Source organism: Nicotiana tabacum, chromosome 3 (genome assembly GCF_000715075.1).
Source record: "Nicotiana tabacum cultivar K326 chromosome 3, ASM71507v2, whole genome shotgun sequence".
NCBI classification, from domain to species: Eukaryota; Viridiplantae; Streptophyta; class Magnoliopsida; order Solanales; family Solanaceae; genus Nicotiana; species Nicotiana tabacum.
The window spans coordinates 56,913,946-56,986,034 of record NC_134082.1 but is presented as its reverse complement, the minus strand read 5'-3'; the positions used below and the strand labels follow the sequence as shown (position 1 = coordinate 56,986,034).

The following is a 72,089-nucleotide window of genomic DNA, read 5'->3' as shown; positions in this document are numbered from 1 at the left end:
ACAGATGCCCAAACCGGTCCAAATCTCACAGACGTTCGAACGACGTCGTTTCAACGGCAATCAATCACAGCCGTTGATCCTGCATGATCCAACGGCTCCAAATCCATCTCCCTTACCCATTCCCTGGCCCGACCCGTTACCTGGTTCAAACTGACCCCCTACTTAAACCAAACGACGCCGTATTGGTTAATGTCCTTGATCCTAGCTGTTGATCTTAATTGATCTAACGGCCGGGATTAAATTCCCCACATGGTATATATTCCTAAATCCTACCCCGCCCCCTAAGCCAAACCCCCCTCGCCCCAACGTCTCTCTCAGACCTCTCAGAGATGACCCCTCAAAACCCTAGAGCCGCCACCTCGCCCCTTCGCCGTAAACCCGGCGGCGCCGGCTCCGATAGCCATGAAAATAACACCTCTTGACCACCTGACCCTCCCCTCCACAAATCCACACTCGGCTTGCTTCGAATCATCCCCGAGCTTCTCGAATCTTCAATCGAAGAATCAGCCTAAAACCTCACCTCCTCTGATGACTACCAAATTCACACCCCTGAACCTTTTAACCACCCTCAACACAAATCCCTACCCCTTTAACCTCGAATCATCCCGGTTCGTTTCTAATCTTCAGTCGAAGATTCGAGCAAAACCCTAAAACTACCCAACCAGCCCCAAGTTCACACCCCAGCTCCACCTGACCTCTTTCGTTCCCAAACAACCCCTACCGTGGCTCGAATCTTACTAGAACTGGTCGAATTTTAAATCGATTAAAGACCCCTAGGAGGATCAAACCTGGAGCCGGTCCGAGTGAAGGGGAAATTTGAGGTTCCTAATCGACTTCAGTCGAGTGTTTTCAATCGAGAACACTCGATTGAGGTTCGTTTGGACCTCAAAAATTCGAGTCGAAGTGAAAGGGGAATTGTTTGGAGTTTCATCCTGTAATTTTGAGGTATTTGTCTTCTTTTTCTTTTCCATTTTTGTTGTTTATCCGTTTGGGCCTCGTTGTATTTCATCATCCTTTTAATTTATTTCTCTCCTCTTTCGGACCTTTTTTTTTCAGTCCAGTTTTCTTCTGATTGATTAACATACGTATAAATAGTTTCGTCTATTAATCCGTTCATGTTTGTAGTTTAGTAGTTCTCGTCAATTTGTTTTGGTTTCGTAATTGGTGTTGACTCGTTAATTTCAGTCACTTATTGAAGTTAGTCAGTTTGTCGATTTGTTTTTAAACATTTCCGATTTTCGCAATCGTTAAAATTAAGTTTGTCCGGTCGCTAAAATTAAGGATTAGTTCATCACAATGTCTGAATCGCTTAGTCGTTCATCACATTGTTTTGAATTGCTTGGTCATTTGAAATGTTTTGAATTGCTTGGTCAGTTGAACTGCTTCGTCAAAACTGTTGTTTTGGTTGTCACCTGAACCTACTATGTCATGCCCTGTAAGGGTGTTCTGAGTCATTAAAAGCCTTGGCCTTTATTTTGTTGCTATTTGATTCAAGCCTAAGCAATTGATGAATCGAATCCTACTGTTTAGGGTCTAAAATGAATCTGACATTGGTTTGAATTCAGTGTTGTTATGATAACGTCAACTAGATAGTAGTGAGTCATAAGATTGCATTCAAAACTTAGGAGAATTGGTTATAGCTGCAATTTCAGGGACTCTAGGAGGGTATTTTGGGATTTAAAAGGTTTGAGAATGGCCTAAATTTAGTGGTCTGACAGTAGGGTACTAAAGTACCAATAAACTAATGAATTGTTTAGTAATAGTGGGGAACAAGGCTTAATGGCATGGGAAGTTGATTAAATAAGTTAAGTCACCCATAACCTTGGATTAAAAAAGAGAAAAACATGTAGTAGTGGCTGTCAGGGAATATCATGGGCAGAAACACTCTCTTAATTAGCTGAATGCTCCTAAAAGCTAAAGGGTTAAAAAAGTTTGGCTACAAAGGAGAGGAGCTGGACACAGTTAAAAGAAAAAAGGACATTCTGGAAATCTTAAGGGTGTTGAACATTCTGAAAAACTGCAAGAGAGTTTTAAGAGTTAGTCTAGTTCAACTAGTGCTATCCCATTGAAACTGAAAATAGTTTCAGCTTTAACTTTGGAGTTGTATTTTTGAGTTTTTCTTGATTACTGAATTCTAGGGGTGTTTCTTCTTGTGTTTTGATTGATATTTGGTTGCTATCAAACTGTTTTGGGGTCAGTTACTGGGTGTTTGTGTTGCTGTTGGTATTGCTGGGAATTTTAACTGGTTTCCTGAGTCATTGCTGGTTATCTTTTGTTGCATTGCTGTTGCAACTGATGTTTGCTACTGCTGCTGCTGACCTTCCTCTCTTCTTCTTCCCCATTGTATTCCTTCCAGGTACACATTTGTACACTCTTGGCTTGAAGCGAAATGAAGTGTTGACCAGGCTTTGTTCCTGTTGAATTCCTCCTATTTAGATTTGTGCTAGAATAGAGTTTTCCTTTCTTTGTCTAAATATGTAGTTGACTGATTAATGAGTCATAAGGTTGCATATGTATAATGTTTAGTTTTCTGTAATAAGACTGGTTCGTGTAAATGTACCTAACTGGACTGTATCTAGACCATGTGAGCTACCGTTTTTCCAAGTTTTTTTTGGATTCAAATGAATTGAAGGTATCATCATATAGGTTCAAAGCTAACGAAATGGTTACTTGAATAATGTTAGCCTAACGTCAATTTTCAAATACTGAGGTATTTTCGACAGTTGTAAAAAGAGTTCAAAAATGGCTTGGTATTACATTTGGTTCTTCTAATAACCCATTCATCTAATAATGTTAGTTTAAATTAATCAAAGAATAGTTAGTTTGTTTTGATATTAATGTGTGTCAATCTCGTGTTCAATTCATAATCTCAACTTTAGTATTATTAACTAATAGAACAAGGAACGATACAATCTCCCTTTGAGCAAGCTCGGTTGCAATTTTCCGTTTGCATTTGTCTTAATCTAATAACTAATAAGAGGCACGAGATTATAAATATGTAACTAATTAGGACTTCTTCTCAGTTATTTTTAGAGACGAACTTAATAGAAAAATGTAGTCACTTTAGGATTGTCCTTTTAAAATAAACGAGATGAGCCTCGCCTAGTAAAATGCATAGATTGCGGGGCCCTTACAAATGTATGTATTAATTACTTAGAACTCGGGATCGGCCGCTTAGTGAACTTCACGGCCTTTTTCCCAAAATAACCACGCGTTAATCTCTTTAGGTGCGTACTTTAAATAACATTACCTTCTCAAATTCGGGTGCACATTTATGTGACCCAAATCCAAATCCCAACGGAGTTGAAATGTGTCGACAACCACGGGTACATTGATGTGATGTGGTTCGAGATACATCTTCACAACATTGTAATTCTCTGTTAAAAAATGATAATAATAAAAGCGGTAAAGAGTTAAAACTTGCGTATAAGCTCATAATTGTTAAAGTCAGATAAATAAGCCGAATGTGACAGTTGAGCGACCGTGCTAGAACCACGGAACTCGGGAATGCCTAACACCTTCTCCCGGGTTAATCCTTTTCTCGATTCGGGATTCAACCGGTGACTTGGGACACCATAAATCTTCCAAGTGGCGACTCTGAATTAAATAATAAATCATGTTTCGATTGTCCTTTAATTGGAAAAACTCCCTTTACGCCCCTTTGCGGGGTGTAGGTAAAAAGGAGGTGTGACAATCATTATATCATCAATATGGTACAGTGAGACTCAAATCCAATGTCTTACCAAAATAAAAGCATGTTAGACCATGACAAATTGGGACTCAAACCCAATTCTTATCATTATGGAGCATCAGGACTTGATCCCAATGTCTTAATCAATAGTATAATAGGCTAAACAATATTGAGATTCATTCTCAAGCCTTAATTTCAATCACATGCCAAGAAAGTTGTACACAACTAATTTGTAACTTAGCAAATCAAATTTGTTTTCTTAAATAAGTGTACAAATCTCAAATCAACGTAAATCTTTATCAATTATTTGTAGTATCTATATGAAATACAACCGTTTGTAATCAGAACATTTCTTCTAAATTGTATTAGAGTTTAAATGGATTATAAAATAATTGTCATAATATTTATTGAGCTTCTCTAAAATGCCTCTTCTAGTAGTCATACTAATCGTTGTTTGCTTTCAAATGATACGATCATAAATTATGAAGTATACTTTCTCAATAGCTGGTTTGTTTTCCAAATTTCAAAGAAGTAATTAATCAACCTAGATAAAGATGTGAAGTATTTTTTGTTTTCTTCAAGATGATTTATGCTTCTAATCGGTATGACCCATTTTTTTTTTTATTTTTTTTTAACTATATGCAAGTGTAAAAACCCAAAATTGAAAAATATCCATCAAAGTAAAAGAAAATGTTAAAAGCGACAAGATATATTGAAGATAATTAACACACAAATATACATAAGACAACTTATATAACATATCTTTGGTTACCATGACATGCATCATATTAACAATTAACTGGTACTATGATTTTCACTTATAGAACTTCAAAAATTTCATTCCATTCATGTGATATAAAAAATGTAATATTAATATGTGTTTATACAATACAGATGTAGTACGAAGTTGTGTGCATATGAGATATTAAAGAAATAACAAGTATAAGATAATTATACCTTCGTACGTTTCATTACTTACCATATGTAGTTTCTTTTTACATCTAACCATGAGATGATATGTATGACTTCTAATTGCAATCTTTTCGGAAGTAGGAGATTTTTTGTAGATATATATATAATTGATTAGAGACTCGTGCTGATAACGTGTTATGAAATAAAAGCAATTTAGTAAAACATGAATAAGAAAAAAAGACAATTTAGTAAAATATGAACAAGAAATAGAGATAGAGAGAAAGGAAGAGATTTTCTTCTTCAATTGTGTGTATTTTCCTATCTATTACAAGGCCTTTATATAGGCATGAAAAATGAAGAAAATATGTCATGGAATATGTCATTGAACATAAAAAATATGTCATTGAATATATCATTAACCATTTGAGAGAAAGATCATGAAGGAAGAGGGGACATCCACCATATTTTAATTTTTATCATAACAAAGAGAACTTTCATTTAAATTTAAAAAGTTATCTCATCCAAGTTCTTTAATAGTTTATTCAAAAAGAGAAGTTCTTAGTTTTTAAGTTGGAGCCCCCACTGCTTGTAAGAATGTATTTGAACACATTATCTAACTCTCATCTTAATTTGTTCGTCATAATTGATAAATGGATATTGCAGGTTCATTATATTATACAAAGAGGGTTTGTTAATTATGCATATGTATGATTTGTCAAACATTCTGTTGCAATTTACGCTTTAATCTTTATCATCTGCAAGACTTTCTTTCCCTTATTTCCCTTTTTGTAATTTTTTTCCAAAGTCCCCCTTTTTGTTGCCTTTACCGAGTATTTAACCTCACTACTATCTATTATTTATGTTATTGCTATTATAAATATGAAAAGCCTGACCAATGTAAAAAGTTAAATCATCAAAATGTCCATAAAAAATTAAATAATATTTATTCTTTGAAAATAATAAATTTCCATGTAAAACGTGTGTTGAAAGCTTTTAACTAGCTTATTATAATCATGAGTATATACAATTTTTTGCTAAATACATATACAATCTTTTGGTATCAAATTTTTTTTGAGGTATCAGATCAAAATAATATCCTCATCCTCCTTAATAAGAGCTAATTACTTTCTCTCTTAAATTTTGTAAAATTTTCTCTTCAAATATTCTTCTTTAATATAATGTTTAGTTTTCTGTAATACGACTGGTTCGTGTAAATGTACCTAACTGGACTGTATCTAGACCATGTGAGCTACCGTTTTTCCAAGTTTTTTTGGATTCAAATGAATTGAAGTTATCATCATATAGGTTCAAAACTAACGAAATGGTTACTTGAATAATGTTAGCCTAACGTCAATTTTCAAATACTGAGGTATTTTCGACAGTTGTAAAAAGAGTTCAAAAATGGCTTGGTATTACATTTGGTTCTTCTAATAACCCGTTCATCTAATAATGTTACTTTAAATTAATCAAAGAATAGTTAGTTTGTTTTGATATTACTGTGTGTCAATCTCGTGTTATATTCATAATCTCAACTTTAGTATTATTAACTAATAGAACAAGGAACGATACAATCTCCCTTTGAGCAAGCTCGGTTGCAATTTTCCGTTTGCATTTGTCTTAATCTAATAACTAATAAGAGGCACGAGCTTATAAACATGTAACTAATTAGGACTTCTTCTCTTTTATTTTTAGAGACGAACTTAATAGAAAAATGTAGTCACTTTAGGATTGTCCTTTTAAAATAAACAAGATGAGCTTCGCCTAGTAAAACGCATAGATTGCGGGGCCCTAAAAAATGTATGTATTAATTACTTAGAACTCGGGATCGGCCGCTTAGCGAACTTCACGGCCTTTATTCCAAAATAACCACGCGTTAATCTCTTTAGGCGCGTACTTTAAATAACATTACCTTCTCAAATTTGGGTGCACATTTATGTGACCCAAATCCAAATCCCAACGGAGTCGAAATGTGTCGACAACCACGGGTACATTGATGTGACGTGGTTCGAGATACGTCTTCACAACGTTGCAATTCTCTGTTAAAATAATAATGATAATAATAAAAGCGGTAAAGAGTTAAAACTTGCATATAAGCTCATAATTGTTAAAGTCGGATAAATAAGCCGAATGTGACAGTTGAGCGACCGTGCTAGAACCACGGAACTTGGGAATGCCTAACACCTTCTCCCGGGTTAACAGAATTCCTTGTCCGGATTTCTAGTTCGCGGACTATAATACAGAGTTAATCTTTTCCTCGATTCAGGATTCAACCGGTGACTTGGGACACCATAAATCTCCCAAGTGATGACTCTGAATTAAATAATAAATCCCGTTTCGATTGTCCTTTAATTGGAAAAACTTCTTTTACGCCCCTTTGCGGGGTGTAGGTAAAAAGGAGATGTGACAGCTCTGGCGACTCTGCTGGGGATGGAACCCAGAATCTCTGGTTCAGTGTTCAAGAATTCGAGCCTGGAATAAATGTTATTATTTGGCTTCATTTATTATTTGATCTTATTACATGTTTTGGCCTAAATGTGCAAAATGTTGCTTCTATCGCTTTGATATTATCTAAACTGTATTTAAACGGCTACGAAACCCTTCTCTTCTCACCTCCGGGGATGTTCTTACTGGTTGAGACTCCCTATTCTGTTAGTGTCATACCCTGAAATAAGAAAGAGGCCGGACAAGTTACAAAGCCGGACGATCTCGCGGGTCCCCGGTACGTAGCCCCCTCCTCGACTCGAGTTGTCCGCTCGGGTACACAGTCTAGAACAAATACCCAGGTTACGAACCTAGAATAACTCAACTTCATGCCGGATCCTTAGTAGGAACGTTTGTTTGCATCATGTGCATTTGACTTTGGAGGCTCAACACAGGGGTTGGGTCTGTCTAGGACAGGTGTACCAAAACGACAAAAGACCATCCTGATGCATCCAACTTGCTACCTGTGCATTTGTTTGCTTCGGACTTGCATGCTGACCGACTTTTGAATACTTTGAGGAAAGAGAGATAGAGGTAGTTAATCGCCTGTTTTGAAAAAAAATCAATGTCCAAATAGCGTCGAAACTCTGTCGAATTTTTGAGAAAATGAAAAAAAAGGGTTTTGTTTATGAAAAATGGTTTTATTTGCCATTGAAAAGAGTCTTGTTTTCAAAAGAAGTTTGTTTTATCTACTCGAACTACGCCGGTTTTATTCTCAGAGGGTGCGGGATACGTAGGCAACCCTCATCGGGTCCAACCTCCCCTTTAAAAAAATATAAAAATTTTAATTTTCGTCATAAATAAGTCGGGTGATGCCGTTTTTGTCAAAATAGCCGAATGTTCCCAAAAGGGACGCCGGAAGGCTGACTTTGCATAAAACGGCCACTTGTAGTCATTTTTTGGATTTTTGACCGGTTGACTAACCCAGCCTCAAAATCTTCGTTCCCGAAGTGCTGAAAGGCCGTGTTCGGAACCAGATCTTTCTTTTAATCTGTGAAAAATTAAAAATAGCCAATTGGTTAGTCAAATAAATTTTATTTTTTGCTTAATCACCTTAATAAATGTGCAGGATGAGCACGATGCAAAATGAACCTTTTTCAATAATGACTAAAATCCCTTTCAAGTTGCGGCTATAGTGGGATGATTTAGGTGGTGAAGAGCAAGATGAGGTCAAGAAATATCTAAAAGGTCTTACGGGTTTATTGGAAATCCAGCCTCGGGGGGATATCATAAGAGCTTTGGTCACCTGCTGGGACCCGACACACAATGTCTTTCACTTCTCCAATTTTGAACTCACCCCGACTTTGGAGGAAATAGCCGGGTACATCGGAAATGCTGAAGTTCCGTTGAGGCAAAAATACCTGGTTGCTCCAAGAGCTGTTACTGTGCATCGGTTTTTAGATTCGTTAAAGATACCCAAGACGGTCCATAACCCAGATTTGGCCGCAGGTTTTTGTAATCCGCGCTTCATATACGACAAATACGGTCATGTAGGATTAAACAACCAGGGTAACAAGTTATGCAACAAAAGTAACCGTCAGAAATGGAATGAGCATAGACGAGTGACTTTTATGATAACCTTTTTGGGCCTTTTGGTATTTCCAAGGAAAGACGGATACATTGATCTGAAAATAGTCGGGGTCGTTAGTACCTTACTCACTCAAGATGAAAGTACTCTTGCGCCTATGATAGTATCTGATATCTTCCGAGCTCTTACAGACTGCAAAGCCAGAGGGAACTTTTTCGAGGGGTGTAACTTGTTGCTACAAATATGGATGACTGAGCATCTCTGCCACCGTTCCCAGCTCTTGAGTTATGGTTCCTCGAAGAAAACTTGCATAGAAGAGTTCTACACAAGAATCAAGGGGGTCAGTCTACCCGAGGGAGTTACGGCGTGGACATCATTCTTTCGGACCCTCACCGCCAGCCAAATATAGTGGACACTAGGATGGTTGCCCGTTGACGAGGTCATCCATATGCCGGCAGCTAGGACCCACTTTCTATTGATGGGGCTAAAGAGCATTCAGCCTTACGCGCCATATCGGGTTTTGAGACAACTCGGGAGATGCCAAACAGTGCCACAGGAGGAAGATCTTAGTGCTCAAGTAATTGAGATTAGCCCTGACGGATAGTTCCCTGAAGCAAGAGTCCGTCAGATCTGGAGCGAATGCCAATATTTAAAAGCAGAAACTTGCGTGCAGGATTAGGCCAAAGGCGAAGTGGTGCCAGGATACCTTGCTTGGTATATGAGAGAACTTGAGCACGAAAGGCCGGCTAAAAGACCCCATCTCCAGGAATTCGTCAAGGCGTCACAAGAACAGTGGGATTGGTTGGCTAAAGAGCACGAGTACAGGGTTACAATAGGCAAGTTGGAGAAGCAAGTTATAGATTTGAAATTTGAGAAAGATTTGCATATCGCTGCAGATGAGGGAGAAAAGAGAAAACTAGCTTAGGAAAACGAAGTCCTCAAAGCTCAAATCCAGGAAATGAAAATAGCTACCAGAAACCCGAAGAGAAGCCGGGCTGATGAAAGGCTCATAAACGGTCTAAAGAAGAAAGTCCTCAAGTATCAAGAAGACCTGGAAAAATCTAAAGTTGGTCTAGCGAGAATCCAGGTGAAATGGATAAAGAAGGCAGAAGATAAAGAACGGTCTATGCAACAAATGAAGATGGACTACGAAAGGAACATCGCTATATTGAGAGAAACAATATCCACTCTCAAAGAGCGGATCTTTAGACAAGCCCGAGAGCCAGAGCAGATAGGAAGTGCTACTTTGATCTAATGGCCCGAATGGATAAATAGATGAATGAGTTTTAGGATCAACTCTTTTACAACGCTCAGATGCTGGGGATGCGGAATCAACAAATAGAGCGATTGCTTATGGAAAGAGACAGAATCAAGGGAAGAATCGACGATATTGGGCACTACATCACCATAAAGTGCCTAGCTTGTGAGGATATGTCCCGTACCACCTTCTTTGCTTCAAAAATGATTTATGTCCACCAGATCATGGAAGATTTGAAAGATCTGCAAAGGGGCCTTGCACCAACGCCCGCGGCGAGGCCGAACGACGCCCTGTGGGTGCCAAAATTCAAAACTCTGAAACATTCATAGTTTGAGTCTGTATTTTCCTTGTATTCAGAGTCTGTTGTCCGTCGGAGTTTGTATTTCCCTTTTTGGCATAAAGTCTGTAGTCTGTATCAACTCTGTCAATTTCCTTTCAAAAATGTTTTGCCTTGTAATAAAATGTTTTGCTAGTAAAGGTTGAAAAATCCAAAAATAGTGTCTTTATTTTCCGCACTTGTGGTAGAACTACGTGCGGTCTGATTCATGCGGGGACATGATTCATGGTCTTATGGGGACATGACAATCCACATAAGATTCGACCACCACTAAAAAGAAAAAGAGAAAAGGCAAAGTGAATAAAAGAAAGGAAAAAAAAGAAATAAAAAGAGAGATAAAGAAAGTCTCAGAAACACTTAAATGAGGCACAAACAAAGTAAGCCGGAATGACGCATGCGGTCGAAGCAAAGACATGTTAGAAATGGTTAAACTGCCTAGGAACATTGCATCCCCCAACGTGAAATTGCAATATGTGTTAAACTCTAACGCTACCAAGTTTGTTGTTTCTCCAGAGATTTTGAACCAGTTAGTTTGTTAGAACGTTCTGGCAGATTACCATTACCAAACAAGATCCAAAGGGCCCATACTAAAAAGCATGACTAGTTCAGACCAAAGTGTCGAGGATGAAAGGACGGAGAATCAAATGCTGAAGGAGGAAATGGATAAGATGAGACAGGAGATGAAAGAAATGCAGCTGGCCTTAGCTAGGGTACAAAAAGTGCCTGACCCTCCCGTTACTCCCACTCTCCCACCAGGACACATGCCGGAATACCCTCCCCCCGGCCCTTTGACAAGCTTCCCCAGTCACCAATACTATCAGGGAAGAAATGCCTATGATCCCCAAGCTTCACAACCCAATCAGAACCCTCCTCTACCAAATGTTCCTGTTTTCGTGGCACCCCCACCAGCCATGCTGCAAAGATCATCCAGCGAGCCATTGTTTCAGGCTCACGATAACCAATATTACCCCTCTGAACCAACCTTCAAAGCACCCGAGCCTCATACTTATAAAACTCACTTCGAGATCCCGGTAGAGACTGAAAAGCCGGCTAAGAGCCCCGAGCAAGACAAAGTGCTTCGAAAGTTTAAAAGCCTGGAGCAGTCCTTCAGGAATATCCATGGGTTAGGCAACCAAGTCAGTGTGGCCTACAAAGATCTGTGCCCATTCCCCGACATTCAATTGCTAGCAGGGTTCAAGATGCCAAAGTTTGATCAATACGAGGGGCACGGTGATCCAATGGCACATCTGCGAGGGTTTTGCAGTAAGATGAGAGGGGTCGGGGGAAAAGACGAGCTGTTGATAGCTCATTTTGGTCAAAGTCTAAGTGGGTCTATACTGGAATGGTACACAAGAAGGGATCCTAGCAGGTGGCACACCTGGGACGATCTGGCACAAGCCTTTGCAGGCCACTTCTAGTACAACCTTGAGATCGTCCCTGACCGTCTCACATTGCTGAAACTTGAGAAGAAGCCCGGGGAAAGCTTCCGAGAATTTGGGTTCCGCTGGAGAGAGCTGGCGGCAAGAGTTGATCCTCCAAAGAGAGAGGGGGAAATGGTGGACTACTTTCTGCAGACTCTGGAGCCAACTTACTTCGGTCACCTGGTGACGTCAGTTGGCAAATATTTCAACGAAGTAGTAAAAATGGGCGGTATGATTGACGAGGGACTTAAGTCCAACAAAATTCTGAGCTATTCGGCGATTAAAGCAACCACTCAGGCCATCCAGAGCGACACGGGAGGTGTGCTCGGAAAGAAGAAAAGGGAAGATGTCGCAACAGTCGAGGCAGGTACTTGGTCCAGATCCAGAGGTCCCCCCTTACTACCAACCTAGACCCCATCACTCAAATTACCCACACATTCGATACGGCCCTCTACAGCCCTACTACCCACCACAAAAGCCACATTTCTCTGTCCATCAAGCCCAAACTTACACCCAGCCTCTGGCTCGCCCGTAATGGCATGCGCTGGCTCCCCAGAATACATATCCACCTCCACAAAATACATATCCACCTCCACAAAACACATATCCACCACCAAGGGCCTACAGGAATCCTTCGGGACCAGGTTTCCGTGGGAATCAGACTTTCAGGAATGAAAGGGTGCAGAGGCAGAGAACATTCACTCCGCTGGGAGAAACCTATACTACTCTGTTCCACAAATTGAGGCAGTTAGGCCTATTGAGACCCGTGGAGCCCAAATTGCCAAATCCCCTTCCCAAAAATCTGGACCACTCAGTAAGTTGTGAATATTGTTCGGGGGCTCCCGGGCATGATACTGAGAAGTGTTGGAAGTTGAAGACTACTGTACAAGATCTTATTGACACAAATAGGATCGAGGTCCAGGAGCCAGAGGCACCTAACATCAATCAGAACCCGTTGGCGGCACACCATGAAGCCCACATGATTGAACTAGTGCACGAAGGAGGGAAGCTCAAGAAGCCCTCACGAACGGTAATGATGATCCGTGCTAGTCCGAAAGAAAAGTCGATCAGTGGAAAAGCGGTAGTATAGTCGGAAAGGGTAGAAGGCAAGCCAGTGGTGGTGATGGGGAAGAGTTCGTCTGATGTTGCTAAGAATCCAGAGCCGATCAAAGTAACAGTGCAAGGGATATCAAGCAAGCCAGTAGCCGTGAAGGGGGCATGCATAGGACCAGTTGTTATCAGGCCAGTAATGCAGTTGCCGATAATCAGCGAGAAAGTTGTGCCATGGAGCTACAGTCAAGTAATGGTAATGCATAAGGGGAAGGAAGTTGTGGAGGAAATATGGGAGGCACAGGGGTTAACTCGTTCGGGAAGGTGTTTTGCTCCCGCAGAGTTAAGAAGGGACAATCCAGTAGCGACAAAGAATCCAGTTATCGAGGAAGAGGCGGAAGAATTTTTAAAGAAAATGAAGGCATAAAATTACTCCATTGTGGAGCTGTTGAGGAAGACCCCGGCACAGATCTCATTGTTATTGTTGTTGATCTATTTAGACGAGCACCGCTGGGTATTGATGAAAATTCTGAACGAAGCCCATGTTCCGGATAAGATATCTGTGAACCATCTGGAGAAAATAGCAAACAAGATTTTCGAGGTCAACAGGGTCACTTTTTCAGACGACGAGTTGCCCGTGGACGGTACAGAACATAATAAAGCCCTTTATTTGACCGTGAAGTGCGAAGACTCAGTAGTCACTCGAGTACTGATTGATAATGGGTCCAGTGCCAATATCTGTCCTTTTACCACATTGAACAAACTGAAGGTCGATGGTGACAGGATTCACAAGAACAACATCTATGTTCGAGGGTTTGATGGTGGTGGTACAGACACAGTGGGTGACATCATACTTGAATTAACAATTGGTCCAGTCGAGTTAACCATGGAGTTTCAAGTGTTAGACGTGGCAGTGTCATATAATCTTCTGTTGGGGCGACCCTGGATCCACGCCGCCAAAGCAGTGCCTTCTACATTACATCAGATGGTCAAATTTGAGTGGGATAGGCAAGAGATCGTAGTACATGGGGAAGACAATGCAAGCGCCGTAAGTGATGCCATCGTACCCTTCATAGAGACTGATGATGATAAGGGACCGTGGGTTTACCAGGTTTTCGATACGGTTTTAGTGGACAAAGTTCCCGAAGGTGAAAGTATCCCACTTCCCAAAATAGCAGCTGCAACTGTCATGGTAGCCTCGGAGATGTTGAAGAACGGGTTTGTGCCAGGCAAAGGTTTAGGGGCTGATCTTCAGGGTATTGTTCAACCAGTTTCTTTGCCCAAAAATCTGGATACCTTTGGGTTGCGATTCAAGCCTACAACGGCTGATGTGAGATGGGCCCGCAAGTTGAAGAAAAGAGTCTGGGTCCTTCCCAAGCCAATCCCGCGCCTATCCAGATCATTTGTCAGAGCAGGTATCAGAAAGTTGTCGGTCCCGAAAGTTCTCGGACCACTGATTGGGCCAGATGGAGATTTGAATGAGGGCTTTGAAAGGCTGTTCGCCGATGTCAACATGATAGAAGCTGGAGAAGGGTCCAGTAGGTTAGATGTACAGTTTGTGGGGCCTAGGGCAAATATCAACAATTGGATGGCTACTCCCCTTCCTACCCGGAGGGAGTCTTGGTAGTGGGCTCTGATTTTTCTTTCTTGTTTTTTTTTGGATTATTCCAGGGTTGTAATCCAGTTTTGTTTTGTATTCGACAAAGTGTGAAACTCTGTTATCCCGTATTTTAATAAAGTGAAAGCTTTTCACTTCTTATTTTGTTTTAATTTTGTTTTCTTCTTTTCTATTTCTGAACAGTTCTCTTTATATTGGTTCTAATGACATGGTATGCACAACGGATCTTCAACCTAGTCTAAAAAATCAATCTGATTCCGAACAATTGTACAAGAGGTCGATTATGATGATGAATCGGAATACGATGAGGATGAAGCCTTCGAAGAGATAAACAGAGAGTTAAGCCAGTCTGAAGAGAAATCCAAGCCCAACTTAAATGATACAGAAACCATCAATTTAGGGGATGCAGATGATATCAGGGAAACTAAAATAAGCATCCACATTGCACCGAATATCAGGGAAGAACTAATCAAAGCACTTATTGAGTTCAAAGATGTTTTTGCATGGTCGTATGATGACATGCCGGGGTTAAGCACGGATTTAGTGGTTCACAAATTGCCCATTAACCCGGCATGCCCTCCCGTCAAGCAGAAATTGAGAAAGTTCAAAACAGACATGAGTGTGAAGATTAAAGAGGAAGTAACCAAGAAACTGCAAGCAAAGGTTATTGGGTCACTCGATATCCTGATTGGTTGGCTAATGTGGTGCCAGTGCCGAAGAAAGATGGGAAGATCAGGGTGTGTGTCGATTACCGCAATCTGAACAGGGCAAGCCCAAAGGATAACTTTCCATTACCCAACATCCATATCTTGATCGATAATTGTGCCGGACGTGAGATCGGGTCTTTTGTGGATTGCTATGCTGGGTATCATCAGATTCTGATGGATGAAGAAGATGCGGAAAATATGGCTTTCATTACGCCGTGGGGGACTTATTGCTACCGGGTAATGCCATTTGGTTTAAAGAATGTTGGGGCAACGTACATGAGAGCAATGACTACTGTGTTTCATGACATGATACACAAAGAGATTGAGGTATACATGGACAATGTGATCATAAAATCCAAGCATCAGGAAGACCACGTAGCAGACCTAAGGAAGTTTTTCAAAAGACTTCGAAGGTACAATATTAAGCTCAACCCGACAATATGTGCATTTGGTGTTCCATCTGAAAAGCTGTTGGGATTCATCGTCAGTCGTCGAGGCATTGAGTTGGACCCGTCAAAGATCAAATCCATCCAAGATTTGCCACCGCCGAAGAACAAGACAGAAGTAATGAGTCTGTTGGGAAGGTTGAATTATATCAGCAGGTTTAATGCTCACTTCACAACAACTTGTGAACCAATTTTTCGGCTACTAAAGAAAGATATTGCGTTAGAATGGACGACAGAATGTCAGGAAGCATTTGACCAAATCAAAGGATATTTATCAAATCCACCTGTGTTGGTTCCACCTGAGCCGGGAAGACCGTTAATTCTTTATCTAACGGTCCTGGAGAATTCGTTTGGCTGCGTACTGGGGCAACACGACATTACAGGAAGGAAGGAGCAATCCATCTATTATCTCAGCAAGAAGTTTACAGGCTATGAGGTTAAGTACACTCAACTCGAGAAGACATGTTGCGTCCTAACTTGGGTGGCCCAGAAATTGAAGCATTATCTGTCATCATATACTACTTATCTCATTTCATGCTTGGATCCACTGAAATATATTTTCCAGAAGCCTATGCCCACACGGAGATTGGCGAAATGGCAGATATTACTCACAGAATTCGACATCGTCTATGTGATGAGGACGGCCATGAAGGCCCAAGCATTGGCTGATCACTTGGCTGAGAATCCTGTTGATGAAGAATACGAGCCCTTGAGGACATATTTTCCTGATGAAGAAGTGATGCATATAGATGAGTTGGAAATGACCAAGGAACCAGGATGGAAGCTTTTTTTCGATGGAGCCGCAAATGCGAAGGGAGTTGGAATAGGAGCGTTACTTATTTTCTGAAACAGGACATCATTATCCTGTTACGGCTCAGCTGCGTTTCTATATACCAATAACATGGCTGAGTATGAGGCATGCATTTTGGGTCTACGGCTAGTTGCAAACATGGATGTCCAGGACGTCTTGGTCTTGGGAGACTCGGACCTCCTGGTGCATCAGATTCAGGGTGAATGGGAAACAAGGGATTTGAAGCTCATACCATATCGATAATGTTTGCACGATCTGAGCAAGTGATTTCAATAAGTGGAGTTCAGACACATCCCAAGAGTTCATAATGAGATTGTCGATGCTTTGGCCACCTTAGCATCAATGTTGCACTACCCAGACAAAATTCATGTTGACCCGTTGCATATTCAGGTTCGTGATCAGCTTGCTTATTGCAACATGTTAGAGGAAGAACTTGATGGCGAACCATGGTTCTATGATGTTAAGGAATACCTCAGGATGGGGATATACCCGGAGCAGGCCACCGGAGATCAAAAGAGAGCCATTCGGCGACTGGCAAATGGATTTTTCCTCAGTGGAGGAGTGTTGTACAAAAGAACACCAGATTTGGGATTGCTGAGATGTATAGATGCTAGTCAAGCCACGACAGTTATGACAGAGGTACATGCTGGAGTTTGTGGGCCACATATGAGTGGATATGTATTGGCGAAGAAGATTCTTCGAGCAGGGTACTATTGCTCACTATGGAGCGTGATTGTATTAGTTTCGTGCGGAAATGCCATCAGTGTCATATACACGGAGATCTGATTCATTCTTCGCCGACAGAATTGCATACAATGTCAGCACCATGGCTATTTGTTGCCTGGGGCATGGATGTCATTGGACCTATTGAGCCGGCAGCTACCAACGGTCATAGGTTCATTCTGGTGACCATCGATTATTTCACTAAGTAGGTTGAAGCTAAAACTTTCAAGTCGATAACCAAGAAGGCAGTGGTAGATTTTGTTCATTCCCATATCATCTGTAGATTTGGGATCCCAAAAGTGATCATCACGGATAATGGTGCTAATCTTAACAACGGTTTGATGAAAGAAGTATGTCAACAGTTCAAGATTACACACCGTAATTCCACACCATATCATCCCAAGGCGAATGGAGTGGTCGAAGCGGCCAATAAGAACATAAAGAAGATACTAAGGAAGATGGTAGAAGGGTCCAGACAATGGCATGAGAAGTTACCATTGGCATTGTTGGGTTATCGCACTACTGTTCGTACTTCAGTAGGTGCAACTCCTTATTTGTTGGTATACAGAACTGAAGCAGTGATACCGGCAGAAGTTGAAATTCCATCCCTTCGGATTGTCGCTGAGGCTGAGATTGATGATGACGAGTGGGTCAAAACCTGTTTGGAGTAGTTGAACTTGATTGATGAAAAGAGATTGGCAGCTGTGTGTCATGGCCAGTTATATCAAAAGCGAATGGCAAGAGCATACAACAAAAGGTGCGTCCCCGGATGTTTGAAGTGGGCCAGCAAGTGCTGAAACGCATCCTCCCACATCAGGCTGAGGGAAAGGGCAAGTTCGCCCCGAATTGGCAAGGGCCATTCATTGTAACTAGAGTGTTGTCCAATGGTGCTTTATGTTTAACGAATATCGAAGGAAAATGCGTCGACATGGCTATCAATTCTGACGCAGTTAAGAGAAATTATGTATGATTTCTTTTAATTGTAATTGTTGTTTGTTTGCATTTGGCATGGTATCGAAGAATGAAATGACGGAGGCAATTTGTTCTTCCATCCAAACACTTCAACCTTTGCTTCCCCTTTTGAGCCTTATTTATTCTTTCATACCCCTCTTTTGGAATCAGTAATGAAAATGAAAGAAAAAGAGAAGAGAAAAATAATGATAATAAAGACAAAAGAAAAGTCATAAGAAAAACAAAGGAATTGGGAACTACGTTTGACCTGATTCCTCAAAAAGGATACGTAGGCACCTCACGGCTCGGTCATAGTGTAACACAAATAAAAATCCCCAAGCAAGAAACTGGGGCAGAAGTTGTGTTTGTAATTTTGGGAAGGAAGTTTGATTCTAAGAGTTGTAATATTTTACCCATCAAAATTATTTTGAACCTTTTGATACCCCTTTTCTTTTAGCCATACACAAAAACCCATATTGATGTCCAAAAAAGACCTCCCGATCAGTATCCGAGAAGTGCCAAGTCATGCAAATGGAGATCGGGAATAACACTCTGATCCCCAGCAGAGAAGAGGATCATCAGCTGGAAATGAATTGATAGCCGAAAGAATCCCCAGCAGAGAGAGTCATATCGGTAACACTCCAATCCCCAGCTGAAAAAATAAAATAAAATGAGAGAGTCTTATCGGTGAAAACCTCCACAGGCACCATAAGGCAACGAAAGTTAAAAGAAATAAAACGAGAGAGTCTTATCGGTGAAAACCTTCACAGGCACCATAAGGCAACGGGAGTTGAGGGAAACGAGAGAGTCTTATTAGTGAAAACCCCTTGAAGGGCACTATGAGGCAACAAGGGGTCAAAAGAGGCAAACAAGATAAAATTGACGGAAAGGATCCGTCGAGGCATCAAGCAGTGCAAAGATGTTGAGTCGACAAAAGAATTGGGCGCTTACATATCCCCAACAAAGTAAGGCCATCAGAAAGATTGATTGATATAAATAGACTGGGTTGGTTAATCCAAAATGCACGACGTGATCATTGGGATCGGTTGTACCATTCAGATAAGTTCTTTTCTTTTTTTTCTTCTCCCCAACATTTTTCAGAAAACTATTCTTCTCTTATTTTCTTGAATTCATCATTTTTTATTTTTAAAGACTTTATCTCCCCAGCAGTTTGTTTTTGAAAAGGATTTTCAGAGCTTATTACCAGTTGCCAAGATGGTGCAAAAACACAATGTGGATAGGACGGGCCAAAGATAATGCAATGGAACGAGAAAGACGTTCGTTGCAAGACCAAATGATGGATTGGTCTAGGATTTCGGGGAGAGTATGGAGAAAAGTGGGAAGCAACAATTGGTGAATAAAGAATCGTCAAGAAACAAGAGCATCCCTGGCAGATTATCGACCAAGTTCCAAGAGGGTCGGACAACACGGAGCAGGGAAAGAAGAGGGAGAAAACCATCCCCAGCAGTAATATGATCGCCAGCAGGAATATCATCCCCAACAAATAATCTCATCCCCAGCAAGATTTGGTAATGTAATGGAACACAAAGCCGGGAAAGGAGAAAGAGAAAACCATCCCCACCAGGAGTGGCACGACCATTCACCACGTTTTAAACTAACAAAAAAAAAATTTCTTTGATTTGAAGGAGGGACAGGAAATGATACAGATGATGAAAAGACATCATGATACAAGAAAGATTGTCAAACTGGGGCAGGAAATTTTCTTTCATTTTGAAAATATTCTGGAAGTCCGGTACCCACTTGGGGAAGAAGCAAGATAACACAAGTTTGGGAAAAAATGGTATCCCCAACAGTTTTCGGAAGAAGTCCAAACAAGTTTTAATTGAAGCAATTTCGGAAGGAAGATAACACAAGTCTTAAGGGAAGTAGTTCCAGTGGAAGGAAAGCACCAGCTTTAAGGGAAGTAGTCTTTGAAGGAGAAAAATAACATATTTTTGAATAAAACACCGGTGTTATCCCCAACAGTTTTCAGAGGAATGAAACACCAGTTTTGAGGGAAGCAGTTCTGAAAGAAGATAATTTCAAGTTAAAAGGAAAATGGTTCAGGAGGCAGGAAGGAGCAACAACAATAAAACGCATTTCTTAGAAGTCATTGATGGCAGGAGCCCGCCTGGAGAATGGAGGTGCTATATTTTTAAGAAGTAGTTGAAGTCAGGAGCCCGCCTGGAGAATGGAGGTATTATGTTATGGGAGGTAGTGAAGTCAGGAGCCCGCCTGGAGAATGGAGGTATTACATTTTGAGTTGTAGCTGAAGTCAGGAGCTCGCCTGGAGAATGGAGGTTGTTGTCATTTCAAGTTGAAGTTGAAGTCAGGAGCCCGCCTGGAGAATGGAGGTTGTTGTCATTTCAAGTTGAAGTTGAAGTCAGGAACCCGCCTGGAGAATGGAGGTTGTTGTCATTTCAAGTTGTAGTCGAAGTCAGGAGCCCGCCTGAAAAATGGAGGTGTTATATTTTTTAAGTTGTAATCGAAGTCAGGAGCCCGCCTGGAGAATAGAGGTGTTATATTTTTAAGAAGTTGTTGAAGTCAGGAGCCCACCTGGAGAATATAGGTGTTATGTTTATAAGAAATTGTTGAGGTCAGGAACCCGCCTGAAGAATGGAGGTGTTATATTTTTGAGTTGTAGTCGAAGTTAGGAGCCCGCCTGAAAAATGGAGGTATTATATTTTTTGAGTTGTAGTCGAAGTCAGGAGCCCGCCTGGAGAATAGAGGTGTTGTATTTTTAGGAAGTTGTTGAAGTCAGGAGCCTGCCTGGAGAATGGTGGTGTTATATTTTTAAGAAGTTGTTAAAGTCAGGAGCCCGCCTGGAGAATGGAGGTGTTATGTTTTTAAGAAATTGTTGAGGTCAGGAGCCCACCCGGAGAATGAAAGTGTTATATTCTGGAGAAATAGTTGATGTTGAAGTCAGGAGCCCGCCTGGAGAATGGAGGCTGCATTATCTTTAAATTGCTGTTGAAGTCAGGAGCCCGCCTGGAGAATGGAGGCCGTATTATCTTTTAAAGTCAAGTTGGTGTCAGGAGTCCGCCTGTAGAACAGAGGAGTACATTTCAAAATGAAGTCAGGAGCCCGCCTATAGAACAGAGGAATAAATTTCAAGTTTGAAGTCAGGAGCCCGCCTGTAGCATAGAGGACTACACTCAATTTCAAGTCAAGAGTCAGTAAAGCGGAGGGTTACAACAAAATATCCCCAACATAAATTCCGCTGCAGAAATCAGAAGGAAGGCTACAAGAGCAAGTTTGAAGATAGATAAGATGTTGTAATCCCTAGTTTAGTCTAGCTTCTTGTCTTCTTTTAGCACGGTGTAATAAGGAGGTCGAAAAGCAGTAGTAACAGCATGCAGCAACAGTAATCCCAACTACCGAAACTTCCCAAACTATATTGACCTGATTCCCCTTTAGCCAGGGATATGTAGGAAACCTTTGAAGCAGAGGTTCGGTCAAATCATTCAAAAATGTTTCACACGGAGTAGCCGAACGAGCAAAAATCGCTCGTATACGCTCACTTTATCTTTGCACGAAAACTCTTCGTGTTTCCGGACAAAGAGGGGCAGCTGTGAGCACGTGATTTTTGCCCTACGAGAACTACTCCCAAAAATTCAAAATAAAATAGTTTTGTGTTGTTTGTGATTTATTTGTATTCTTGTCCGTGCGTGTTTATTTCTACTTTAATTAAGAAAGATACAAAAATAGGTGTTGCATGTGCATTTAGGATTTAATTTTATAATCAGGAATTAATGAAAATGACAAAAATGTGTATTTTTTGCATTTTTAGCATTTAATGTCCGATTATGTGATTGTGTTTTAATTAGTGTTTGATTTAAAATTTTACTTATTATTAAGAGTCAATTAGTATTTTTTTTAGCTAATTTTGGTTTTTGATTTAATCTAGGATTTTGTTTGTAAAATAGGAATTAAAAAGGAAAATAAAAGAAAAGGAAGAAATGAAGAATAACGAATAAATTCGGAACTGGGCCGACTTTTTAAAATAAAAATCAGGCCCAAACAGATGCCCAGACCGGTCCAAATCTCATAGACGTTCGAACGACGTCGTTTCAACGACAATCAATCACAGCCGTTGATCCTGCATGATCCAACGGCTCAAAAGCCGTCTCCCTTACCCATTCCTTGGCCCGACCCGTTACCCAGTTCAAACCGACCCCCTACTTAAACCATACGACGCCGTATTGGTTAATCTCCTTGATCCTAGCTGTTGATCTTAATTGATCTAACGGCCGGGATTAAATTCCCCACATGGTATATATTCCTAAATCCTACCCCGCCCCCTAAGCCAAACCCCCCTCGCCCCAACGTCTCTCTCAGACCTCTCAAAGATGACCCCTCAAAACCCTAGAGCCGCCACCTCGCCTCTTCGCCGTAAACCCGGCAGCGCCGGCTCTGATGGCCATGAAAATAACACCTCTTGACCACCTGACCCTCCCCTCCACAAATCCACACTCGGCTTGCTTCGAATCATCCCCGAGCTTCTCGAATCTTCAATCGAAGAATCAGCCTAAAACCTCACCTCCTCTGATGACTACCAAATTCACACCCCTGAACCTTCTAACCACCCTCAACACAAATCCCTACCCCTTTAACCTCGAATCATCCCGGTTCGTTTCGAATCTTCAGTCGAAGATTCGAGCAAAACCCTAAAACTACCCAACCAGCCCCAAGTTCACACCCCAGCTCCACCTGACCTCTTTCGTTCCCAAACAACCCCTATCGTGGCTCGAATCTTACTAGAACTGGTCGGATTTTAAATCGATTGAAGACCCCTAGGAGGATCAGACCTGGAGCCGGTCCGAGTGAAGGGGAAATTTGAGGTTCCTAATCGACTTCAGTCGAGTGTTTCAGTCGAGAACACTCGATTGAGGTTCGTTTGGACCTCAAAAATTCGAGTCGAAGTGAAAGGGGAACTGTTTGGAGTTTCAGCCTGTAATTTTGAGGTATTTGTCTTCTTTTTCTTTTCCATTTTTGTTGTTTATCCGTTTGGGCCTCGTTGTATTTCATCATCCTTTTAATTTATTTCTCTCCTCTTTCGGACCTTTTTTTTTCGGTCCAGTTTTCTTCTGATTGATTAACATACGTTATAAATAGTTTCGTCGATTAATCCGTTCATGTGTGTAGTTTAGTAGTTCTCGTAAATTTGTTTTGGTTTGGTAATTGGTGTTGACTCGTTAATTTCAGTCACCTGTTGAAGTTAGTCAGTTTGTCGATTTGTTTTTAAACATTTCCGATTTTCGCAATCGTTAAAATTAAGTTTGTCCGGTCGCTAAAATTAAGGATTAGTTCATCACAATGTTTGAATTGCTTAGTCGTTCGTCACATTGTTTTGAATTGCTTGGTCATTTGAAATGTTTTGAATTGCTTGGTCAGTTGAACTGCTTCGTCACAACTGTTGTTTTGGTTGTCACCTGAACCTACTGTGTCATGCCCTGTAAGGGTGTTCTGAGTCATTAAAAGCCTTGGCCTTTATTTTGTTGCTATTTGATTCAAGCCTAAGCAATTGATGAATCGAATCCTACTGTTTAGGGTCTAAAATGAATCTGACATTGGTTTGAATTCAGTGTTGGTATGATAATGTCAACTAGATAGTAGTGAGTCATAAGGTTGCATTCAGAACTTAGGAGAATTGGTTATAGCTGCAATTTCAGGGACTCTAGGAGGGTATTTTGGGATTTAAAAGGTTTGAGAATGGCCTAAATTTAGTGGTCTGACAGTAGGGTACTAAAGTACCAATAAACTAATGAATTATTTAGTAATAGTGGGGAACAAGGCTTAATGTCATGAGAAGTTGATTAAATAAGTTAAGTCACCCATAACCTTGGATTAAAAAAGAGAAAAACATGTAGTAGTGGCTGTCAGGGAATATCATGGGCAGAAACACTCTCTTAATTAGCTGAATGCTCCTAAGAGCTAAAGGGTTAAAAAAGTTTGGCTATAAAGGAGAGGAGCTGGACACAGTTAAAAGAAAAAAGGACATTCTGGAAATCTTAAGGGTGCTGAACATTCTGAAAAACTGGAAGAGAGTTTTAAGAGTTAGTCTAGTTCAACTAGTGCTATCCCATTGAAACTGAAAATAGTTTCAGCTTTAACTGTGGAGTTGTATTTTTGAGTTTTTCTTGATTACTGAATTCTAGGGGTGTTTCTGCTTGTGTTTAGATTGATATTTGGTTGCTATCAAGCTGTTTTGGGGTCAGTTACTGGGTGTTTGTGTTGCTGTTGGTATTGTTGGGAATTTTAACTGGTTTCCTGAGTCATTGCTGGTTATCTTTTGTTGCATTGCTGTTGCAACTGATGTTTGCTACTGCTGCTGCTGACCTTCCTCTCTTCTTCTTCCCCATTGTATTCCTTCCATGTACACATTTGTACACTCTTGGCTTGAAGCGAAATGAAGTGTTGACCAGGCTTTGTTCCTGTTGAATTCCTCCTGTTTAGATTTGTGCTCGAATAGAGTTTTCCTTTCTTTGTCTAAATATGTAGTTGACTGATTAATGAGTCATAAGGTTGCATATGTATAATGTTTAGTTTTCTGTAATAAGACTGGTTCGTGTAAATGTACCTAACTGGACTGTATCTAGACCATGTGAGCTACCGTTTTTCCAAGTTTTTTTTGGATTCAAATGAATTGAAGGTATCATCATATAGGTTCAAAGCTAACGAAATGGTTACTTGAATAATGTTAGCCTAACGTCAATTTTCAAATACTGAGGTATTTTCGACAGTTGTAAAAAGAGTTCAAAAAATGGCTTGGTATTACATTTGGTTCTTCTAATAACCCATTCATCTAATAATGTTAGTTTAAATTAATCAAAGAATAGTTAGTTTGTTTTGATATTAATGTGTGTCAATATCGTGTTCAATTCATAATCTCAACTTTAGTATTATTAACTAATAGAACAAGGAACGATACAATCTCTCTTTGAGCAAGCTCGGTTGCAATTTTCCGTTTGCATTTGTCTTAATCTAATAACTAATAAGAGGCACGAGCTTATAAATATGTAACTAATTAGGACTTCTTCTCTTTTATTTTTAGAGACGAACTTAATAGAAAAATGTAGTCACTTTAGGATTGTCCTTTTAAAATAAACGAGATGAGCCTCGCCTAGTAAAACGCATAGATTGCGGGGCCCCCACAAATGTATGTATTAATTACTTAGAACTCGGGATCGGCCGCTTAGCGAACTTCATGGACTTTTTCCCAAAATAACCACGCGTTAATCTCTTTAGGTGCGTACTTTAAATAACATTACCTTCTCAAATTCGGGTGCACATTTATGTGACCCAAATCCAAATCCCAACGGAGTTGAAATATGTCGACAACCACGGGTACATTGATGTGATGTGGTTCGAGATACATCTTCACAACGTTGCAATTCTCTGTTAAAAAATGATAATAATAAAAGCGGTAAAGAGTTAAAACTTGCGTATAAGCTCATAATTGTTAAAGTCAAATAAATAAGCCGAATGTGATAGTTGAGCGACCGTGCTAGAACCACGGAACTCAGGAATGCCTAACACCTTCTCCCGGGTTAACAGAATTCCTTGTCCCGGGTTAATCCTTTCCTCGATTCGGGATTCAACCGGTGACTTGGGACACCATAAATCTTCCAAGTGGCGACTCCGAATTAAATAATAAATCCTGTTTCGATTGTCCTTTAATTGGAAAAACTCCCTTTACACCCCTTTGCGGGGTGTAGGTAAAAAGGAGGTGTAACAATCATTATATCATCAATATAGTACAGTGAGACTCAAATCCAATGTCTTACCAATATAAAGGCATGTTAGGCCATAATAAATTGGGACTCAAACCCAACTCTTATCATTATGGAGCATCAGGACTTGATCCCGATGTCTTAATCAATAGCATAATAGGCTAAACAATATTGAGATTCATTCTCAAGCCTTAATTTCAATCACATGCCAAGAAAGTTGTACACAACTAATTTGTAACTTAGCAAATCAAATTGGCTTTCTTAAATAAGTGTACAAATCTCAAATCAGCGTAAATCTTTATCAATTATTTGTAGTATCTATATGAAATACAACCGTTTGTAATCAGAATATTTCTTCTAAATTGTATTAGAGTTTAAATGGATCATAAAATAATTGTCATAATATTTATTGAGCTTCTCTAAAAAATATTGTTGTTTTCGGGGTATACCCTACTAATTGGACTTGATTTAATGTCATGACTTTCTTTCACTCAATTCAACCAAGCAATTAGTGAATAAATTTATCAAAAGTACAACATATAGGTAACAACACATATATAGTACTAATACATAAATTTAGCATTTATATTACCTGAAAAAAAGTGCCATTATAGGTAACAACTTACCAGTTGTAGCTTATGCGTCATTCATATAAAATACTTGAAAATGGTAAGCCAATAGCAAACATCAAGTAGATCATGGATACTCGAAAATGCCTCTTCTAGTAGTCATACTAATCGTTGTTTGCTTTCAAATGATACGATCATAAATTATGAAGTATACTTTCTCAATAGTTGGTTTGTTTTCCAAATTTCAAAGAAGTAATTAATCAACTTAGATAAAGATGTGAAGTATTTTTTGTTTTCTTCAAGATGATTTATGCTTCTAATCGGTATGACCCATTTTTTTTTATTTTTTTTAACTATATGCAAGTGTAAAAACCTAAAATAGAAAAATATCCATCAAAGTAAAAGAAAATGTTAAAAGCGATAAGATATATTGAAGATAATTAACACACAAATATACATAAGACAACTTATATAACATATCCTTGGTTACCATGACATGCATCATATTAACAATTAACTGGTACTATGATTTTCACTTATAGAACTTCAAAAATTTCATTCCATTCATGTGATATAAAAAATGTAATATTAATATGTGTTTATACAATACAGATGTAGTACGAAGTTGTGTGCATATGAGATATTAAAGAAATAACAAGTATAAGATAATTATACCTTCGTACGTTTCATTACTTACCATATGTAGTTTCTTTTTACATCTAACCATGAGATGATATGTATGACTTCTAATTGCAATCTTTTCGGAAGTAGGAGATTTTTTGTAGATATATATACAATTGATTAGAGACTCGTGCTGATAACGTGTTATGAAATAAAAGCAATTTAGTAAAACATGAATAAGAAAAAAAGACAATTTAGTAAAATATGAACAAGAAATAGAGATAGAGAGAAAGAAAGAGATTTTCTTCTTCAATTGTGTGTATTTTCCTATCTATTACAAGGCCTTTATATAGGCATGAAAAGTGAAGAAAATATGTCATGGAATAGGTCATTGAACATAAAAAATATGTCATTGAATATATCATTAACCATTTGAGAGAAAGATCATGAAGGAAGAGGAGACATCCACCATATTTTAATTTTTATCATAACAAAGAGAACTTTCATTTAAATTTAAAAATTTATCTCATCCAAGTTCTTTAATAGTTTATTCAAAAAGAGAAGTTCTTAGTTTTTAAGTTGGAGCCCCCACTGCTTGTAAGAATGTATTTGAACACATTATCTAACTCTCATCTTAATTTGTTCGTCATAATTGATAAATGGATATTGCAGGTTCATTATATTATACAAATAGGGTTTGTTAATTATGCATATGTATGATTTGTCAAACATTCTGTTGCAATTTACGCTTTAATCTTTATCATCTGCAAGACTTTCTTTCCCTTATTTCCCTTTTTGTAAATTTTTTCCAAAGTCCCCCTTCTTGTTGCCTTTACCGAGTATTTAACCTCACTACTATCTATTATTTATGTTATTGCTATTATAAATATGAAAAGCCTGACCAATGTAAAAAGTTAAATCATCAAAATGTCCATAAAAAATTAAATAATATTTATTCTTTGAAAATAATAAATTTCCATGTAAAACGTGTCTTGAAAGCTTTTAACTAGCTTATTATAATCATGAGTATATACAATTTTTTGCTAAATACATATACAATCTTTTGGTATCAAATTTTTTTAAGGTATCAGATCAAAATAATATCCTCATCCTCCTTAATAAGAGCTAATTACTTTCTCTTAAATTTTGTAAAATTTTCTCTTCAAATATTCTTCTTTTATTGAGTTATTAAATAAGAACACCACTAATTATTCTTCAGAAACTTATACTTTTTTTTTTACTTTTGTAATTAATTTCTATAATATTTATATGATTTTTTTAAAAAATATTTAATCAATAATTCATATGGGGTACATGCACAATGTGCGTATCCAAATACTAGTTTTATAAAATGTGGGAATGGCGCAAGTATATAGTGTTAGATTAAAAGCCAAAATTAATTTTTTTACCATATTAAAATAAAAAAGAAAGAAAATGGAAACTCACATTGGAGAAAGGACTACAATGAACAAAATAATATTACTTGCAAGTTTCAAAAGGAAAAAGAAAAATTCCATGAGTTTAAAATACAAGTATCTGACCATATTTTAGAAATTAAAGAAATGATTTAGGAGAAAGGCGCATGTGCGGCATGTAAATTACTATACGTGTTGATGTGCTCATATTTACGAAAGGACTGATATTATGATTAATTATTACTATACATTACATGCGCACTGGATTCACTAATTTTCTTTTCTTGAAAAGTACTATGACAAATTATTACAAGTGTGAAAACGATCAGCAGTAAGAAAAACAGTATGTCGGCAGCAAGAAGAAGCAAGTTTAATGAGAAGCAAAAAGGAAAAGAGGCTATATTTACCAAGGACACCAAAAGCAAAAGCCCAGTGACCTGTAGAAAAACTTGAAATATAATATTCCCCTGTTTCTGATATATTTTTATTATTAATTTGTTCTAAAGAATGACTCATTTCTACAATTGAAAATAATTAAACTTTAAGTTCTTCATTTTATTTTTAATGATAAGCTTTTATAACTACACAAATATAATGAGCCCCATAAATCTTTACCCCTTAAGTTTTTAAGATTACACGTTTCAAAAGTTTTCTTTTCTTTTTAAACTCCGTACCGAATAAAACTGCCTCACCTAAATTGAAACGGAGTGAATTATCTATGGCGGCGGTAATGGTGGGGAAGGGAAAAACATTTTGATGGTAGAAAAGAAGAAGAAGAAGAAGAGTATAATGAGTTAGGGGCACTGAGGTGGCATGCCACGTGTCATCCACTTCATCAAATATCAGTGCTACCTGAGTTGGATTTGCACCTTGAAGAATCTTAACATAATATAAATATATTTGTACTAATAGTATAACGGTAAGAATATATGTAAATTCAAAGTATAAGGAAGGATATACTTGAATCTTTTCTCATGGATATATTTAGCCATTTTCCGTTATTTCTATTCCTTGTGTCTATGTAGACAAAAGAGCAATTTACTGCCTCTATTATCAGCTGTCAGCGTCAAGTTGTACAATTGGGACCCGGCCATTTGCTTTATTAACCAATTTTGCAATACATCTTACTCCCTTCGTTTGTCTGAAACTATTTTTTTGGTTAGTTCCAAAAAAAAAAAAAATTCTTTTAAAGTTTTGAAATAATTTAGCTTAAACTTTTAATTCTATCCTTAATGAGAAACTTTTATAACCACATAAATATTCAGACCCCTTTTTGATATGTTTAGGACCATAACTTCCAAAAATCTTCATTTTTTTCTTAAACTCCGTACCCAGTCAAACAGGTTCACATAAATCGGAACGGATAGGAGGGATTACTTTACAAACTTCAAATTGAAAAACCACGGTCTCAAAACTTGTAATTATGTCTTAGGACCCATTTGGATTGACTTATTTTTAGTGCTTTTAAGCCAAAATAACTTTTAAGTCATTTTATAGTATTTGAATAAAGTAAAAAAAATGCTTTTAAACACTTGTTTTTAAGCTAAAATGACAAAAACAAGTCAAAAGTTAGAATTTCTAACTTATGACTTAAAATCTATTTTGGCATAAAAGTCACTTTAAGTAAGCGCAAGACTCTTAGTAGTAATTTGCTATATATGTCATTCTCTATATTTATGTATAGCCTTGTCCATTTGGAGAGTTGTAGTTGTAGACTGGGGGAGGTAAACTATGGACTCTGAATCTCTGATTCAATTCACTTCAATTAAAGCAGTTTCCACCTTTAAAAATGGAAGTATAAATTGAAGAAACTTCGTGAAGGTGTTCCATTATATTAAGATGGGATTTGTGGACTTGTTCGTCGTGGCATTAGTGCCTGTTCTGAAAACTCTCATAATTACTGCTGTTGGCTTGTTCCTTGCTTTGGAACGTGTCAATCTCCTTGGCTCTGCTGCAAGGCACTATTTGAACAATGTAAGTTTTCTCCTCAAGTTCTTAATTCTTGAAAACAAAAAAATAGTAAAAAAAATAAAAAAATACTAGCATTTATGTTCTATCTGCCCGGTCAGCACGCAATTTCTGTGCACAGATACATAAATTCATTCATTGTATCTGGTTCAACTTCACAATTGTTCGCGTGTTGGTAAGAAGTCAGAAATTGGACAAAGAATAAAGAGTGCTCAACCAGGACAATGGCATTATATAGAGTTTCCATAACTTGATAACCAACTGGCCTTTTAACTTTCATTTTTTCTTCTAAAACGTTTGGAGCAGCTTGTGTTCTATATTTTCACTCCCGCATTGGTGGCTAGCAGTTTGGCTGAAACAGTAACATCGAGCAACATTGTTTCATTGTACGTAGGTTCATTTTAATTAATTTCTTAATTATGCAATATGTACTTATGCTCTGAATCTGCTGCCACATTAATTACTCCGTTGTTATATGTTTGGTTTTATTATGTGTAGATGGTTCATGCCTGTAAACATCCTTCTCACATTTATAATCGGTTCAGCACTTGGATGGTTACTTGTGAAAATCACAAGAACTCCTATAGAACTTCATGGCCTTGTTATAAGTTGCTGTGCTGCAGGTTAACAACATATACTTATATATATATACTATTTATAATTTCGTTTTACTAATGAATTACTAGTACTCTCACATTCACAATTCAAATTCATGCATATATTGATCAATGAGTGTTTGTTTTTTTCTAGGGAATCTGGGGAACTTGCTTCTCATCATAATTCCTGCAGTTTGTGTGGAGAAAAATAGTCCCTTTGGAGATTCAGTTACATGCTCCACCAATGGAAAGGCCTATGCATCACTATCTATGGCGGTACCTCCCCCAACTCTCTCATTATAAATCTTACTCTCAGGGGTCGTTTGGTTGGTATAGGGTTTTATGCCGTTATAAGTTATGTTGGGATAAGTTATGCTGAGATTAGTTATGCTAGGGTTGTTGTTTATTCACTGTTTGGTATGTTGTATTAAGAATGACAATTGTATAATTTCTAAGAAGAAGGTATAACTTATACCGGTGTTAATTTTAACATCGGGATAACTTATACCTGGTTTGCTAACCAAACAGAGTATTAAAGTGGTATTAAATTTTTATACCATCCCTATACCTTCTTATACCTCATACCAAACGACTCCTTAAAAAACAACCACCCCTTCACCACTTCTGCTACCTTTTGCGTCCTTATTTATGTGGGTTAATTTTTGATCAGTGGCGGATCTAAAATTTAAATAATATTTATTTTAAGTTGAAAAGTGGATTCATAAATTTATACGTATGAAATTCTATTTATAATTGACCCTAATTAAAGAAGTTTGAATGTTAGCCTCTAATTTGGGTTTCATATTCTGTAGATAGGAGCAGTCTATATATGGACTTATATCTATAACATAATTCGAGCATATGGAGTCCAACATAATACCTCAACTGTCAACATAGAGGATTCTGGTGAAGTCCCAGATCTGTTACTGTCCGATAGCTGTACGAAATTGTTATCTTCACAGGATAGGCTACAATCTGATCATATGGACCATGAAGCTCAACTTGCAGTACCTCTCATTGGATATGAAACCACACATGAGGTTCTTTTCTGTTTATCATTTAACATAGAGTTTCAATTTTATGCACTGATCGACAGCGTAGAAAAACTTTTGCACTGTGAAGTTACCAAAAACAGAACTAAAAGTAACCATTTATATTAGAAAACTATTGTAAGATAATTAACCTTATGACCTTTCATGTTAGCAGAACTCTTTATTCCCTTCTCATTCTGTTTCTTAGCTCAGTATAATGAACCAGAATTCACCAAAAGAAATCATGATGAGTAAACCATGGAAATTAGCTCTTTTGTTCCTTTATATATATTTGGTTGGGCTAAACATTGCTTGGAATATTGTATAGGGACATTTTGTTAGGAAGATCAAGCAACATATCAAAATATGGACGCAAAGGATCAATTTCAAAATGTTGTTTGCACCATCGACAATTGCTACGGTACGACCCCATTATTACTCCTATTTATCAGTATAACACTCCTTAATTTGACACTATAAATTGGCAATTGTAATCTCTACAGATTGTTGGGATCATCATTGGTGTAACGTCCCTCTTAAGAAAGCTGATGATTGGAAATGAGGCTCCGTTGCATGTGATTGATAGCTCTGCTTCTATGCTAGGGTATGAAGCCTAATTAAATGAGCTTATAACAAAGCTCAATTTTGAATTTTTTTGTATATATGACAACTCACTCAATGCTACTTGTTATGCGCTGCAGAGAGGCTGCAATACCAGCCATGACATTGATAGTTGGAGCAAATCTTCTTAGAGGTAATTCCTGACAGTAGAAGATACATTAAACTTTGATGGTTCCCAAAAATTCTTTCTTATGTGATTTATAGCTTGATTGTCCAAGTTTTTTTTTTTTGGGTTAAAAGTGTTTTTTTTTAAGCCAAAAGTGTCTTTTTTCCAACAATTGAAGTGTTTTGGCCAAGCTGTTGGAAGGAAAAAATATATTTTTAAAGAGAAGTAGAAGCAACTTTGGAAAACCAGAAAAAAAACAGTTTCTCTCCAAAAAGCACTTTTTTGAAAAGCATTTTTGAGAAAAATATACTTAAAAGCAATTTTTAAAAGCTTGACCAAACATTAATTGCTACTCAGAAGTACTTTTCAAATTAATTAGCTACACACAAACTGCTTCTCACCAAAGGTACTTTTGAGAAAAAATACTTCTCAAAATAAGTTAATTTTTGCAGCTTTGCCAAACAAGCTATAATATGGAAATTTATATACGCTGTAAACTTAGTCGTGTATTTATTTTAAGTGCAGGGCTGAAAAAGTCCGCAGTAGGGATGTGGGTTGTGATAGGCATACAGGTAGTACGTTATGTGGCAATGCCATTATCAGGGATTTGTGTTGTCAAAGCTGCACGCCATTTTGGGTTGGTTGGATCAGATTCCTTATATCAGTTTGTACTTCTCCTGCAATATGCACTTCCTTCTGCAATGACTATCGGTACTATATACTCATTCATTAATCAGCACTAATATCTCTCTCTCTCCTTGTTTTTTCTACATACTTAATAGTTTAAACAATTTGATTATGGTTATATGTAGTTATTGTTTAGATTACCTGATAGTGTAAATATTGTCCGTTTATAAACCGTTTTTGGGGGATGATGTAAGACATTCTGTGCAATAATTTCCACTGGCGGATCTAGAGGGTAGCGTACGGGTTCCCGGGAACATAGTAGTAACTTTTGCACGGTCCTTGTGTATGTATTAAAAAATTCATTAAATATCTGTAAATATTTGATTGTGAACTCAATTGATAATGTGAAATCGTTATCGGAACCTATAAACATTAAAGTCTGAAGGCGCCTCTCATAATTTCTCACTTTAAATGCAACCGTTTTCCTAGAGTTTTGCTCATTTTTGGTTGGTAAATGTGCAGGTACAATTACACAGTTGTTTGAAGTTGGTGAAAGTGAATGTTCAGTGATTATGCTATGGAATTATGCACTGGCATCAGTTGCTCTTACTCTATGGACCACTTATTACATGTGGATTTTATCTTGATCAGTCTCTACCAAATATCATGTCTTTTGTTTTGCCTTTACAATTACACAGTTGTTTTGTCTTTTGAGTTTTAATGGTTAATTCTTGATTTTTGATGATTTGAACGAGCAGAGTCTATATGATATTAGTACACTTGTGTGCATATTTTTGGATCCCGAGAGCTTCATGGATCTGATTCGAAAGGTTTTGAATTGCCGATGATTTTGCTTGTGTCTAGGGTCTGCAGGTCTCGCATTTGTCAAGACCTGTTCGTAATTGCGAGTCCCGCTTTTGCAAAGTTCGACTACCAAATGCGATAATTGGTGAGGAGTTGCTGGCTTCGCAAAAATGAAGATGTTGTCACAAATGTGTATCGACCTGACCGGTCATTTTACTTTCTAGATCTCCATTCTCCTAATTAAGATTCCCCGTATGTGTTTTTACTTTTTGTGACTTGCGGGGATAGTTAGTTTTGATTTGGAAGGGTTCAGGTTGAAATTCAAACACTTAGTATAGTGGCCTAAGGTGGCCAAGTTTGACTTGAGTTATTATTTTGAGTAAACAATCTCGGAACCTGGATTCGAAGATTTTAATAGGTTCGTATGATAATTTTGGACTTCTGCGTGTGTTCGGATCGGATTTCGGGTGATCCGGGAGCGTTTCAGCGCTTAATGTGGAAAGTTGTTTCATTTGAGGGTTTCCATTTTTTAAATTTGGTTTGGAGTAGAGTTTAGTACTATCGAGATCCATTTTGGATTCCGATCTAGTAAATAGTTCTGTATGATGATTTATGACTTGTACACAAAATTTGGTGTCATTCGGAGTTGATTTGATAGGAATCAGATGCACTGTAGTTTTTTTTAGAAGTTCTTCAGTTTCATGTTGACTTTATGCGTTTTGGGGTCTGATTCGTGATTCTAGATGTTATTTTGGTATTTTGATCATGCAAGCGAGTCCGTATGATATTTTAGACTTGTGTGGACGTTTGGTGTGGAGCCCCGGGGGATCAGGTGAGTTTCGAATGCGGTTCGGCGTGTTTGGAAGAGCTTCAGTTTTGCTGGTTTTGATCTAGTGCTTCAGGTCTCGCAAATGCAAGGTTTTGTTTGCATTTGCGAACCTCGCATTTGCGAGGAGGGCTGCGCATTTGTGAGGTTGGAGTGACACTGTTGGGTTCGCATTTGCGAAGGAATTTATCGCATTTGCAAGGTCGCCTGGTCGTAGCATTTTCCGCATTTGTGATATATTTTTCGCTTTTGCGAGGTGCCAGTTTCACATTTGCGATATTTTATGTCGCATTTGCGATTGAGGCAGAGCTAGTAAGATTTCGCTTTTGCAACGCCAATATCGCATTTGCGAACCTGATGTCGCAAATGTGACATCTGCGACTGGCGCAAGGACTTTATTACAGGACTTAGCCTCTTTTCTCTCATTTTTCACTTGGTCTTAGGCGATTTTGAAAGCATTCTTGTGAGAGATTTTCATTAACATCAAGAGGTAAGTGAACCCTATCAATTCTTGAGTTAAATACACAGATTATGAGTTGATTTAACATGAAATTAAGGAAAATATTGTGAGATTTTGTTAAAACCTAGGGTTTGGTAAAAAAAAAAAAAGGATTTGACCACAAAATTAATTATGTATTGACAATAAATTATATATTTGAGTTCATGAAGTCATGGGTAATATTTATATTTGAAAATTTTCAGAATTCGGGCACATGGACCTACGGGCGAATTTTATGAATCTTCCAAATTGGGTTGGGTAATTACTCTAATATCTAAATTATAAACTTTTGAGCAAATATTTTTTAGTTTATGCGACCTATGGTTAGTTTCGGAGTCCTCGACGTTGTTTGAGGAGTTCTAGTGATGTTGAAGAGCCAGATTGGGAATTTGGAATCGAGGTAAGTCTCTTGCCTGACCTTGTAAGAGGAAACTTATCCCCTTAGGTATATTAATTGTTGTGTGCTACTTGTTGTGGGGAGCTACGTATGCACGAGGTGACGAGAGTCCGTGGGTAGCTATATTCATGATATGTCTAGGTAGACTTAGATTCACATCATGCCTTTAACTGTGCTGCTTTATTCCTATCTTGTGTATTAATTATCTTGATTAGGACTGAGGTTGAGGATTTTTATTAAGGATATCGACTTAGGCCTCATTTGTTTGCAATTAATGGTGGTCTGAATCTTAATCATTTAGATCTCAGACATTAAATGCGTTTGTTTTTAAAGTCTGAATCTTAATTATTAAGTGTGTTTGTTTTTTTACTTCACAATCACTTAATGTGTTTGAATAGGTCTGTATGATTAAGATCTATAACAACGACTTAATTTCATTAAGATCCTATCATCCATATTCATTATTAACTACCAACATCGCCTACCATTATCAACTACCACCACGCCGCCACCACCACCACCATCCTCAATCATAGCCACCACCATTATCGACTATCACCACCTACCATGACCACTATTCCTACCACCATCATTCTCAACCACAATCAACACTTATCCACCCCAACTACCACAACTAACCACTCCATCACTATCAACAACAATAGCCGGCACTATCCATAATTATAACCTACCACCACCCACCACCACCTTCCTCAATTACAATTACCACCACCACCTGCCATTATTAATTATCACCATCAACTACCACCTTTCTCAATCATAATCGCCACCACTACTAATCAATACTAGCTACTACCTTGAACCACCACCATCAACCAAAACTACCACCAACCAACGTCTCAAGTCCATTCACTCATTAGCCATCACCACCAACAACTATCATATTTTAAACAACTATATATTTATTGATATAATATTTGATTAATTAGTAATTAATTTAAATTTTATGTTTATTAATTTTCAAATAAAGATAAATTTTATACTTTAGCTGTTAAAAATCAAACAGTCTTAATCATTTAGTATTCAGATCTTAATACACATCTTAATATTCAGATGTGTATTCAGATTCATATGTTTGAATCTTAATACACATCTTGATATTCTGATTTGTATTCAGATTTAACGTCTTAATCTTAAAAAAGCAAATGAGGCCTTAGTCTCTTACTTTAGTAAAGTTGGGAAAGATTTGGTAAATTATAGATCCGTATCTTCTCGTCTCACATGTGTTTCCACGAGCAAGGTAAATTTCTCTACTGTTATGGGATCGGGTCGTTCGCCTTAGAAGTGAAATAAATTACTTTTATGCGATCAAGTCGTTCACCTCGGCAGTATGGTAACTCTACTCTTATGAGATCGGGTCATTCGCCTCGGTAGGTTGGTAACAATATTCTTATGGAATCGGGCCATTCATCTCAGCAGTATTGAGTACTACTATTCCTATGGGATCAGACCGTTCACTTCGGCAACTTCATGCTTAATAATCTGAACTGGATTTGGTTTGGTAATAATTGAGTAAGCGCCTTCATGGTTAGTTATGATGTGTTTAGTGATTTGAATAGACTCATGTGTGGATTTACTATAGTTACTTATATTTGCTTCGTTGCTACTTGTTGTACACTCACCATGTCTACTTTAAGTATATTTATTATTATTTTACCTCTAGTAAGTTTCAAGTCGACCCCTCTTTACTACTTCTTCGATGTTAGACTAGATACTTACTGGGTACACATTCTTTTCGCACTCAAGCTACACTTTTGCAGTGAATGTGCAGCTACCGAGACAGGTACTACGAATGGTCATGTGGAGCATAGCCAATCATCTACGGAGACTTGGTGGTGAGCTACTTGCCTTGCTATGATCTACAGTACTGGAGTCTCCCTCTACCTTGTTTATTAGTTTTGTCTATCACTTTTGCAGTAAGTTGTATTAGTTTTGTATATTCTTTATATTGCTCATGTAATTGTGGAGCAGGGTTTTGGGGATTTTTAGCATTTATGTACCAATGTACTTATCATTTCTATCACTACAACATATGTACTTATTATGCTGGTATTTTTTCAAGAAAAGAGAATGTACAATTGCATGAGATCTTACTTATTTTGTTCATTCAAAAAGGGAAACTTTTGTTTAAATGTTAAAAGAGGGGTAAATAAATTGTAGTTTCACTTGTGGCTTGCCTAACGGCGGTATTAGGTGCCATCGCGACCTATTATGGGTTTGGGGTGGTGACAGCTTGGTATTAGAGTGTTAGGTTCACATAGGTCTCACGAGTTATGAGCAGGCCTAGTAGAGTCTTGTGGATTGGTGCGGAGACGTCCATACTGATTTTCGAGAGGCTATAGGGTGTTAGGAAACTTCTCTTTCTTCATCTCCTATATGCAGTTGATATTGTGCTAAATATTTTTCTATTGATCTCTTAAGATGTTGAGAACGCGCGTGGTGGATGTACCAGGCGGTAGAGGAGCTGCTCCTCCCATTGCTATAAACCGAGGAGAGACGAGATGGGGGAGGGGGGGGGGGCTCCAGATCCTGTTAGAGGATGAGGGCGTCCTAGAGTTTCTCCCGTTGTACCACCAGTGAATCTAGTGGAGGATCTTGTTATTGAGGAGCAGGATGAGGTGCCTACAGCTGAGCCAGCTTCAGCAGATTTCATGACTGCACCGGGATTCTAGGAGGTCATGGGTTCTATGCTACGATTCATGGACTCTATGACGCATGATGGTTTATTTCCAGTGGACCCTTCCACATCTCAGGCTGGAGGGGGAGCACAGATCCCTACCGCTCAGGCTCCAGGGCACACCGCTACCGTTTATCAGACCTAGTTGCACTACCTATGGGTGGAGCCCAACCAGTTACAATTGCTGTGCTAGAGGCTGTACTAGTCGAGACCGTTGATCAGCAAAAGTGCCTGGACAGATAGACTAGACTTTACGGGTGAGCGATCAGTGGATCCCCAGGATTTCATTAACCAGTTCAAGGATAATCTACGGAACATAGGGATATTAGAGTCCAATAGGGTGGACTTCACTACCTTTGAGCTTGAGGGCAAGGCTCGCAGATGGTGGTAGGCTTACCTTCTTAGAAGGCCAGCTGGTTCACCTCTCTTGACTTGGGATCCGTTTACGCATCTGTTCCTAGAGAAGTACATACCACTTTCTGAGAGAGAGGAGCTTCGGGGTCAGTTTGAGCAACTCCGTCAGGGTCATATGTCTGTGACCAACTATGAGGCGAGATTCACTAACTTGTCTCACCATGCAGCTATTAAAATTCCCATAGATGTAGAGAGGATCGAGCGTATTCGCAACTGCAATGGAGTTTGCGCCGAGGGACAAGCAGCCCCAGCAGTTTGGAGGATTCAGTGACGCCCTATCTAGGTGCAGAGGTCAGTTCATGAGGGGTCAGTCTGGTAGGCCCATGCAGTCAGCACCACCGCCTACTCAAAGTGATCCAGCACGACCCTACTTTAGTGCCATTCTAGAGAGTACTTACCATCCGCTAGCTATTCAGGTCCCTTCAGTGGTTATTCAGGCCATCAGGGTCAGACTTCAAGTCAGCAGCCCACTGCTCCGAAGGGTTGTTTCGAGTGCGGGGATCTTGGCCATGATAAAAGGTTTTGTCTTAGACTTCGGATCAAGGTCGAGCAGCAGGTCCATCAGCCCATGATTACCGCACCAACTACCACATCGCCTGCCCGACCAGCTAGAGGTGGAGTGCAGGTGGGTATGGTTCATCCTAGAGGTGAGTCTAGTCAAGTGGCGCTCCGGATGGAATCTATGCTATTCCTACTAGGACAAAGGTAATCGCCTCCGATGTAGTGATCACAGGTACTATTTTTGTCTACCATAAGGATGCCTCAGTATTATTTGATCCAGGGCTGCTTACTCCTATGTTTCTTCTCTATTTGCTCCTTATCTAGATTTGTCTCGTGAGTCCTTGAGCATTCCTGTATATGTGTCCTCGCTAGTGGATGATTCTGTTGTTGTGGATCAGGTCTACCGGTCCTGTGTGGTGACTTTCTGTGGATATGAGACCAGAGAAGATCTTATATTGCTCGATATGGTTGATTTTGAGGTTATCTTAGGCATGGACTGGTTGTCCCCGTACCATGCCATTCTTGATTGCTATGCCAAGATTGTTACCTTGACGATGCCTGAGCTGCCCAGATTAGAGTGGAGGAGTTCGTCTATTGGTATTTTCAGCGGTTTATTTCATTTTTGAAGGCTTGACATATGGTTGAGAAGGGTTTTTTGTCCTACTTTGCCTTTGTTCAGGATACTACTGCAGAGACTCTCGCTTTAGATTCAGTGCTGATGGTACAAAAGTTTTCCGATGTATTTCCTGTTGATCTACCAGGTATGCCGCTGGATCGGGATATCGATTTCAGCATTAATTTGATGCCACGCACCCAACTTATTTCTACTTTGACTTATCGTATGTGTTACAACCAATGTTTTCGTATGTGAAAGTATGCTATAAGTCAATTGATGTAAGCTCGAAAATGAGATCCTCTTAGAAAGTATATAAAATGATTTAATGATGTTACACCCTATTTTCGCAAGCCTTTAAGAGTTAACATTCGAGGATGAATGTTTATAAGGGGAAAAGGATGTTACACCTTGTACTTAAAAGGTCACTATTATTATAAGATTATCTAATGTAAAGCTGAAAAAGGATGAAATTCTTCTACAAGGCCAAGGAAGATTTATCGAAGTGTTAAGTAAGTTAGGATGAATGGGACTTATTAATCATGATTTAAATGAGTGTAAAGTCATAATATGACTATATATGATGTTTTGATATAAAATATAAAGTTTGGGAAAAATCGGATTTAACTTACGGAAAAATCGGGTTAAGAATTGCCTTGTAACGAGCCGTTTTGAGAAATTAGATTCATAAGCTTTGTGATGTAACTTTGGGACATAGATCATACCAAAATGAAGGTCTGAGATCTTAGTTTCCAATTATCCAAACCTTTTATTCATACGATATCCGGGTAGAGAAATATGAATTTTTAAAGTAGGGTCACTAAGTCACGTCGCCGCACTTCGAAGAAAGTAGCAGGTTTATAGGCCATGTTGCGAGGCGGTTTTTTCCCAATCTATTGAGATTTACATGGAGATCTTTATATGGAATTAAAGCCCCATCTATCTAGTTTCTAACGCTGTAAAAAGTTTGTCAATACAATATCAGAATAGAGAGACACGAGTGTCTAAATTTGCACTGCTCAAGCGGCAAAGCAGGCAGCTTACCCACCTACTTGGAGAATTGAGTCGGTGAGCTTATAAGTTGTCGTTTCTCTTTATATCTCGTCAAAATACAGTGTAGACATGTGATTTTTGACCCTACCTAAGATTTTTCATATTTTAGCGCGTAAATATTTAATTTAGGCATAATATAGATATTTTAAGTAATTTTGATTCTTTTACTTTATTTTATTACAAGAAAACAAAAAATCACAAAAATAGGTTCATTAATGTTTTGTAGCCATTTTTAATCTTAAAAAATAAATATATACAACAATAGTATCATATTTTTGTTTTAATATAATATTCGAAAATACCAAAAATAGATTTGTTTAATTATTTGAATAGTAGTAATAATTAATAAATGGGCCCGTATTTTTAATCTCGTTCGCATCGAAAGAATAGAACTTGGGCTCGAGAAACCCATTTTTTGGCTTAATTTTGGACCTAGCCCACAATTGCCAAGCCCATAATTCCTAGGCCCATACCCCTTAACCTAAAAACCCTACCAAAAAACCTACAATATAAAAAAAGAAAATGCCTAAGACTAAAGACCTAAAGAAAAAAGGCCGAAAAAAGCAAAAACCTAGAGACACTAGGGATCAGCGCCGCTGACACCCACGAGATCCACCCATTGTGTCGTCTTCTTCATGACCCTTCGACCCTTCCCTGCGCGTCGCTGTTCCTGTCCAAACGACCCTACGCTGTCGACGACGCTGCTCCTGTCCAAACGACCCTACGCTGCCGGCGACACTGTTCTGTCCAAATGACCAGCCTACACCTTGAGCAGCCATACACGACCCATGCACGCAGGAGAAAACACCAACGACCTTGTCTCTGCCTGAAACTCGCCGGGAAAACGAGCTCCACCTGCTCGTTGGATCAACGAGTTCCAGATGCGACAAACAAAACCAAGTGACCTCACCCAGGTCACCATTGTCGCTGGACCTCCGTTCACCGCGAAGCTGCCATTTCAGGTGAAGCTTCACATCACAAATGACTTGCCATAGAATCTGGCGAACCAGGTTCGAACCCAGCGGTAAACCTAGCTCCAAAACTTCCTGAAACTAACTCAAATCCGTGCGAAAGTCAGCTCGAAGACGCTACCCAAATCCATGTCGAGTGAATCTGTTCAGTTCCGTCGAGGTGTTCGTTGATACGCTGTCCGAGATTTCGTCTGTTTTGAATTTCCGGCGAGGTTTCGGTGCTGCTACATTTGGTTCGAGTCCGTGTCTGTTATTCGAGCGTCGAAACAATGCTCGTGTGTGAAGCTGTGTTTCGTCGAAAGTTCAGGTTCATATTTCTCAATTCGTTTCTTCTGTCAACCTGATTAATCTTAATTTAGTGTTCAGATGATATGGATTTGATGTTTTAATGAAACGCGAGCTATGCCCAGATTCTTATTTATGGTTTTGAACAACATTCGGTTGTGGTCTGGCTGTCATAACTTGATTGCTATCGTTTTGAAGTTGCATTGTATTTGCAACTATGATGTTAGTAATTATCACATATTATCATTTGGACGTTTGGATTATTTTGAAACTCTACTCTTTTGAGTCTAGTTACATGTTTGTTTGAAAATTTTCTATTACATGGCATCACAAATAGTTGTTTGCAACCTGTTGGAAACGGCCTTGGCCATGTGGTGGAATCCTTTATTCATTGCAGACTCGTTTCAAGCGTGAAGGCTTGTTCTGCTTCTTGGTTTTCTTGGTAGCAAGCAACACAGATTGATCTTTGCCTCTAGCTGGATAGTCATAGTTTCGTTGTAATTTCGAATTTTCCCGCTTAGTTATTTGCTCATATGTTTACTCGAATTGGTTATAGCTGAACACGATGTTGTCACAATATAAATATTGGGTTGTTATTCATCAACTGAACTACGTCAAATTAGATTAAAGGGGCTTGGGTGTGCATTTCATGTGACCCTACCATAATTTTGAACATTAAAAAGTAAACATGCTAAAATTCGGGGGTGCATTTCATGTGACCCGATTCTAATTTCCAACAAGGTTAAATAGAGCGTGTCGTGAACCACAGGTGCATTTCATGTAGCGAGGCTTGCCATATGTTTTAAATAACTTTGAACTTAATTCTTTAAATAAGTAAAAGCAGTTTTCAAAAGCTAAAATGCACATAGGTCTAAAAGTGTTTTAAAATCAGATAATTAAGCCAAATTGTAACAGTTGAGCGACCGTGCTAGGACTACGGAACTCGGGAATGCCTAACACCTTCTCCCGGGTTAACAGAATTCCTTACTCGGATTTCTGGTTTGCGGACTATTAAACAGAGTCATATTTCCTCGATTCGGGATTCAACCTGTGACTTGGGACACCATAAATCTCCCAAGTGGCGACTCTGAATTTTTTAAAATAAATCCCGTTTCGGTTGTCCTTTAATTGGAAAAACTCCTTTATATGCCCCTTTTCCGGGAGGTAGAAAAAGGAGGTGTGACAGCTCTGGTGACTCTACAGGGGATCGAACCCAGAATCTCTGGTTCAGGGTTCAAGAATTCGAGCTTAGAATAATTGTTATAGTTGACTTTATTCATTGTCTGATTTTGTTACATGATTTGGGCCTAATGTGCTAATTGATTGTTTTTACCGCTTTGATATTCCGTGAACTATATATAAACTATTGTGAAACCCCTCATCTCTTTGAGTCTTCTAAATCATGAAGAAGTGTGCACTTTGTGTGACTTCTTTTCTGTTAGAGTCATATTCCAAATTTAGAACGAGGTTCGGACAAGTTGCAAAGCCGGTGAAGCTTCTGTATTCCCGGTACGCTGCCCCTCCCCCCTGGCTCCGCTCGGGTAAACCAGGTCTAGAACAATAAACCTAGGTTTTGAACCTAGTATAACAAGACCTCATGCCGGATCCCTAGTAGGAACGTTTGCTTGCATCATGTGCACTTGACTTAGGGGACTCAACACAGGGGTTGGGTCTGTCTAGGACAGGTGTGCCCGAAATAACAGACCATCTTGATGCATCCTATGTGCTACATGTTGCATTTTTTCAAGGGTAAAAGGGTCATTTGGTGGACCAATGATAATTGAGGGCGAATGAAAAAGGAAAAGAAAAAAGAGAAAAAAGAGAGGCTGAAGTGTGAGGATTAAGCGAGTAAGGCCTAATTATATTTTTGTTACATTTTATTAAGAAAAAAGAGCATGAAAACTTCAAAAGATTTTGCACTCTTTATCATTTTTCAAAAATTAAAAAAAAAAAAAATTCGAAAAAAGAGAAAAGAAAATCCAAAGAGATTTTACATGTTTCATCATTTTTTGAAAAAAAAAGAAAAAGAAAAAATGTGTTTTTTTATATGTCAGTTGTTTTTTATTATTCTTGCCCGTATCCAATCTGCCCGAACTACGCATACCTGATTCTCGTCTTTCGGGGCGTGATACGTAGGCAACCCACATAGGGTCCGGTCTTCCTAGTAATCTTAGGTTCTTGGCTTTGCGGGGTCATAGCCAAATTTTGCACTTCTAGTCACCTTTTGGCCAAATAAGTCTGTTTGCAAAAATAGCCTCAACCATGTCTTCCATGTGTCCTGTAGGGAGTGTTATTGTCTCACATAGTGTTGATTTAAAGTTTTCTCATACAGGTGTGGATTTATTTACCGAAGTTCGAACATGACAGATACCCCAGGATCACTGCATTCAGGAGCTGCTCGAGGAGCCATTTTATGTTTTTGAGTCAATTGTTTTTGTTTTATTTTTCTAGTCCTGTATAGTAGTATTTAGTCTTTTAGGTGATGTTAAAGTTTGTATTGTCTAGTTAAGTTTGTATAGTCTTTTGTTACTGTATTTCTTATTTTGCATTTGGAAATATGTTACAAGTAAAAATCCAAAAAAAAAGATGTTGCATTTTATATTTTGTTATAAATTTTCTTTAGAATACTAATTCTAGAAATGGAAAAAAAAATTTCTTTTAGTACTTCTTTAAAAGATTTCTTTAAGGTGCTAATTCCAAAATCCAATTTATTTTGTTTTGAGGTGTTTCATCGGGAAATTAGTGAAAAATGAAAAAAAATCTTTTATTTTCATTAGAACTTTAGGATATTGTACATAAAAAAAATAATACTTTATTTTTTGTTTGTCATTGGAATTTTTCCTTTAGGCAATCAAAATTGAAATCCAAAAATATTCTGTTTTATTTTTTCATTGCTTGCTTCGAAATCTTGCGTCAGGATATCAAATGAGGATTCAAAATGTCTTTCTGTGGTTTATTCCTTAGATTTCCTTCAAAAAAAGAACCAAAAACTGGAAACGTTAGTTTGTTTACTTTATTCCCGATCATCCAGAACTACGTAAAGATCTGATTCATGCAGGGTCATTATACGTAGGCAACCTACATAGGGTTCGATCGAATCATTTTTTTAATTGTTAAAAGAAAAGAGAAAAAAGGAAAAAAGGAAAAAAGAGAGAAAAAAAAAGATGAAATTGTGGGATGTGAGAAATGAGAGGAAAGGAAAGAGTGAAATTAGAAAAAAAAGAAAGGAAAGTGATCAAGCAAGCGCTAGAAAAGAAAAGAAAAGAGAGGGTTGAAATGAACAAATTGGGATGATGCCAACTGACCTTCGTACCCTCGTTGTCATTTTAGAACCGATAACTGTGGCTAGGTACATTGCACATAAAGCGAGATTATCTTATGTTAAATGTCCTAACGCTAATGTGATGGCTTCATTTTGTTATATTCATAGCAGAAGGGTGATTGGTTTGTGATTTTTAAAGGGGTAACTCTTCTCTACAACACAAAGTTAAAAGGCAATGGCAGACAACAACAGAACTGAGTTGGTTGATACCGGCGCTCGAAAGCAGTTGGTTGAACAGAACGATGGGTTGATTGAAGAGGTAAAGATGTTAAAACAACACATGGCTGACATGTATCAGGCTTGGATGACTGGGAAAGTACCACCCCCGCCACCACCTAGCCGCCTAGATGCCATCCTTACCCAAGCTCCGAACATAATGCCAGATGATCCTCCATACTCTCCAGATCTATCCGCTTATCACAACTTTCCCAACCGTCTTAGTAGCTCCATCGCTCATCATCCAATTACCTCTCCCCAAAATCGCCCTCCTGTCACATCTACTATCCCCGACAATGAATACTCATCCAAAGCTCCTGATGCCCAATATTACCCCTCAGAGGTTGCCCACAAGGTTCCTAACTCATACAAGCAGGGTCCGCGGGATGAGTCTCATGTTGTAAATGAAGAGTTCACAGGAAGAAAAGGGCGAGATAGGATACCCAGGAGGCTGAAAGGCATAGAACATTCTTTAATGAACAAGCAAGGAACGGGAGACCAGGGTAGCATGTCTTACAAAGAATTGTCTATGTCCCCCAACGTTCATCTGCCTGCGAGGTTTAAGGTGCCAAAGTTTAACCTGTATGATGGGTGTAGGGATCCGGTAGCCCATTTGAGGGATTATTGCAATGAAATGAGAAGTGTCGGCGAGAAAGATAATTTGTTGATGGCGTACTTTAGTGAGAGCCTGACCGGGACAGCTTTGGAATGGCATAATCATCAAGATGTTGGTAAGTGGACTACATTGGGTGACATGGCTCAAGATTTTGTTCGATACTTTCAATACAGATCAGGTGTTACCTTAGACCGCTCCTCCCTATCTAAAATGGAAAAGAAGCCGGAGGAAAGTTTTAGGGAGTTTTGGCTCAGATGGAGGGAGAAAGCTGCTCGAGTCAATACCCCGATTGGTGAAGAAGAAATGGTTGAGCTTTTCTTACAAGCCTAGGGGCCCACCTACTTCAGTCATTTGATCCCGGCCTTGGGAAATCCTTTCAATGATGTGTTAAAAATGGGGGAATGGCAGAAGAGGGAATCAAATCAGGTAAAATCATGATCTGTTTGAAAGACATTCAGAACATCCCAGTAAGCTTGGGTGGAAGAAAGAGAATCAGAAAAGATGATCTGATGGGCTTTCCCGATCAACACTTTCAGCCTCGACATCGTCCCCGGGGATATCCTAATGCACCAGATGATCCTCTCCAATGCCACTTCTCTCCACGGAACTCCCAAAATCGTACATTACTCTCTCAGTACCCAGTTCCACAAAATGCCTATCCACCCCCACAAGCCTATCGAAAACCCTGTGTATCAGGTTTCCGGCCCAATCAAGCATTTAAGAATGAGAGGTTGCTGAAAAAAGAAAAGGCTTTCACCCCATTGGGAGTGTCATATGCCAGTTTGTTCCAAAAGTTGAAGCAATTGGACATGTTGAAGCCGATTCATATAAAAATGCCAAACCCTCTGTCAAAGGAGTTTGATTTTTCTCAAAGGTGCGCATATTGCTCAGATGCCCTCCGGGGCATGACATAGAGAAGTGTTGGAATCTGAAGAAAGCAATTCAGAAGCTTATTGATGCAGGTGACATTGTCGTGCAAAATCCAGATGCAGCAGACACTAGCCAAAGTCCATCGCCTGCTCGCAATGAGACGCATATGGTGAGTATGATTTGTTTTGAAAAGGAATATGAAAATTCTTCTGAGATCCTCGAAGGTCCACGCGCTGCAAAGTTTTTAGTGCTATCAGAGGCTGATCTTAAGAACGAGCCAGCAAAAGGAACCCAAAAGCAATTTGTTAAGAACAATGTGATGGAAGTTTGTGAAGGTCCTAGTAATGTTGATGCAGAATTCAGTGGCTAAGATGTCGAGCTTGGCAATTGGAAAGACGCTCCTGTCTTGGTTAGCCAGGGGGAGTTTTGGTGGTTTATTTTGTTGTCATTTTTGTTGTTCGGGTTATTTCAGGGTTGTAATCCAGATATTGTCTTGTGACTCAAACCCTTTTGTCCTCTTATTTTGCCTAGTTTGTTTAGTCTAGTAGCCTGCTTAGTGTTTTCTAGGTTTGTTCTAGGTTTGTAACCCCAGTCTAGTTTATCTGTTTTGTTGTCCAAACCCTTTCACCATCTGTCTAATGCAAGTTTCTGTTTTCTGTTATTTCAGTCATTTTTGTTTAGTTCTCTTTACCTTTTATAGTCCTTTTCCTGTTGACTCTAGTGACGTGACATGCATGCATAATTCTCAGCCGGGTTTTAAAAGACATTTTAATCATGAAGCAATGAAACAATGTTGAAGATGTAAGGACATTTGAGGGAAATAAGTAAAGGCATTTTGAGATCACTTCAAGCCCGAATTGTGTGAAACTGGGGTAGATAGAACATAAAGAACCCTATTGAAATGCATCCTGCTGTATTAATTTGAAGATAAAAGCAAGTTTGCCCCAAATTTGTAGGGGGGCCATTCGCGGAAATGAGAGTGAGAGTGTTTTCCAATGGTGCTTTGTATATAACAAATGTAGAAGGAGAATGTGTGGGTACGGTCATCAAGTCTGGCACAACCAAAAGTTGTTACGAATGTTTTCCTTGATTTGTTTATTGTGTTGTTTGTACTTGACAGGTTTTGAAGGTTGGAATGACGAAGGCATTTTGTTCCGCTATCTAAACACTTTATCCCTCGTCACTCCTTTTGAGCCTTATTTATTTTCTTTCATACCCCTCTTTCGAAATCAGTAGCGAATATCAGAAACACAATCATGAAAGATAAGAAAAGGAAGAAAGAAAGAGAGAAAGAAAAGGAAAGAGAAAGAAAGAAAAAAAAAAGAAAAAAAAAGGAAAGAGAAAAGAAAAAGAAAAAGAGAAAAGCAAGAAAAAAGAAGAAAAAGAAAAAAAAAGAGGAAAAGAAGAAAGAAAAAACAACAAAACAACAAAAAGAGAAAAAGGAAGAAAGAAAAGAAAAGAAAAGAAAAAAAAGAAAAGAAAAATCACAACAACAGAGCAATTCCTATGTCATGAACTACGTTCGACCTGATTCCTTTTAAGGATACATAGGCAGCCTCACAGTTCGGTCTCATCAAACAAAAATCCAAAAGTCCCCAAGCAAGAAACTGGGGCAGAAGTTGTGGTTGTTGCAAGAAACCTGATTCTGAAAGGTGTAATTTTGAACCCATGTGAATTGTTTTGAGCCTTTGATATCCTGTCTTTCTAATCCCATCCAAACGCCCACATTATGGTCCAAAGAAAGACCTTCCGATCAGTCTTCGAGAGATGCCAAGTCAAGCAAGGAGAGTAATTCATATCAGGGGCAACACTCTGGTCCAAGCAGAAAAATAATGAAAATGAGAGAGTCTTATTGGTGAAAACCCTCGTGGGCACTGTAAGGCGATGATAAGTTGAGAGAAAGAACAAAATGAGAGAGGCTTGATGGTGAAAACCCTTCGGGCACTACAAATCGAATAAGGATTGTGAATCAGATTGGATAATCAGAGCATTGAAGCCCAGTTTCACGGTTTAGGGGTGTAACAGGAGTTGAACATCAGACTTGCCCAACAGAATAGGCCACAGGTGCATGTCATGGTCATTAGAGTTGGTATCCACATCTGATAGGTTTCTACTTTGTAGTTTTCTTGTTAGGAACCATTTCTTTCCTTTTTCCTTTACTCTATTCCTTTTGTCTTGTTTACTTCCTCTTTCTGAGTTGGTTTGGTCAGAACAAGTGAGAAATGACTTCAAAATTTGCCGCCAGCTTTCCAATTGCACAAAACGGGATCTGGCCAGCACATCAAAGTGGCATAAGTTAGGAAAGATCAACAAGCGCACTGAGTTGGTAGCAATCAACATGCTTTGGGGTCCATGAGAAATACAAAAGTTTGGTATGTTTCAATTCATGAACAGTGCAACAGATAGAGGATGTTGGGTGAATGGGTCAAAGGTATTCTCTATGATGAGATCAACAAAGAAAGTGTTTAACCAGTGACAAGCGAGGTCTTCCAAGTAGAAATCAAAGTTATCGTGACAAGTGAGGAAACAATAGACTTCAAGACCAAGGACAGTGATTTAAATCAGGAAAGAACAGCATGCGCACTAAGTGGATGGAAATTAACGTGCTTTGGAATTCATGATAAACACAAAGGTGCAGTACACGTCAACACAAGAGCACGATGCAATAGGTGGAGGGTGTTAGGTGGACAGATCAAAGGTATTTTCGGTGAAACACAAAGGTTGGTAAATGTTAGTCATGAGCAATGCAATAGATAAAGGGAATTGGGTCTGAACGGAGAAGGGGTATTTTTTATGACAAGGATGGCAGAGAAAGGGGCTAGTCCATAAGCAAGCAAGGTCCTCGAGGGGAAATCAGTTATCACGAGAAGTGAAGGAGCAATCGCCCTCAAAGTCAAGGCCGCAAACCAACCACCATATTTTAAACTGACAAAATTTCTCTTTGATTAAAACAGGGGCAGGAGATTTCGGTTGTTTCGGAGAAACCCTTCGTGGAGAAAGACAGTCACCAAACAGGTTTTATTTTTGATTTTCAGGACCCTCCTGGAAAATTGGACGTAGTTTAAAGTTCAGAAATAGCATAATCTAGCATAAATGTATCCCAAAATAATATATGTTAGCTTAGAAGTTTGCATGTTCGAGAGAGGATTCAATTAGGAGTTTCCAGGACCCCCCTGAAAAATGGGACTTAACTTTAAGATTTCGATTAGATAACAACATTTATCGTATACTCTGTTGTAGGGTAGTATAATTCAGACATGAAAGTTGTCACCCTTAAGATAAAATATGACCTTCGATTTTCAGGACCCTCCTGGATAATGGGGAGTAGTTTAAAGATCCTTTTAGATAGCAAGATTTAGGGGAAGTCACACCTGTAGAAGATATAACTTAGATTTTAAATTGTCGTTTAGTTAAGAATTGTCAGGACCCCCCCTGAATAATGGGACCTAGCTTTCAAATCCTTAGTAACACTTGTTAATATGATTTAGTTTTACAATCACATCTGTCCCCAGCCGCCAAACTGGGGCAGAAAATTTTCTTTGTTTCTGTTTGTTTATTTTGAAGTCAGGAGCCCTCCTAGAGAGCAGGGAATACATTTCAAGTTGAAGTTAGGAGCCCGCCTGGAGAGCAGGGAATACATTTCAAGTTGAAGTCAGGAGCCCGCCTGGAGAGCAGGGAATACTTTCAAGTTGAAGTTAGGAGCCTGCCTGGAGAACAAGGGAGTACAATTTAAAGTTTTAGTTTTCAAATTCTTTTCTTTGTTTTGAAGTCAGGAGCCCACCTGGAGAGCAGGGAATACATTTCAAGTCAGCAGTCAGTAGACTGCCTGGAGAGCAGGGAATACTTTCAAGAGCAGCAGTCAGGAGCCCGCCTGGAGAACAAGGGAGTACAATTTAAATTTTAGCTTTAAAATTCATTGTGTTTTCTATCTTGAAGTCAGAAGCCCGCCTGGAGAGCAGGGAGCACTTTCAAGTTGAAGTCAGGAGCTCGCCTGGAAAGCAGGGAATACTTTCAAGTCAGCAATCAGGAGCCCGCTTGGAGAACAAGGGAGTATAATTCAAGTTTTAGCTTTCATGTTTTATTGATATTTGGTAATGTGATCCATTTTACACTTACATCTGTGCCCAGCCACCAAACCGGGGCAGAAAACTTTCTTTGTTTTGTCTATTTTGTTGAAGTCAGGAGCCCGCCTGGAGAGCAGGGAATATATGTCAAGTTCAGTGGCTAGGAGCCCGCCTGGAGAGCAGGGAACACATTTCAAGTTAGCAGTCAGGGAGCCCCTCCTGGAGAATAGGGTTAGTTTTTACTTTAGTCAAGCTTAGTTTATAGTTTTCCTAGTCTATTCTTTAGTTTACTTTCATCATTGCATCAATAGTACAAGTGGTTTACAATTTTGCTAACAACCCACAAATCTTCCTAGTGCAAATTGGGGCAGAAAAATTTCTTTGTTTTGTCTGTTTTGTTGTAATCAGGCGCCCACCTGGAGAACAAGGGGAAACAACTCAAGTTTCTAGGGAAAGCAGTGTCGAAGGAAGACAACTCGAGTTTCAAGGGAAAACAATTTCGAAGGAAGACAATTCAAGTTTCAGGGGAAAATGGTTCAAGGTGCAAAGGAAAACAGTGTCAAGTAACAAGAGAAGACGGTTCGAGTTCAACGGTCAGGCGTCCACCTGAAGAAAAGGAAAAACATCCCAGATTGCAATTCAAGTCAGCAACCAAAGAATCTCGTGGCAAGAATGCTAGTCAACAGTCCGAGGTGATCAACAGAAGTTAGTCACAATAAAGAAAAGAGAGAAAGACAAGAAGTGAATCCAAATGCAGAAGTTGATGAAAGATGTGAACTGCTTAAGACGTGGTGGAAGTCACAAGCACTACATGTCCGGTCCTGACCCAAAAGCTGTAGAAGAACGAGCTATCACCTGCAGCTAACAAGTGCCAAGGTTCAAATCTAAAGTCTGCATGAAGAACCATTCAAGACTCAAGATCAAGCTTCAGAAGACTTATAGATAGGAATCTTGTAACTCGTAGTTGATAGGCTTAGCTAGTCTTTTTTATGTTTTGATTTTGATGTAATAGCAGGACTGCAGACCGGAACCTCGACGGAACGGCACCTCGACTGGCTCTCCACCTCGGTATACTCCATCACCTCACTCATCTCTGAACTACACGTGGCCTGATTCCTTTATAGCCAAGGATATGTAGGCAGCCCAGATACTAGGGCTCAGTCACACTCCCTTCTCTCTTAGCTTTAGTCTCTCCAAATAGGAGTCCGGTCAAAAACTTGTCTAGTCAGTCTTTGTCTAAAAACTCTGTACGTTTCCAATCAAAGAGGGGCAGCTGTAGACATGTGATTTTTGACCCTCCCCAAGATTTTTCATATTTTAGCACGTAAATATTTAATTTAGGCATAATATAGATATTTAAAGTAATTTTGACTCTTTTACTTTATTTTATTACAAGAAAACAAAAAATCACAAAAATAGGTTCATTAATGTTTTGTAGCCATTTTTAATCTAAAAAAAAATCTTAAAAAAAATATACAACAATAGTATCATATTTTTATTTTAATATGATATTCAAAAATACCAAAAATAGATTTGTTTAATTATTTGAATAGTAGTAATAATTAATAAATGGGCCAGTATTTTTAATCTCATTCGCAGCGAAAGAATAGAACTTGAGCTCGATCAACCCATTTTTAGGCCTAATTTTGGACCTAGCCCACAATTGTCAAGCCCATAATTCCTAGGCCCATACCCCTTAACCTAAAACCCTACCAAAAAACCTACAATATAAAAAAAGAAAAAGCCTAAGACTAAAGACCTACGGAAAAAAGGCTGGCCGAACTCTCTTCTTTCTCTCTCTAGCTGCGATGAACAGTAGCGACGCAGCAACAGTTCACTGGCCATAACTCCAGCGTCCACCATGGAAAATTTTCAAAATTGGTGTCTAAAGAAGCTCCTAATCTTTGCACACAATCCCCAATCGATTTCATCTCCAAACTCGCAATCAATTGTTCCAGATCTACGATTTAATGTAGAGGCTACTGTAGCATGCAGGTTCTGTGTTTTGAGCAGCCATGGCTGCCTTCATCTCTCCCCAGCTCCATGATGTGGGAGATTCCAGTCAAAATCCAAAGGAAACAATTGTTAAACACAATCCAAAAAAACATATGCTGAAAGAATTGCTGGTCACAAATCTGACGCGTCGAAATAGAAAATTGAGTTATGTCCAGTTACTGTTATTCATGGAGAACCAACTGTTGAATTCACCATTGAAGAGGTTAACTCATTCACCATAGAAGAAGGACTGCATCAAGCAGTAATTCTAAAATTCTCGTATGGGAAACCAGATCTTCATGAGTTGCGACAAGCTATTCCAAAGCAATTTAACGTGAAAGGATATTGTAATGTTGGGCAACTAGAATATTGGCATATCTTGGTAAGGTTTGATCTTTTTGATGATTTTGTCCAGGTTTTGTCGAGAACTACTAGTTATATTACATCAAAAGGTGAAGATTTCTTTTATAGAACTTTCCCATAGACGATATGATTTAATCCTCGCGAAGAAACGTCAAGAGCAGTGGTATGGATTTCGTTACCAGATTTGCCTGCAAATTTCTTCGCAAAAAAGTCCTTATTATTCATAGCCTCAGCAGTGGGAAAGCCATTAGCAGTGGACAAAGCGACTCAAGATAGAACGCGACCAAGTACGTCAAGAGTGAAGGTGCTACTTGAGCGGCTGGACAAACATCCTAAGCGAGTTAGGATAAATATTGTGGATACAATTTCTCGAAGGTTAGTTGAACATTACTAGCAGATAGTATATGATAATCTCCCTAAATTTTGTACATGTTGTAAACACCAAGGACATGATGTAAAATCATGCCATTGGAAGATCGGAAAAGTAATGAAGAAGCTTCACCAATTGTTGAAGTTGAAGGGCCGTGTAATCTTGACAAATTAGAAGGGGATGTTAGAGACTATCTTAATGCAAAAAGGGCTGAAAAAATGGTAGATAATATAGCAAAGACGACTGTGGTCGAGCAGCAAGAGGTGCAAACAGCAATGGAAAATCGAACTGGTAACTTGAACATTGATCGAGCAGTGAATGATAAGGGTCCAACTTTAGCGATTAATCTTGTGGGGCAGGCCTATGATGAGCTACATGTTTCTACTGTTGCAACTCTCATTGATCGACCTGAAAGTTCAGCTATGGAACATAAATAGGCTAATGAGGATCGAGATGGTGCAGCGTTGCAACTTGGGAAGGATAAAAGGCATGCTGCTGTTCGAGGTTCTACTGGTAATGCCCTACAGGTTACACAAGCAGCAGTTGTCCAGAACTCTGCTAATTTATCTGATAGAGGAGTGCCCAGTACCTCTCATGGGAGGATAGAAAATAATGCAGGAGGTTTCAAAGCTCCTGTTGTAATTGGTGATAGTTTGGAGTGGGCAAATGGTACAGTAGCAACGTTTGACAAAATGGACAATTCAGCTGGAGTTTTGCTACCCAATACTGGGGAATGGAAAAAGGCTTCTAGTTTGACTCATACAGCTGATCGAGCGACTATTGATCCAAATGGTAAAAGAGTAGGGCAACTTGAAGTCTCTTCTGCACAAATATGTAAATTTCAAGGTGTGCAAAAGGAAAGAATTGGAGAAGGTAATGTACATCAATGTGTAGTTGAGAAGGAGAAGATAACAGATATAAAGGAGAAACAACCTACTGAGGCACCTGGTGAACCAAGGAAATCTGATACAACTCCAAGCAAAGTAGCTACTAAGAGAAACAACTGGACAATGGTTAATACATCACCTAGCAAGAAGCAAGCTGCTTTTCAAAATTAGATTGTACCATCACAAGTAATTGGAGTATCAAACTCTTTTGATGCTTTGGTCAATGAGGGTGAGCATGATATGAATAAGACTATAAATAAGGACCAACAGAGGGATGATGAGACACAATCAGTAGATGGAAAAACAAGCTCTACATGGAATGTAAATCCGCTGACAAAGGCAAATAACATAGCTGCTCGACTTGTGGATAAGGCTAGTCAAGTACCTGATGCTGCTAAATCAACAATGATGAACAGAACTCCAAAAAATGGCCAACCACAAGCTTCAGGAAGTAGCAATCAACAACAATTTCACAATAACACAGGTGGTCAACTAAGTGTGTCAAAAGACATTATTCCTACTGATGCACAAAAGGCTGAGGCAAACAGTTCTAATGCACCACACTATTTTTATCCAATCCTCAAGTCGAACAAATCATCAAAGATACACAAAATGCAATGATGATGAACCCCAATATTGTTAAACAACCATTTGTCACTCTAAACACCTCAGTTTTTGAAATCCCCTCGCAATCAGTGGAATCTTCTGGGGAGTTTGAAGGTGAATCTGGGCATCTCATGTTGTCAACGGGGAATAATAACGAGGTGATACAGTCAAATCTGAGGTTGATGGCTATCAAATCCAAGCTTTGGCAAGAGCAACATGAGGATGACGATGAAGAGGATTGGGGCGATGGTTTCGCTGGTTATTCTTCAGAAGAGGCTGATAAGGAGGTTGATCGGGATAGTGTAGGGGAAGAGATTGATATAATGGCTATGAAAAAACTTGGACAAGTACGAGCAGCAAGTGCCAAGAGTAATCTGAACCTCAATGCTCCTACTTTTGCTCCCAGAAGTTACTCAAATTCTGGTATGCAAAATGCAGCAACAGGAGCACCTACAGTTACTGTGCAGCAGTAGCAAATTGATCCCAACTCCTCAAATAATAATCCTACAGGTGATCGAAATACAATAGTACCACCAAAAACTGAGCAGCTCCAAGGTGTGATAACCAGTACACATGCAACAACTCCTACAACGAAGGTTAGTCCAGCAGCTAGTACTAAAGGTGATCGAGAAGTCACAGTAGTGCAATCTGGACAGAATCAAATCGTTACAACTGTCCCAGTTATTTCAGAGGAGGAGAGAAAGCTTTTGGATGCAATGGTGAGTTCTACTTTGTTAACTCCTGTAAATCCAACTGCCTATAGCACTGGTCATGTGAGTAAGAGCAGGAATAAGCTGCAAAAAACTGAACAACATCAAAGCAAGGCAATGGTGACAAATACAAAGGGACAATCTGCATTGGTGACAATAGACATCGTCCAAAATGCTCCACAATCTGTGAATGTGGGGAGAGAAATTTTTGAAGAAGGAGAGGAAGATGCAATGATACAACAATGCAAAGCAGAGGCCACAAGAAAAGGAGATTTATCACCTATGCATAGCGGCAAAGGCAAGAAGACTCATACAAGGAAAAATAGTTGGGACGACAAGGTTGGTGATTTTTAAATGTTAGGCGACTTCCAATGAGAGTTGCCAAACAAAAGAAGGCCGCCCCAACTACATCTACAAAGTCCAATCTTTCAAAAAAGAAATCATGAATTTTGAATACATCTTGAAGAATTGGGATTGTGATGAAAAAGAGTTACAAATTGAAGAAATTACAAGTTCGGACAAGAAGGGACAACATTTTAATTCCTTCATCATTTTATTCTACCATTATGTTAGTATACTCATTTGTAATATCATCACAGAGTATGTTATAAACTCTGTGATGATCATTAAATATTTGGTTCTTTCCAGTTCTTTCTTTTTACATGCTTGTTAGTAAGCGAGGCTTTTTATTTGCCTCAATAGGATTAGTAAGGTAAGGTTTAGCCCGGTTTGTGTTGCCTTAGACCTATGCCTTTGGAAAAAATGTTCACACGGCTATGAGATTATATGCCCTCGTGAGACGTTCCGACAGCTATACCATGAATCCTCTACATGAGGCTGTCATCATAAGGAAGTGGGAGGCGCAGAGGAGTGATTATATAGCCAAGACATATGGGAAATAATACCAGTGCTATTGTCCCCCTTATTTGTACTTTTCCTAATTGTTGTATTTTTTTTTCTTTTTTATTAATAAAAAACTAGCCCTAGGCACTTGCCTAGCGGATTGCCCAAAAAAAAGAAGGAAAAAAGGCTGAAAAAAGCAAAAACCTAGAGACACTAGGGATCAACTCCACTGACACCCACGAGATCCACCCCCCTGTGTCATCTTCTTCACGACCCCTCGACCCCTCCTGCGTGTCGCTGTTCCTATAAAAACGACCCTACGCTGCCGGCGACGCTGTTCTGTCCAACGACCAGCACCTTGAGCAGCCATACACGACCCATGCACGCCAGAGAAAACACCAACGACCTGCTCGTTGAATCAACGAGTTCCAGATGCGACAAACAAAACCAAGCAACCTCACCCAGCTCACCATCGTCGCTGGACCTCCGTTCATCGTGAAGCTGCCATTTCTGGTGAAGCTTCACGTCACAAACGACTTGCCATAGAATCTGGCGAACCGGGTTCAAACCCAGCAGTAAACCTAGCTCCAAAACTCCCTGAAATTAACTCAAATCAGTGCAAAAGTCAGCTCGAAGATGCTACCCAAATCCATGTCGAGTGAATCTGTTCAGTTCCGTCGAGGTGTTAGTTGATACACTGTCCGAGATTCCATCTGTTTTGAATTTCCGGCGAGGTTCCGGTGCTGCTACATTTGGTTCGAGTCCGTGTCTGTTATTCGAGCGTCGAAACAGTGCTTGTGTGTGAAGCTATGTTTCGTCGAAAGTTTAGGTTCATATTTCTTAATTCATTTCTTCTGTCAACCTGATTAATCTTAATTTAGTGTTCAGATGATATGGATTTGATGTTTGAATGAAACGGGAGCTATGCCCAGATTCTTATTTATGGTTTTGAACAGCATTCAGTTGTGGCCTGGCTATCATAACTTGATTGCTATTGTTTTGAAGTTGCATTGTATTTGTAACTATGATGTTAGTAATTATCACATATTATCATTTGGACGTTTGGATTATTTTGAAACTCTACTCTTTTGAGTCTAGTTACATGTTTGTTTGAAAATTTTCTATTACATGGCATCACAAATAGTTGTTTGCAACCTGTTGGAAATGGCCTTGGCCATGTGGTGGAATCCTTTATTCATTGCAGACTCGTTTAGCAAGCGTGAAGGCTTGTTCTGCTTCTCGATTTTCTTTGTAGCAAGCAACACAGATTGCTCTTTGCCTCTAGCTGGATAGTCACAGTTTCGTTGTAATTTCTAATTTGCCCGCTTAGTTATTTGCTCGTATGTTTACTCGAATTGGTTATAACTGAACACGATGTTGTCACAATATAGATATTGGGTTGTTATTCATCAACTGAACTACGTCAAATTAGATTAAAGGGGCTTGGGTGTGCATTTATGTGACCCTACCATAATTTTGAACATTAATAAGTAAACATGCTAAAATCCGGGGGTGCATTTCATGTGACCCTGTTCTAATTTCCAACAAGGTTAAATAGAGCGTGTCGTGAACCACAGGTGCATTTCATGTAGCGAGGCTTGCAATATGTTTTAAATAACTTTGAATTAATTCTTTAAATAAGTAAAAGCGGTTTTCAAAAGCTAAAATGCACATAGGTCTAAAAGTGTTTTAAAATTAGATAATTAAGCCAAATTGTAACAGTTGAGCGACTGTGCTAGAACCACGGAACTCGGGAATGCCTAACACCTTCTCCTAGGTTAACAAAATTCCTTACTCGGATTTCTGGTTCGCGAACTGTTAAACATAGTCATATTTTCCTCGATTCGGGATTCAACCGGTGACTTGGGATACCATAAATCTCCCAAGTGGCGAATCTGAATTTCTTAAAATAAATCCCGTTTCGGTTGTCCTTTAATTGGAAAAACTCCTTTATATGCCCCTTTTCCAGGAGGTAGAAAAGGAGGTGTGACATACAGAGAATACTTGCACAAAATCACTGTCAAGCTCTCCAAGAACTGGTCCAAACAATTCCAAGCAAGATCAACATCCCTTTCACGAAATCAAGAGGCGATAACATTAGAATGATCCTGACGACGTTCATATCATTATACCGCCTCTCTTTTTCTTTGTAGTTTTTGGAAGGTACTTTATGGTTAAGAAAACACCTATTTTCTGTATTTAAGATTTTAAATATCAAGGAAGTGTCACACCCCAAAAATCGAGGAGCGCGACCGGCGCTCAACCGAGTAAACCCGACTGAGCAAACCTGTAAGGTTTCATTGTACCCAAAGTAATTCATGAATAAAGAGAAGATGAACTCTATTAATCATACTTTGTAAATATTTCATTAACAACTTCCATTTTGTTTCCATTAGCCGTTTCAACCATAATATCCAAAATATGACAACTTTTATCGATATGATGAAAATATATTTGGCAAATACCGATATTTTTAATTTAATTTCCAATATCAAATACCACCCACAACCTGCCTACGGAGCCTCTAAGTACAATTGAAGAGTAACATGAAAATGCCGGCAACAAGGCTCTGGCTATACCTCAAAATGCAGAGTACACAATAACCAAATGACACAGGAGCCCGAAATGAAGTGGGGATCACCAAGTTAGCTGAAAGGAGCGTACCACTATCATTGATCACTGCCTCCTACTGTGGAACCAACTGCATCCATTAAAGATGCATCTCCCTCGGTAAAAGGGACGTTAGTACTGTCGAATAGTACTAGTATGTAAAGCTAAAAATCATCTTTCAAAATAAAATAACCATACAAGAAAAGGAAAGCCATAGAAACAATAAGTCACAATCAATAATATCCAAATGCCCAATTGAAACATAACAATTTTCAACATATGAAAGTAATACATATTTTTAGTTGGGAGATATTTAGTACCGATAATACCATAGTTCACGATGCCATTATCCACAATACCATTGTTCGACAATGCCACTATTCATAATGCCACCGTACTCTTGGCACGGAGTTTGATCACGACCCAATCGGCTAGGCCATCTCACTAGAGACATTCTTTATAATCTCAATTATCGTTTCAATATCATCCACAATACCACTGCTTTCTTGTTCAGAGTCCGATCACAACCCGATCGGCTAGGTTGTCTCATTTGAGACATCATCCATCTCCATAGCTTCAATCAATAAATTCAGCACAATTACCACCATTTGTGAGGCATGGCGTCTGATCACGGCCTGATCGGCTAGGCCATCTCACTTGAGACATCATCCTTTCAATCGTTCATCTCAATTCATATTTCCTTTCAATCATTCATTACATGGCACGTGAAACCTCATATATCACATCGTTCTTGGCCTTTGGCCGCCTTTCACAATTCAAGTTCCCTTTTTATACGTTCAACAACATTATCATATCAACAATAAGGCCTATCATATAAGGCATGTTCACACGTAAGGGAAAAGCTCGGAAATTCTAAACATACATAGACTTCACACATGAATTGGCACAAAACCATTATTCAATTTCTTGACATGAGTTCTTAACCTTCCTCACACATATTCTACACTGTCAAACATACTCACATAGGAAGATCAGACATGATATGTAGTTAGACAATCATTGAACATGAGTCTATCGACACAACACAATAGGGCAAACAATTCTAGCATGATCAATTTAGGGTCTTACACCAATTTCACGGATGCCAGGGGTTCGATTCTAAGATGAAGGGGGTTTAGCCGCACATACCTCAATATAGCTTTTAGGCAAATTCCATTTTTTGTAGTCATTCGTAAAGCAGTTGAGTCGAGGCTCGTTTCGTAATATGTTTCATATATTTTCTCATTTTATAGGCCTCACTAGGCACAATTATAGACGTTATCCACACTCTATTTCCCCAGTTCATTTAGTTCATTTTCAAACATCTTTATAGTTTATCATCAACTAGACACAATCAATCAAGACATTTAGTACACATATGAGCAATTAGGAGTATTAAGCATATTGAGTTTTACTCACCTAGTTGGTAAACCAGTTTTCATTTAAAATACAACTCAAAGCCATACCATTCTTAATAAGCAACCCATACTTTAATCATTTATCGTTCAATATAAGGTTTGTTCGGCATAGTCAAGTTTATGAATTTATAAGGGATAACCCGAAATGTAGAAGTTAGGGGTTTGAACCGATCATACTTAAACTTACGGAATCATTATAGAATTCAATTCCAAGAGATAAAGTTTAGCCCACATACTTGGTTGAGCTTTCCCTTAAGTTACTAAAACATTCCGAAAATCCTAGCAATTCCAATCTATTTCGAAATATAACAAAATTGAGCACAAATAAGGAAGATATTCATAGTCTTAGCTCGTTTGAGCTTTCCATCAAACACTAGGTGTGCATTAAGTCCTTAAGGTCCTTTTATAGAGGATTTCATCAACCTTCAACCCATCCTTAAACATTTTTAGCTAAACAATGTTCCTACACTCGTTGATTACACATGCAAGCAAGATAACAACTCCAATACCCACAAACTTTCTTGATAATTACCCATCTTTAGCTAAAATTTGAAATTATGGGTTAGGGTGTAGAATCTTACCTCAAGGATGAAGATGTAGTGTGTTTTCCTTGTTAATATTCAAAGATTTGTGTAAGAATTGAAGAATGATTTAATGGAGATCACTTTCTCACTCTAGGGCTACCTCTCTCACTCTATAACATCAGATCTTTGCTCAAAAATGACCCATTGCGTGTATTTAATAAAGTTGGGTCGGGTTATAAGGATAGAAGAATGGATAGTCCAAGATTCTGGACCGGACTACAGGCCTGGTGTCGCCAGCTTAAAGCCTGGTCTAGCCTGGCTTTATCTAGGCCTCGCCAACTTAAAGCTTGGTCCAGCCTGGTCTAGCCTCGACGAAAAATTTGAACTCCCTAATGCATTGTTCAACCTAAAACTCCGAAAATACAATGTATTAGCCTACCTTGACACCACAAAACCTTAATTTACATAGTGAAGTTTTCCGGTGCCTTACATTCTCCCCCGCTTAGGATCATTCATCCTCGTATGAGAAGTAGAGTCTGCCCCAAACACTTAACATAATATATCCCTTTTCTCACATACCTCAAATCTCTAAATTTTGACGAACTCCCAATTTTTTAGAAATTTTGGCAGCATCTTCTTTGTAATTGTGAATATCCACCTGCCAGATAATCACCAAAACCATCCTAACAATACCACACTGTATATATCAATAACACTAATCTTAGCATTTCAAGCATTACATTATCATAATGATACCTGGAAATTTTACATGAACTACACATTTTTAAATCATATCACCTAGAAGTTACCTTTAAAATCAAAACCAATTGCTGTACGATCACGCGAAAATATTTTCTTTACACAACACTCTCGACCTCAAGGTGGCCCCTTCTACTTACAGACTTCTCCATAACACATTAACAGAACAATCACAACTCCTAGACTTATCTAACAAGGATGACAAATAGATACCCCTTATAGGTCAACTATCCATTAACTTCACCTTCAGTAATTTCCACCGAAATGATGCACCAGGGATACCCAACTACATTCTTAAACATAGACATATGAAAACACAGATTACATAGAGAATAACGATGGGGAAACATAGTACTCATAACACGGTCTAAGGTGAACTACACTTATTCCACCTTCATTATCAATTCACGTAACATATTCAGGGAGAAAATATTGAAAATACCCGTTTACCCCCCCTAAACTCTAATTCTCTACGCAAACACCCACACTAAACCTTTGATGACCTTTAACAATTAGTCTAAGATATGCTATCATAAACTGACCATAAAATTACCTATCGAATATATGTGATCACATGGTGATGCTTCCTCTTTGACATGTTTGAACCTTCAATACCCAATAGATTTAATGCAATAAGGAATAATGGAGTTCAAGATTGGGCTGAAATTATTCAGGAATTCATTAATGCGCCGAGCAGAGTACTTCCTAAGGTTATATGCTGAGGGACATGAAAACTACTACTAATAATGCTGACAGGGTTAATCATTCTGACTACATAAATTATTAGAAATATGAGGCATAGAGGTAACTAGAATGCATTGATAATATGGGAACCGTGTATGTGACCCTGAGATCAAAAGGGAGTGGGTCTTTCTAGACATGAGGTACATAAGAGGCATGATCGGGAGGATAAAGACGCTAGCATCAGTTATTCTTGGGAGGCGAGCAGTTATGCAAGGGATAGTAACAATTGTTCCTTTCCATATATGCCTTGCCCGACAATAGTAAGATCTAAGGAGAAGTGGTCAAGTATATTACACCGGTTGCCCCTTGAGTGTAAGGAAAGTTAGTTTAGTTCCAAATGGTAAGATTCTTGCAACATGGACGTGAGAGATATTTCAAAAGAAATACATGAAGTTGAATTACACTCTTAACATTAACTGGCACAAGGAATCTATGTCACAAGCCCATGAGGATGAAACAGAAGTTGAACACTAATGAGATTATCATAATTCAAATAACTTAACCCTTCTCGATAATTGATCCTATATGAGAGAACTAAAGATATGACAAATTGTCTTCCAAATCACTATGCTTATGATATGTGCAAAAATCTGAAAGCATCTAATCTCAACCTTTCACGAGTGAAACCACATAGCTAGGACATCTTGATATTGGGATGAAATCATGTATTGGTTAGAGTGGTTCTAATGATGCTCCTAGGAGAAAGACAAATAAAACTCCTATCCACACATGGAGGTGGAATGCCAAAGATAGCAAAACTCCACACACATGACAAGTAAATAGTCCATGATTCTAGAAGTCGAGTGTGTAAAGACAACGGAACCCAATGAGACAGTATAAGATAATCACAGAAGGTTTGCAGATGTTCATAATGAGTTCTCCATGGATTCAAACTTGAGAAGTACCCAGATGCTACTAAAAGACAGGAGAACATGAGAAGTAGGCATTGTGCCGTGATAACCCCTAAAGGTGCATTAGGTTTATACGAAGAGCCTATAAAGGGTCCTTATGAGAAAGGAAGTGTTATAGTGACACTAGAAGAGAAACTAACATTCTCTCATGGTTATCGAACAAGTGTTGGGAAACTAGCACAATGAATTTACTAATTAAGGAACACAATGAACACATGTTGTGGAGGTATAAAGAGAATGTAAACATTTGACACGAGATGGACATGCTTCTGCTATATTAACTCCCAAACTGCAATACAAAAACATGTCATGGGCAACCATAATACTAGGAGAAAAGTGAGCTACTCACTATGGGATGTCCCGAGGGGACTTGAAAGTTATACTAAGATGGCGGCACAAGATCTTTCTATGATGAAGATGTGATGATATCAATTTTCAGAGCGACTTTATGCACACGGTGACCATTTCGATCGATATGCACTCACATGATAGGTGTTAAGATATGCTCTTATGTTACTAGATAGTGAGAAGGTTTCACGATGATACTCACAAGAGAGTAGAATGACTGTTTAAACCATAGAAGACCTATACACCTAGTGAGAGAAAGATTGACTCGAGAAGCATCAAAACATTGGGATGCTTTACATGGAACTTGATACCACATAGGTAAACATTACTATGGTTCATGCATAGGCACAAGTGAACACAGGTTGTCCATTAAAACAAAAAGATTCTATAAGAAATTTATCAGGTATAGTCCCTTGTTGAGAATTTAGGAAAGCATGTGGGAAGTATTAATCCTAGAGTTATAACTCAATTTAAGGACATAATTATAGAGCTCAATCCCATAAGAGGTTGTAAATAAGAGGATTTGTGATAGAGTGGATTCATGAATAATGTGTATCGTTCCGAAAGTGAATACTTGCAATGTTTTGTGATTCAGATTCTTGTTAAGACCATATCTATATAGGCTCCCAATACAGGTATACATATATATAATAAGGAAAAGTATGTGGTGTTCAGAATGATGTACTAAGAGGCACTTACTTGGTAACTTTAGATTAGCAGGGCAGTGCCTTAACTGATGCCCTCTGACTCCATATTTGTAACATACATTGGTACCCTACTGACATACCACATGATCTGGTGGTGCAATGACATTAATAAGAGCAAGGGTACTTCCCTTAGCAACAAGTTCTACCAATCCCTCCATGGCTCGATACATTCTCCGAATAAACCCTTGGGCACTCTCCCTCAGATTAAATGGTGGAGTCAATCCCTCCTTACTGCTTCAGACTCGTGGATTATGGTATCAAGATTACTCATCTTAATAATAAGACATAGCAAGGAAATTAGCTCCCTATCTTGAGCCCTACCGTACGATCTGGAGTATCAAAGAAGGGTGAAATTCCTAAATGTCCAAGTAGCCTCCTAATTAAAGATGTGGTCTACAACACATCGATAAGAAGGACTCTACTAGACACGACTTTGATACATCCTAGGACACTCTAAACCCTTAGGCTCTAATACCAAGTTTATCATGCCCCAAAAACTGAAGAGCGCGACCGGTGCTCAACCGAGTAAACCCAACTGAGAAAGCCTATAAGGTTTCATTCTACCCAAACTAATTCATGAATAAAGAGGAGATGAACTCCATTAATCATACTTTGTAAATATTTCATTAACAACTTCCATTTTGTTTTCATTAGCCGTTTCAACCATAATATCCAAAATATGACAATTTTTATAGATATGACGAAAACATATTTGCCTAATACCAGTATTTCTAATTTAATTTCCAATATCAAAAACCACTCACAACCTACCTACAGAGCCTCTAAGTATAATTGAAGAGTAACATGGAAATGCCGGTAACAAGGCTCTAGCTATACCTCAAAATGCAGAGTACACAATAACCAAATGACACAGGAGCCCGAAATGAAGTGGGTATCACCAAGTTAGCTTAAAGGAGCGTACCGCTAGCACTGGTCACTGCCGCCTATTGTGGAACCACCTACATCCATTAAAGATGCAGCACCCCCGGTAAAAGGGATATTAGTACTGTCGAACAGTACTCGTATGTAAAGCTAAAAATCATCTTTCAAAATAGAATAACCATACAAAAAAAGGAAAGCCATAGAAACAACAAGTCACAATCAATAATATCCAAATGCCCAATTGAAACATAACAATTTTCAACATACGAAAGTAATACATATTTTTAGTTGGGAGATATTTAGTACCGATAATACCGCAGTTCATGATGCCACTATCCACAATACCACTATTTCATAATTCCACCGTACTCTTGGCACAGAGTCCTATAATGACCCCATCGACTAGGTCATCTCACTGGAGACATTTTTTATAATCTCAATTCGCATTTCAATAGCATCCACAATACCACCGCTTTCTTACACGGAGTCCGATCACGACCCGATTGGCTAGGTTGTCTCATTTGAGACATCATCCATCTCCATATTTTTAATCAATCAATTCAACACAATTACTACCAAGTGTGTGGAATGGTCTCCGATCACGGCCCGATCGGCTAGGCCATGTCACTTGAGACATCATCCTTTCAATTGTTCATCTTAATTCATATTTCCTTTCAATCTTTCATTACATGGCACGTGTAACCTCATATATCACATCGTTCTTGACCTTTGGCAGCATTTCACAATTCAAGTTACCTTTTTACACGTTCAACAACATTTTCATAGCAACAACAAGGCCTATCATGTAAGGCATGTTTACACGCAAGGGAAAAGCTCTGTAATTCTAAACATACAGAGACTTCACATATAAATTGGCACAAAAACCATTATTCAATTTCTTGACATGAGTTCCTAACCTTCCTCACACATATTCTACACTGTCAAAAATACTCACATAGGAATATCAGATGTGATAAGCAGTTAGGCAATCATTAAACATGAATCTATCAACACAACACAATAGGACAAATGATTCTAGCAAGATCAATTTAGGGACTTACACCAATTTCACAGATGCCAGGGGTTTGATTCTAAGAAGAAGGGGGGTTTAGCCACACATACCTCAATATAACTTTTAGGCAAATTCCACCTTTTGAAGTCATTCTTAAAGTAGTTTTGTCGAGGCTCATTTTGTAATCTGTTTCATATATTTTCTCATTTCATAGACCTCACTAGGCACAGTTATAGACGTTATCCACACTCTATTTCCCCAGTTCATTTAGTTCATTTTCAAACATTTTTATAGTTTATCATCAACTAGACACAATCAATCAAGACATTTAGTACACATACGGGCAATTAGGAGTATTAAGCATATTGAGTTTTACTCACCTAGTTTGTATACCAGTTTTCATTTAAAATACAACTCAAAGCCATACCATTCTTAATAAACAACCCATACTTTAATCATCTATCGTTCAATATAAGGCTCGTTTGGCATAGTCAAGTTTATGAGTTTATAGGGGATAACCAAGAATGTAGAAATTAGGGGTTTGGATCAATCATACTTAAACCTACAGAAACATTATGGAATTCAATTCCGAGAGATAAAGTTTAGCCCACATACCTGGTTGAGCTTTCCCTTAAGTTACTACAGCGTTTCGGAAATTCTAACAATCCCAATCTATTTCGAGATATAACAAAATTGAACACAAATTAAGAAAATATTCATAGTCTTTGCTCGTTTGAGCATTCCATCAAACACTAGGTGTGCATTAAGTCTTTAAGGTTATTTTATAGAGAATTTCATCAACCTTTAACCCATCCTTAAATATTTTTAGCTCAACAATGTTCCTACACCTGTTGATTACACATGCAAGCTAGATAACAACTCCAATACCCACAAACATTCTTGATAATTATCCATCTTTAGCTAAAATTTAAAACTAAGGGTTAGGGTGTAGAATCTTACCTCAAGGATGAAGATCCAATGTGTTTTCCTTGTTAATCTTCAAAGATTTGTGTAAGAATTGAAGAATAATTTAATGTAGATCACTTTCTCACTCTAGGGCTCCATCTCTCACTCTATAACATCATATTTTTGCTCAAATATGACCCATTGCATGTATTTAATGAAGTTGGGCCGTGTTATAAGGATAGAAGAATGGATAGTCCAAGATTCTGGACCAGGCTACAGGCCTGGCATCGCCAGCTTAAAGCCTGGTCTTGCCTGGTTTTATCCAGGCTTCACCAGCTTAAAGCCAGGTCCATCCTAGCTTTAGCCTGGTCTAGTCTGGCTTAGCCTCGACGAAACATTTCAACTCCCTAATGCATTGTTCAACCCAAAACTTCGAAAATACAACGTATTAGCCTACCTTAATACCACAAAACCTTAATTTACATAGTGAAGCTTTCCGGGGCCTTGTAAGAAGGTTGAAAAATTAGTTTCCTAATAATTAGAACTTACGCGACGGTGATCGAAAGACGTGAGTTCGATTTATTTCACTTTTAGTGGACTATTTGTTAGTCTACTTGTGTTGGCCTATTATGATGCTGATTTATGGAGTTTGGGAGGATTAAAAGGGCATGGAGAAATGCCACATGTGGTAGGGTAGTGGTATGATCACTCGTCGTTGCAATTTTAATCTAATTAATAACTTGTTGATTGGTATGTTATGGTATGTTTTAGCTTTTGTTGTATCAAAGATCCCGAATTGTAGTTAGGTTGTTTTGAGTTGCTGGTTGTATTCTGTTGTTCTCTCACCTATAGTAGGCTTGAGGGATCAGTAAAATCAGCTGAAATGCTGTCTGTTTTATATTTGAATCGAGTTATCATTTGAGATACGTGATATACTAGCACCATATAAGTTGTACATGTATTTCTTTATTATAGGGTTGACGCGATAGTTGTCGTAAGCTTGTTGTTGAGTTGAACTAATGACTTGAGGTATATTAAGGCTATCTCTTATTTCCTTTTGGCATGATCCATACGATTCAATGAAACGAGCAAACAAGCAACTTTCATAAATGACTCTATTCATAAAAGTACTAGGGGTGCCTATGTTCTTGATTCCCCACATGTCCTATTATTATATAGTATGTTCATGGTTCTCAGAAAATACTGTATATGGTGAAATCGGGGAGCCCGATTTCTCGACATCGAGGCACCTCAAAAGACCATCTCAAAGTCTCGAGGCTATAAGGTTATGATCGAGTCTCCTCCCTCGAGGTTCGTCGAGGCCCGACCTCAGGACAACGTTGGCCTCGGCCACGGTAAGAATGGGGAGTTCCCCAAGGCACGTGGCTAGGACTAACAGAGCCTAGAGAGCTACTCTAAGACCCGAATCAGGGTGTCATCTAGTTGTCATATATTCGTATCCTTGTAATTAATGCTTGTTGTACTATGTTGGGATTCCCCTCCTATATAAAGGGGATTCTTGCCACTTTGTAAAAATTGTTGCTACAATTACTCCACACGAAATATACAAGAACATTCTATTTGCTCTCTAACACATTCTCTCGATATTGTTGCTTTCATTTATTATCATCGTATTTGTTCATCATTTATTACTTATCATTGACCATAAAGAGCCTTCATTGATTTTAATATAACTATTAGCCATATCTCTATTACCTTCGATAGCTCCCAGTCGAGCTCCGGAATTGACCCCGAGGCCCTGAATTGGAAGGCTCGAGGCCCCGATAATTGACCCATCGGTTTGCTTATCACTTCTTCCTTTACTCTTATTTCGTCTCTAAGTCTCATATACATAGTATCAACTGCTTAACAAACTAGCATAAAAATAGATCACGTATTTTTAGAGTCCCATCAACAAATTTGATTGTTATTGCCATTTTCATGGTAAACAGAAGGGGCTAAAAATAATAGTGATTATTTTCTTGCTGGTATTGTCCTATAACACAAATTATCTTTCACACTTTTTCTTGTCCAAGATCTTCGATTTCAGGTGAATATGTCTAACTCAGTGAATGAAGGCGAAAACAACAATCTCGAGGACCACATAGAGAATGGTGTGGATGTTAAGGGTGTTGGTGTGCTACCACAAAACCCTGGTAATGTGCCAGAACCAATCCCCATGGATGCGGTCTCACGTGACGCCCAACGCATCGATATAAGCTCACAACTGACAGGAGCGTGCGCTAAGGGGATCCACAAGAAGCTCAAAAAACCCCGACTAAGGAAGAGCGCGAGGTTATCCTTCATGTTATTTTTTATTGTTGCAGGCACAACAGTTAGCTATCGCTCAGCTGCAAAGTCACCAGAAAACTCCAAGCACGGTAGCACCGGGGACAGCTCCCCCAGCCGAACAGGTACCGAAAAGACTGAGCAATAACGTGTCGATTAGCCGACCCTGCCATCGTAAAAATGCTCGAGGACCTCACTAGGAGGATTTAGTTGGGCGAGAAAATGATAGAAGCCAACGATAAGAAGGTCAAGGCCTACAACTCCAAGGTCAACCAAATTTCGGGCGCCCCCTATCTTGAAAGGCGTGGATTCGAAGAAGTTCATACAAAGTCCGTTCCCAGAGGAAGCGACCCCGAAATCTATTCCAAAGAAGTTCAGAATGCCCGAACTCCTAAAGTACAATGCGACCTCAGATCCCAACGAGCATATCACCGCCTACACCTATGCAGTAAAGATTAATGACATAAAGGACGACAAGATCGAGTTTGTCTTGCTGAAAAAGTTTGGGAAAACACTCTCGAAGGGGGCCATGATGTGGTATCACAACCTAGATCCTAACTTCATTGACTCATTTGCCATGCTGGCAGACTCCTTCATAAAAGCACATGCCTGCGCCATCAAAGTAGTAATGAAGAAATCCGACGTCTTCAAGATCAACCAAAGGGAGAACGAGATGCTGCAAGAATTCGTATCCTTTTTTCAGACAGAACGAATGGAACTATCACCGGTCTCTGGCGACTGGGCAGTGCAGGATTTTACTCAAGGTCTGAATGAACGAAGCTCGATGGCTTCGAAAAAGTTGAAAGAGAATCTAGTTGAATATCTAGCTGTGACCTGGTCGGACGTCCACAACCGATACTAGTGAAAATTCAGGGTTGAAGATAACCAGTTGGAAGCCCTCTCGGGCTAGGTATACCCAAGCAGGCTCTTGGCGAAGGAGCCAAAGGCGAACAAAGAAAGATATCAACCATACATCGAAGATATAAAGAATGCCCCGAGGCGCAACTCACCTCGTAATAACCGAAGGACAGATCGAGGATAGAATCCCTGGGGGCTCATCAATAGAGCCAGATTTGATAGGAACACATGGCCAATGCGGGCACCTCACTTATCAAAATACAACTTCAACATCGATATATCGTATATAGTGTTCGCCATCAGTAAAATCAGAGACGCCAGGTGGCCCAGGCCTGTACAATCAGATCTTTCACAAAGGAATCATAACTTAGTGTGTGAGTTTCAGAACACGCACGGCCACAGGATCGAGGATTGCCACCAACTCCGAGAAGAGGTAGCTAGATGAATTAACAAAGGTCACCTCCGGGAATTACTTAGCGACCGAGCCAAAAATCAGTTCCGAGAAAGAGAGGCAGCCAAGAAAAATGAAGTACATGAGCCACAACACGTCATCCACTTGATCTTGGGAGGCTTCGATGCCCCGCAGGAACCCGTGATGAGAAGGAGAAAAATATCCATCACAAGAGAAAAGCAAACCCGGGGGTATATACCCAAGGATGCCCTCACATTCAGCGAAGAGGACACCGGATCTTGTCTCAACCTCACAATGATGCACTGGTAATCTCTTTCCTTGTAAATGCTTTTCAAATAAAATGTGTACTCGTGGATCCAGGTAGCTCGGCCAACATTATCAGGTCGAGGGTGATAGAGCAGCTTCGACTGCTTGGCCAAATCATGCCCGCCACTCGAGTTCTCAACGGATTCAACATGGCAAGTGAAACGATGAAAGGAGAAATCACCCTCCCAGTCACCGTGGACGGCACAACCCAAAATGCTAAATTCCATGTCATCGAAGGGGACATGAGATACAATGCCTT

General features: G+C 38.9%; 1 protein-coding gene across 1 annotated transcript; it reads left to right on the top strand.

The window, feature by feature from the left end:
- Positions 1 to 29,956: 29,956 nt before the first annotated feature.
- On the top strand, positions 29,957 to 34,017 carry LOC107830074 (protein PIN-LIKES 3). The gene is made up of 10 exons (XM_016657558.2): positions 29,957 to 30,246; positions 30,547 to 30,626; positions 30,739 to 30,863; positions 30,991 to 31,112; positions 31,649 to 31,876; positions 32,196 to 32,288; positions 32,371 to 32,471; positions 32,569 to 32,621; positions 33,120 to 33,305; positions 33,744 to 34,017. Exons 1-10 carry the CDS (start codon positions 30,112 to 30,114, stop codon positions 33,866 to 33,868), a joined length of 1,248 nt encoding a protein of 415 aa, XP_016513044.2. The 5' UTR covers positions 29,957 to 30,111; the 3' UTR covers positions 33,869 to 34,017.
- Positions 34,018 to 72,089: the final 38,072 nt, after the last annotated feature.

What these genes read in the sequence shown, in the direction of transcription:
- LOC107830074 (XM_016657558.2), top strand. Translation starts at nt 30,112, where the DNA reads ATGGGATTTGTGGACTTGTTCGTCGTGGCATTAGTGCCTGTTCTGAAA. An exon ending in GATATGAAACCACACATGAG is followed by an intron (nt 31,877 to 32,195) that starts GTTCTTTTCTGT and finishes AATATTGTATAG; the next exon opens with GGACATTTTGTTAGGAAGAT. An exon ending in TCCTTCTGCAATGACTATCG is followed by an intron (nt 33,306 to 33,743) that starts GTACTATATACT and finishes GTAAATGTGCAG; the next exon opens with GTACAATTACACAGTTGTTT.